We start from the raw sequence: 69293 nt of genomic DNA on the forward strand, positions 1-69293 counted from the left end.
GGGATGGGGTGGGCTTAGCTCTGTTAGTGAGCTGCTGTGTACCAGGCCCCGGACTGGCCATGCCAGCGACTCCCACAGTCAGTCCCCGCCTCCTCCCTTCCAGACACGCCCCGCGCTGGGGCAGGCCCACTGGAGCAGCGGTTCTCAACCTTCCTAATGCCGAGGCCCTTTAATACAGTTCCTCATGTTGTGGTGACCCCCAATTTCATTGTTACAAATTGAACATAATGAAAGCATAGTGATTCATCACAAAAACAATATGTAATTATATATGTGTTTTCTGACGGTCTTAGGCGACCCCTGTGAAAGGGTCGTTCGACCCCCAAAGGGGTCGCGGCCCACAGGTTGAGAACCGCTGCCCTGGAGGCTCATGCAATGGAGGAGAGGCATGGAGCCTCGCAGTCCGCTGGGGGCGCTTTAACGCAATCCCACAGGCTGGTGGTTTATAAACAGCGCAGCTGCATTGCTCACAGTTCTGGAGGCTGGAAGTCAGACCAGGTGCTGGGAGGGTCTGGTCACAGATGTCTTGTACCCACCCCCAGCAGAAGGGACGAGGGTGCTGTCTGGAGCTTCATGTATAAGGGCTTCATCCTGCTCACGAAGGCTTAAGCACCTCCCACAACCCCACCTCCTAATACCATCATTTAGGGGGTTAGGATATGAATTTGAGGGGGATATATTCAGACCATAGTGGAGCCTGATGGGCAGGGGTTCTAAGGCAGGGAGGCCCCGGCCTTGGCCTCACCCTGGGGAGCAGGTGGCTGACATACACCCTTTCTCCTTACCCAGCCCGAAGGACTCACCCAGGGCCCTCCTGGGAACCTGGAGCCCTGACCCAGCCCCCAGGCACACAGGTCCACTAAACCACCTGCTTTCAGATCCAAGATACTAGGGGGCATGGCCTAGAGGTGGGTGTGGTCCCCTCTCTGCTAGAATTGGGCCCAGCTGAGTGGTTGGACACCTTGAACTTGAGTTTAAGAGCGTCTCGTTGGGGTGTCACAGTGCTGCCTGGTCATGGAGAACCTCACTATTGAAAAGGATGCCAGGCCAAGCCCAGCATCCTTCCTGCTCCTGGGAGGGTGACACCTAGAGAAGCTGCTTGGCTCCTGCTGGACCCTGTCGCATGGCTCTGGCCTGCACAGTCTTCATGTCCAAGCCCCTTGCCTACACCTGGGACCAGGACCATGATGCCATCTGTGCAGCCTGTGAGGGTAAGGGCTTCCCTGGGTCAAGCTGCTCGGGAGGATGGGGGTCCAGGCCAGAGAAAGTGGGTACAGAGCCTGGGCTTCTTGGTGCAACCTGCCCTGCTGCTCCTCCCTGATTGGTCCAGCCTGCTTGGGACGGGGGTTAAGTGGGAGGCTCTGTGATTGGCTGCCCTCGCCAGAGTTCCTGGACTGGAGCAAGAAAGGCAGGGTCTCTCCCAAAGAAAGGGGGTGTCCTGTTCCTGGGTCCCGCATGGAACCCAGCCCCGCCCCCCCCAGATGTCTGTGGACATTTGTTAGAGGGTGGACAGCTACTGTCATTATGCAGGAGAGGAAACTGAGGCTTGAAGTGGTGCCAGACCTGCCCAAGTGCCACAATAAGTGGGTGATGCGTCCCAAATGGCCATCTCTCCCCCAGCCACACCAGGGTGGGTGAGAGGGACGTGGCTGCAACCAGAAAATTCTGCCGCAGATTTTTTCTAGTTGCATGAGTCAGAGGAGATGATTAAAGGTGGATTATGGGGAGATAAAACGTGCGAGTGGTGCACAGGACGTAGAAAAAGCACCAGAGCCTCAAAGACCCCACTACACGCTCAGTGGGGTGACTCAGACTCAGACTCCACGCAGCGAACACGGAGGCACAGAGGGGATGGGGTGGGTCCTGGGTCAGGAGCCCTGTGTAGCCCGCTGTGCCGGCTAGTCCTGGGCTGTCAGTGCTGGGGACATGGAGAAGGGGATAGCACCTCCCCAGGCCCGTGTCCCGGAGCCTCAGGGACCCTGTGGGTGCCCAGGAAAGAACAGCCCCCTAGACGGATGGTGACTTTGGCTCGGGGGGTGGGGGAGCAGGGAGGGCATGCCCAGAGTCACTCGCTGCCTGGTGGCTCACTGCACCCTTCAAATGCCAAGCACCAGGCTGGGCTGCAGAAAGACCCAGGGGAGCAAGCTCTCCCTAGGGACCAGGGTGCCTGAGTTTCCTCATTATATCCAACTTTGAAGACATTTCCTGTAAAAGCACGCCTGCTACCAGGTAGGCCCAGGGTCCGACCACACCAGGGTGAGAGGTAGTGGACAGGGAGGAAGTGGCCCTGGCCGGGCTGGGGCAACCATCCTAGCTACCCCCACCCTGGCCCGCCAGGAGAGGAGGGAAGCCTTGAAGTGCCAGGCCTTTGAATTGCTGTCTCCATGACAACGCGTGGGCACAAAGGGCCGGGTGGTGAGCAGGCTGTGGCTATGCGAGGCTGAAAGGAGGAAGGGAATCTTTTATTTATGGGGAAGGCGGGATGGGGATCTGGGCTGCACCCACGCCCATGACCAGATTGAGGTCTTAAGGCTGTGTGACCTGCACCCCTGAGCCAGCACACCTGGGACACCTGAGAGGATGGAGCGCGAGCAACTGGAGGACAGGGCTGGGGCAAGAGTCCAGCATGTACACAGTCAGAGAGGTGACCCCGGAGGTCCCCCCAGAGTGAGGGAGCCGCCCTCCACTGCATTCAGCCTCTATAGGGCTTACTTTCCAGGACAGGTACATGCCAGGTGCTAGGGCAGGTGCAGGCTGCAAGGAAATGCGAACAAACCAGATGCTGCAGAAACAGCACTCAGGTGGGGGTTGCCTGAATGCGTACTAAAGAAGATGTCAGACTTGGGCAAAAAGAACCACCAGTGCAAAGGCCCTGGGGCAGTACCTAGCTGAGGACAGGCAGGAAAGCCAGGAGTGAGAGATAGGGGCATATCTGCAACCTCTCCTTTCCCCCACGCCTGGCCACAGGCTCCAGGTCTCGGACCTCAGGTGGGGCCGCCACCCAATCCTAGCTTCCAGCTGCCAGCCCCACCGTCCCCTGTTCCCCAAGCCCCCAAATGCAGAAGATTGCACCCAGGGTGCCACAAAGGGAGAATTCTGACCGAAGAGACCGAGGAGCAGTGTAGAAACCACCGTCGTGGAGCAGACATTTTATTTCACTGATTAAAATATTTGAGAGATTGAAGAGAGAGACGGAGGTGATGTCATAGCCCTGTGGCTGCTTGCCGCAGACTCACCCACGATAGCCCCTTGCTCCTCCCATCTCCCTGCAGCACACCCCGTCTTCTGTCCTTGTAAATGTCTGGATTGGGCAATATTTTGTGAAATCGGGGGAGCTGCACTGGGAATTCAGAACCAACATGTGCCATGATCCGCACACACAGTTTCTAGTTTGAGCTGAGGGAGGGGCGGCCTGAGGACGCCCACCCCCACAGTTCTCAGGCTTTAGTGAGAAAACCACTCACAGGGGTTGAGAGGGGCTTGTAGGAAGCCCCATGTCCCTTCCAGCTGGGGTCTGGCTGGGTGGGCCTGGGAGGCTGCCAGCCTTTGTGGAGCCTGGAGCCAGAGGCCCACGTGGCCTGTCTGAGCTTTTGTCCCCTCCACAGTGATCCCCCAGCTCCTGGCCCCCCAAGGCGCCGGCCTCAAGGCAACTTAGGGTCATTGGGCGGTTTTGTCCTCTTGCTTTTGGAGGCAACACCCCCCTTACTCCCACCTCTGCCCCAGCCAGACTGCCTCTCTCCGGTGGCATCTGTAAGTCATTTGATTCCCACATGTTCCACTTCGGGGTCTGAGCCCAAGGTGGGGGAGGGCGGGCTCCAGGGCACCAGGCAGGACTGAGGGGATGGGGAGGAGAGAGGCTGGCAGGCAGGCAGGAGGAAAGGTGGCCAGAGTGGGGTGGGCAGCCGGCTTCACCCGCCCCATCGGTACTGAGTCTGGAACGGCCCCTGGCCCCTTCAGTCCGAAGATGGAACCCTCCAGCCCAGAGAGCCAGATGATGTTCCCCAAACCACCACCCCCTCCCAGGCCACATTGTCAGTAGCAACAAATGGGGCATTGCAGCGACTGCCCCTGCACAGCCGACTCCGCGGGGACAAGCCCCAGTTCCTCCTGCTGCTCAGAGAGACAGGCCCGTGGCTGCCACGTGCCTCTGCTGGTGTCTGTTGGCCCTTCTCCACCCCCCACCGAGGGCTTTCATTCTCTCATTTCATCCCCCATCAGCTCCATTGTAGAGATGAGAAAACTGAGTCAATGGCAGGAAAATGAAGTCTGGGGCCAAATAGCTGGGAGGTGCTGGGGGGCGGGGGGAGGGATTGAGAAAGGGGTGGCAGAGCTTAGGGAAGGCTGGGCTGACTGTGGAGCCTTCTTGGGACCCCTGATGAGGCCGGGACCTGCCTACCCACAGATATGGTCTGGGGTGGGGGGGGGGGGGGCGGTGGGCACCCTCAAGTCCTGGGCTGGAGAGAGGACTGTGGGCCTCTCTAGTTATAGCAGAGGGTCCTAGTTACGGCCAAGACACTGGACACATGCACCAGAGAAAGAAGGTGGGTGGTGAAGGGAGCGGCCAAGGACCAAGCAGAGTGGGGCCGGCAGAGGGAGTGGGGAGCAGGAGGGCTTGCAGGGGTGGGCAAACTTTTTGACTCGAGGGCCACAATGGGTTCTTAAACTGGACCGGAGGGCCGAAACAAAAGCATGGATGGAGTGTTTGTGTGAACTAATATAAACTCAAAGTAAACATCATTACATAAAAGGGTACGGTCTTTTTTTTTTTTTTAGTTTTATTCATTTCAAACGGGCCGGATCCGGCCGCGGGCCGTAGTTTGCCCACGGCTGACTTAGGGTCTCGATGACAAATTCGGAATATACTCCTGGGGCTGGGGAGCTGACGAGCTGAGCCTGGCTGATGGGAAAGAGCCATGGAAGGTCCTGGAACTAGCAGCCTCGAAGGGGTGGGCTCCCCAACATAAAGGACACAGAGGGACTGGCCATTGGCTGAGGGGATGAGGTTCTGTAACCCTCGGGATACTGGGCACGAGGGAGCCTCACAGGGGCCCAGTGTGTGAGGACCTCTGTCGGGACCTTCTGGGGGACGCTGGCCCCTGGGGGCGCCTGACCAAGCTCTGGAGGCTGAGTCTCTCTGTGAAGTTGCTCCCTCACCTGTGTGTGTGTGTGTGTGGGGGGGGGGGCGGGCTCACTGAGAAGGGCCACGCATCACGTGTCACAAATGCCACTGGTGGCCACGCCAGCCGGCCTGCCAAGCAGGGGTCTCCAAGCTGCTGGGAGGTACATTCTTGGGGACATGTGATGTAGCAGTACCTGCATCATGAGGGCCACACAGAATGTTCTGGAGCCTCATCCCAGCCTCAGGGGCCTGGGAATGAGAACGGGAGACCCTGTGCTGGGCTCTGGGATGAACCAGGACAGTGTCCAGGAGGATGACTTGTGTGTGTAGGAGGGGGGGCGGGGGGGGGGGGAAGGAAGGGGACAGTGGAGGGAGCAGGATGTGGGGGACAGTGGAGGGAGGGTGCTGAGAATTGTGTGCTGGGGGCAGGCAGCAGGAGACAGGCTGGAAGGGAGGTGGCCTCCAGGCCAGCAGCTGGACTGTGGGGGGAGCGGGACTGTGAGAGGGTGGGACCGTGGGGGGAGCGGGAGCATGGGGGGAGCAGGAAAGGTGAGGTCTGACCTTCCCCTGCAGCCATAGGTCAGGGTCCTGGGTCCTGGAGTTGGGACAAGGCCGCAGGGCCAGGGGACTCCTCCAGGGCAGCTCATGGCCCTTTGCTGCCCTCTGCTGACCAGCTTTGTCACTACAGTCCCAGCCCTTCCTGTACCTTGTCTTCCTCCACTTCCTGGACCCTCCCAGCCCAGGCCAGAAGGTGCCAGGAGCAGGCATGGGGTTGAATTGCTGAGATATGAGGGGGCTGGGAGCCTTCCCAACCCCTGTGCCCAGTTTGATCCCAACCAGAAGCTCCGGGTGGCTACTCTCTGGTGGCCCCAGTGGCTAGGCGGCCACCCGAGGTCTCAGGACAGCATGGACTGACCTGGCATGTGTGTCCTGAGGGGTCTACTGGAGAGTGGCCTTGCGTGTGGGTTGGGGGGATGAATCTGTGCACCTACACACGCAATATGTGTGTGCATGTGTGTGTCACGCACACAGAGAAAAGAGAGAGAGACACCCACATTTCAGCTCTCGCTTCCCGAGCTGGGTGCTGGGATTCCAGATGACACTGCTCTGCCCACCGCCCTTCCTTGTATTTCTCCCTGTATTGTCCACAAACTGTACTGGCTTCATAATCAAAAAGGAAAGGAGCCCTGCTGGTTTTCTCAGTGGTTAGAGCATCATCCCACGGACCAAAGGGTCACGGGTTCGATTCCCAGTCAAAGGCATGTACCTCGGTTGCAGGTTCAATCCTCAGCCCTGGTCTGATGTGAGCGAGAGGTAACCAATCCGTGTGTCTCTCTCATGTTTCTCTCTCTCCCCCCTCCCTTCCACTCTCTCTAAAAATCAATGGAAAAAAATATCCTCACTCCTCAGGGGAGGATTAAAAAAAATAAAAGGAAAGGAGCTTTTTAAAAACATCAGGTGGTGTCCAAAGCATGCCCAGGCCTCTGAGAGGCTGAGCCTGAGGCCTGGGTGGTCCAGGGCAAGGTTCCTGGAAACTGGGAGGGGGCCGAGGAGGAAGCAGAGGTGACAACAGGGCTCAGGGACCCCGCAGGGCTCTGCTTTAGAACCTAGTGCTTGCATGTATGTTTCCCCATAACCCCCCATACCCACCCCCATAGCCTCCCCACAGCCTCCCCATTGCCTCTGGGCAGCCCCAGGGTCCCTCCTGCTGACATCCTCATGGCTTGGAGGTGGGGCTATCCCATTGTGCCCCATGCGTGCCCGCTCTGCTCTCCAGCACCCACCTCAGTCTCTCCAGACTCTCCCCTAGTCCCTGGGGAACTCGCTGGGGTTCACCTGGAGTGGGCACCCACCCTCTCCAGGCTCAGCCCCCAGAGAGGGCATGGGATCCCCAACATCCTGCTTCCCCTTCAGCCCCACCAGCTGGCAGCTGGAAACAGCTCTCCCCTCCCCCCGACTCATTTAAACATTAATCAGAGTGGGAGGCCCCTCGGCGCTGCTGTCTGTGATGACAGGTCTGTCTCAGCCTGAAGTCCTTCCTTAGCCACCCGAGTGGCAGCCGCTCAAGGGCCCACAGGCCCGTGTGGCTGTGCAGGAATGGCCATGGGACTGGGCCGTTTGTGCCTTGGTGCGTGGTGGCCTCTCCAGGAAGGTGGCAAAATGCACAGGAGCCCTAGGCAGTTTGGCTCAGTGGATAGAGCGTCAGCCCATGGACTGAAGGGTCCTGGGTTCGATTCCGGTCAAGGGCATGTACCTCGGTTGCAGGCTCTATCCCTGGCCCTTGTTGGGGCCTGGGCAACCAATCAATGTGTCTCTCTCACATTGATGTTTCTCTCTCTCTCTCTCTCTCTCTCTCTCTCTCTCCCCCTCCCTCCCACTCTAAAAACCAGTGGAAAAATATCCTCAGATGAGGACTAACAACAACAACAACAAAAGTGACCGAAGGACTTCAGCTGTGTGCTCTGCAGGGCCAGGGAGGCCAAGGTCAGCATTGCTCAGCACCTGGAGGTACAGCGAGTCCCAGCATCAAAGCCCGGCCGCCAGGTGAGGAGGGAAAATCGATGTCGGGCTGAGGGATGAATGCAGAGGAGCCGGAGTGGGGACAGGACGATGTTGGGGGGTGGGGGTACCAGGCCGACCCGGCTCCACACCCCCCGAGCACCTTCCACCTACGTCAGAATGTGCTGCAGGGCGGCCAGGAGAGCAGCTCCATCCATCTGGCCCTGGACGTCCCCAGTGGGGTGGCTGGGCTGCTTGCCCGACTTCGGCAGAACTGCTGACTCTGCACTGGGCGGTTCCCACAGAGGAGCCAAAGGCCTTGAACAGCCAGCCAGAGACTCCCGGGGGCCCAGTGCCAGCTGGGCCCCTGACTCCATCGCTGGTAAGCCCCAAGAGCCTGGGCTGAAGGGCATCTATGGGGGGCTGCCTGGGGGCCCACCTCTCTAGCTGGCCCAGATTATTACATATTACAGAGTGAGCCATAGGGTTATTTTATTATTTATGCAAAACATGATGGAGAAAAAGAGCAATCGATGCAAAAATATCACTATAAAAACACGAGCTATTCGCCCTGACCAGTTTGGCTCAGTGGATAGAGCGTCGGCCTGCGGACTGAAGGGTCCCAAGTTCGATTCCGGTCAAGGGCATGTACCTTGGTTGCGGGCATATCCCCAGTAGGGGGTGTGCAGGAGGCGGCTGATCAATGTTTCTCATCGATGTTTCTAACTCTCTATCCCTCTCCCTTCCTCTCTGTAAAAAATCAATAAAATATATATTTTTTTAAAAAAGAATAAACAAACTCAGTTGTTTAAAAAACAAACAAAAAACACGAGCTATTCAACCCCTCTGACCCCTTCCATAGCCTTTTGGGGCAGGCAGCTTCCCTCGGTGCTGCCTTCCTGTGTGTCAGGGATATGTGTCCCTGTGGCTAACACCTCAGTAGACACTCAGCCTCTCGATGTGTGGGTGCCCCATGGTGCTCCCAGCCCATCGACCCCTGTGGTGACATTAAAGATGTCCCGAACCTTCCTATCGGGAAGAGACCTCAGCCCAAGACCCTGCCATGGAGAGACCCAGCCTGGCCCGACCGGTGTGGCTCAGAGGTTGAGTGTCAACAAATGAACCAAGAGGTCAGGGATTCGACTCCCTGTCAGGGCACACGCCCAGGTTGTGGGCTCAATCCCCAGTAGGGGGTGTGTAGGAAGCAGCCGATTGATGTTTCTATCTCTCTATCCCTCTCCCTTCCCCTCTCTCTCAAAATCAATAAAGAACAGGTTTGCTTTTTTTTTTTTTTAAAAAAAAGACTATTTTAGGGACATATATAATACTTTCAACAATAAGGTTTTTGTGGGGTTTTTTTAAAGAACAGTTGAGAGAGAGAGAGAGAGAGAGAGAGAGAGACCCAGCCTACCAGGCCTGCCCTGCCCAGTCACCAAGCAACCCCCAGGAGACCAGGACTGAAATGCCTGCCAGGAAGCCCTAGGAGATGGCCTTGCAGGAAGCCTAAAGTCCTGCCCCTCCCCGGAGCTGCTGGGGCCGCAGGAGGGACTGGTTGTACCATCCTCCTGGGATCCTTTAGGGCAGCGGTTCTCAACCTGTGGGTCGAGACCCCTTTGGCAGTCGAACGCCCCTTTCACAGGGGTCGCCTAAGACCATCCTGCGTATCAGATATTTACATGACGATTCATAACAGCAGCAACATCACAGTTATGAAGTAGCAACGAAAATAATTTTATGGTTGGGTCACAACATGAGGAACTGTATTTAAAGGGCCAGAAGGTTGAGACCACTGCTTTAGGGTTTAGGAGATGCATGCCTGTGGGGGAAGGAGAGGGGAAGGGAAGTGGGGGCTGCTCCCTAGAGGAAGAGCAGGAGCTGGGCCCCTTGTCCTGTGGCTTTATCTCCTTCTCACAGGCAGGACTCTTAGGGGCGGTCTCGGGGGAGCGTTTCAGTAGAATATCCATCAGTTTTCTAGCTGGGCTCCTCCAGGGCTGCGGTCTCCACTGATTGGTCAGTGTCAGGGCAGAGAATCATGAGTGATTACAGCTGGTCTTGGTGCGGCCCACCTGGTTTTGCTGCTGTTCGGGGCCTGGAGCTGAAATACAGCTGAGGCCTCGATGTCATTTCTAGGGAGGTGAACCTTCTGCACCTGCTGTAAACTGCTCTGCAATTTGTTCAGCTGTCTCAGTTTCCCCATCTCACGTGACCTGACTTATTGGCCCCTCTCCACAGGAGTTGGGGTCGCTGCTGCTGTTGCCATGTTATTCCTGTCGTCATGCAGCACGTGCCTGCTCCGTCCTGCTGAAGGCTCCGGAGCCCTGAGCCAGCCGCCTCTGTCACCAGAAGTTGCCAGTACTTCGGCCACAAAGATGCACGTTTATCCCGCCTCAACCTCATCGTCGTTCCTTCTCTTCCGTCGCCAGGGGCCTCAGGTCCTCTGGCTCGGCCCCCTTTCAAGGCCTGTGCCCTTGTTGGGCTCCCTGAGCTGTGGGCTCCCAAGATGCCTCCGGCCGGGGCTCACCTGGTGCCGGCACTGACCAAACCATTGGAAAAGGTGGAAGAAGCAACCTGGGGACAGCAACTCTGCTCCAAACCCTGCTGTGGGCCTCAGGGCTGTTGCTCCTTCTCTCTGGGCCTCAGTTTACTGCATCAAATGAGGACCCCCACTCAATCTCCCACTAGGATCTCTGGCCTTGGAGTAATCACAGCTCCTCTCTGGGGAAGACTGTGATGGCCGCACTCCTCAGCATTTAGGGTACACCTGATTTTACCAGGAAAGAATGGGGGGATCTAAATGCCTTTCTTCACACGTGCGTTGTAAGTGACCGTCCCAAGTGGCTGGCGTGGCGAAGCGTGACCACATCCACGGAAGCGTAACAGCGTGTTCTGGGATCTAGCAGACAATCTCGGCGTCAGGAAATGCAATCATATTTCACCGGCTCTGAGAAAAATGAACACAATTCCACAGCCACATAGAGCTCGAGCGGAGTCTGTGAACAAGGAGTGCGTAAGGGAGAACGTGCCAGGAGAGCCAATACCAGCCTGTGTTTGGTGCAGCCCGATAACAGGAAGACAGACCCCAAGTTAAACAAATATGAATGAATTTCTCTGCGTGTAGTCGCAGCAAATATATCAGTTAAAAATGGGTAGAGCAAGCGGCAAAATGTAATAAATCCAAATGAACTCTGGTGCCAAAGTGAAAACAAATATTTCACTGAGTAGCAGTACAAGATGGGATACGGGAGGAATACAGAGAAAGGACTGTTTGGAAGAACCACACACGACGTAGTCACATGACTGTGGCAGAACGGGGTCGGTAAGTGTCCCATTAAGGCCTGTCTCTTTTTTTTTTTTTTTAAATATATTTTATTGATTTTTTACAGAGAGGAAGGGAGAGAGATAGATAGTTAGAAACATCGATGGGAGAGAAACATCGATCAGCTGCCTCCTGCACATCTCCCACTGGGGATGTGCCCGCAACCCAGGTACATGCCCTTGACCGGAATCGAACCTGGGACCTTTCAGTCCTCAGGCCGACGCTCTATCCACTGAGCCAAACCGGTTTCGGCAAGGCCTGTCTCTTGCATGCTTCCTCTCAGGAGCTCCTGGCCCTGCTGACTGGTCCAACATGGGCTGGAGGGGGTGGGGGGTGGGAGGGAGAGATGACAGCCACATGACCAAGTCCACTGAGGCCCTCTCAGATCAGCCTGTCTACTGAGCTGGAGGACAGGACCCAGCTCTTTGCCCTATGCCCCTAACTTACCCCGACTTGGCTGACCTCCTGGAGGACCCCCACTCAATCTCCCACTAGGATCTCTGGCCTTGGGGACTGTCCCTCCTTCAAAACGTGCCAGCAGCTATTCGCAGCCGAACTGGCTTCTTGATGTTTATGGAGCATCTGTGAAACTTAGTTGTTGTTTTTTTCATATTTGTTGGCATCTTTCAGGCCAGCCTTATCTCCACGGGCACATGTACAGGTAGGGCACCTTCCCAAGGGACCTGGGGCACCGAGACACCCCTACCCCTCTCGCCTCAACCTGGAGGTGAGTGGATGGGCTCAGGGAAAACTGTGAGCCCTGCTCCTGTGTCCTCTCTCTGCAGCCCCAAACCATTCCGCTCGCCATCGCCTCCATGTCCTGGCCACGGGCGTCCTTGAAGCAAATGCCGTAAACTGTGATCCTTGGCTTTTTCTTTTTCTTTCTTTCTTTTTTTAAAAAATCACAACAGCTTTATTGAGAGAGAATTCACATACCACCCAACTCACCCATTTCAAGGGTACAACTGTATGGGTTTTAAAAAATATATATATTTTATTGATTTTTTACAGAGAGGGAGAGGGACAGAGAGTTAGAAACAGCGATGAGAGAGAAACATCGATGAGAGGGAAACATCGATCAGCTGCCTCCTGCACACCCCCCACTGGGGATGTGCCCGCAACCAAGGTACATGCCCTTGACTGGAATCGAACCTGGGACCCCCCAGTCCGCAGGCCGACGCTCTATCCACTGAGCCAAACCCGTCAGGGCTGTATGGTTTTTTAAAAAAATATTCACAAAGTTAAGCAAACATTACCACTATCCAGTTCCAAAACATTTTCATACCCATATTCCACACCCATTAGCAGTCACTCCCATTCCTCCAAGAAACCACTAATCTACTTCGTTTCTATTCTGGACACTTCCCAGAAGTAAGATCATATAACATGTGGTCTTTTGTGTCTGGCTTCTTTTACTTAGCATAATGTTTTCTAGGTTCATCTGTGCTGTAGCTGGATGCATCCGTATTCTAGTCCTTTTTATTGCAGAATAATATTCCACTGTGAGTGCACTATACAGTTTGTTTCCCCATTCATCCATTGATGGACACTTGGGTTGGTTCTACCTTTTGGCTATTGTGAATAGAGCTGCCATGAGAAAGGGTCACTTGCCACTATCCTCACAGTTGCTTGCTCCTGGGTTGAGGACTGGGGGATGGTAGCTGATCTGTTAAACGTGGATATTGACTGACATGAATTCAATTTTATCAGCCTCTTCATCAAGCTGTTGCCTGGAGGCTGCAAGTGGTCAACAGTGCTGAACAGATCAGGGTGTCCAATTCACCAGTACGCATGGAGCACCTGGTGAACCAGGTGAACCTGGTGGGCAAGGTGGGTGAGGTGGGGGGTGAGGCTGCCACCCCCAGTCAGACCCAGCTGTGGGCTACAAAATGTCTTCAGGAGCTACAGGAGGGGCCCAGGAGCGAGTGATGGGGAGCAGGCGCTATAGCGGGCAGTCAGGCAGGTCCCTCCCAGAAAGAAGGTGTTATTCCTGCGGCAGGCTCTGAATGTGATGTTGGAAGGAAGGGCATCTAGGCCCAGAGTGGGAAGTCCTTAGGAGTGAAGGGAGGCCTGAGGGAGGTGGCAAACCAGGTGGCTTTGCTGCCAGCCCCAAGGGTGGCACCGAGGACCTGCAGAGGAAGTTGGGGAGGAGACTGAAACCAGGGAGACCACAGGGGTTCCAAGGGAGCCTGTAGGTTCCCGGCCGGCCTTTGGGTGGGCGGTGGGAATGGGAAGACAGGAGCGATGGCTTCCCAAACGCCCCTTTACACCGCAGGAGAAGTGGACCGCCTCAGCTGTGAGTCCGTGCGGCTCAACGACCAGGGAGGAGCCCAGGTGCGCAGGTGCGCCGCGGGGCTGGCTGGCGGCGCAGGATCCACCTGACCCGGGGCGACTTGGAAAACCCGAAAAGAAATCGCACACCCGGTAGCGGGCCAGAGGCACGGAGTCCACAGCGGGGAAGGTGGAGCTGGGGGTGGGTGGCCAGGGAGACAGGGTCCCGTTTGGGGGTGTGGCCACGGACTGAAAAGGCGGGGTTCAGGCGTGAGTGGGGCTGCCCCGTGCGCGGGATCTGCCACGGGACACACACCGTCCCGGGACGCTCGTGGGGCTGGGCGTTCCCAGGAGCCGGCGCGCCCGCTGGGCGGGGCGGGGTGGGGCGGGGCTTCCGCAGGGCGCGCGCCCCGAGCGCAGGGCGGGGCCTCCCTGGAGGGGGCGCAGGTCCGGGGGCCCCGTGGGGCCTCGGGAGAAGCGGGCGCGGCTGGGCGCGGGGCGGGGCCTGCGGAGCGGCGCGGCAGCGGGTACTTAAGCAACTCGCGCGCGCGCCGGGGCCTGGCCATGGCTCTAAGGCGCATCCTCGTCGCCGTGCGCTCCCGCACTCCCCGCCTCGCCCCGCTGTCCACGGCGGCGCCGAAGACCCGCGAACAGCCCGCCGCTGGCCGGGGGCCCGTGCGCGGACGCGGGGCGGCTGAGGCCGTGCGGCCGCCGGTGCCCACCGTGGAGTTCGACAACGCGCAGGAGGCGTACCGCAGCCGGCGCAGCTGGGAGCTGGTGCGCAGCCTGTTGGTGCTGCGTCTGTGCGCCTCGCCCAAGCTGCTGGCGCACCACGAGCAGGTGCGAGCGGGTTGAGGGGCGGTAAGGGGCGCACCACGAGCAGGTGCGAGCGGGTTGAGGGGCGGTAAGGGGCGCACCACGAGCAGGTGCGAGCGGGTTGGGGGGCGGGGGTGCGGGCGGGTACGTAGGCCCCGGGTTCCTCTGCTTGTCCCGGGATTCGTTACGAACTTTCAGAGTGTAGAGAAGGGGCTTGCTGGGCATCGCCTGTAGCGAGGGAAGTCGGGGAGGGAGGTGTTTCCTGCATTCCTTTGGTCCCTGAATTTTGCGACTCCTCAGTACTACCAGCTAAAAACAAAGAACAGCTCCACGTTAAGCCCGGTACCGCCCGCAGGAATACAAAGTTGTGATCTGAAATTTAAAATCGAGTGTCCTCCGTGCTGCCCCAAGCGAGGTCTGGTGGAATTGAAGGGTTCGTAGTCGGAGTCCCCAGAGTTCTCCGCGATCCAGGGGCTTCCCAGACGCAGCCACTATGAACAGATGGTGTTGGGGGAGGAGATGGGAAGCTGCTCAAACACCAGACTTTTAAACCTTTGACGCGGTAACTTTGAAAAGTGTGAGGGCTTTGGGCAGGTGAGAAGCGGGACACTCACTGCCTTAGCCACGTCCCTCTGGGTAGAGATGCAGTTTTTTCAAAGGGATCCTGGGAACAGTTTGCAAGGCTCCAGTTGGTACCAAGGGTCCGGAAGGTTGTTCTTGCGGTTGGTTGGCCGCGGTTTCTCAGGTGAGACTGCTGAAGGGCATTGTGCTGCCTCCCTCCGCCCCGGGGAGGAGGCTGGACCAAGGAGCACTGAGCCACATCTCAGGCTTTGGTGAAGGCCAGGCCCCCGCAGGTGGGAGGTGAGGGCTCAGGTCCAGAAAGTCAGCGTCTGGCGGCTCCGAAGGGACTGTGCGGCCAGTGGAGGTGTTGGCCCAGATCCTTCCAGAAGCTGCACGGGATGTGGAGTCTGGGACTGATGGGAGGAGAGAGGAGCTGAACTGGAGCAGGGGAGGCCTCTGGGAAGCCATCCTGTGTTTGTGGCAGCGGGGAAGCCCCGAGGTAAAGCAGTGGCCCTGGCCAACTGAGGGAGGAGGGCAAGAAGGGGCTGAGGGAAGTGATGGCCCTTTGGGGAGCACCCACATCTGAGGAGAAGCCAGAAAGGAGCAGTGAGCACTGGTGGTGCAGCATTCAGAGGGAGGAGGCAACTGGGGGCGGGAAGACTTAGGGAAGAAGAGAGTGGTTGTCTGGGGTCCCTGCAGAGGGGAAATACAGGACCGGCTCCCGCAGTCTGGGCACCATGGGACTGCCAGGAGGAACTGGGATGAGGGGTGCAGAAGCTGTGCCCCTGGTTGTGGGTGGAAGGGAGGGAGGGAGGGGGCTTGGAACCAGCGAGGCCATATTTCGTCTAGGCACAGCCCTGGATTTTCTCTCCCAGGTTCAAAACCAGCAGTGAAGCCAGCGAAGCCGGAGGCCCTCGGTTACCTGGCGGGGGAGGGGGGGGGGGGCGCTCTCTGTGATGCCCGCAAGGGGCAAGTGCTGTGATGCAGGGACTGAGCTGCGGGTGCCTGGAAGAGGCTGGGGGCCCCTCCTAGGCTCCCTCAAGTCCAGCCTGTGCCCTGGGGATGCCCTCAAGGAGCCCACTATCGGTGGGAGGTGCTCTGCGTGTGCCCCCCCCCCCCTCCCCCATGGGGCCTGTTCTACCTTTGTCATTGCTGGTGGTCTCATTAGTGAGGGTGGTCTCGGTGCCTGGGACTGGAGGAAATGAGGCAGAGGCCAGACTGACTGCACAGACTGGTGGCCCTTGCCTGTCCTCTGCCCTGCAGTGAAAATTCTCCCGGCTGAGAATTACTCCTGCTCAGAGGCGCTGGTCCCTGCAGTTCCTGCTGGGGCGCTGGGGGTCATTAAATCTGCTCCCAGGGAGAGTGGCAGCCTGTGGAGCCGGGTTTGAGCTGTTGCATTGGCTCCGGACTCAGTGGGGGCCACACTGAGATTGTTTAGAAAAATCCAGGTCTTCCGTGACAAAGGCTTCTGTGCTTGGGCGTGAGCCAGTGCAGAAGGTGGTGGAAGGGACACTGCAGGTTATGACAAGTGGCCCTGCCAGAGGCAGGGAGAGACGGCCCACTAAAGCCCCCATGGCTGCACGCATCCATGTTTGACATGAGAACTAAAGTGTGTGTGACTGGTGCCAGATTCTAAATCCACGAAGGGTGCCCCCACCTGGAGAGAAGGTGGGGCTGCCCTCCTGTCAGGTTGTGCTGCCCGGATGGCTGCAAAGCGGCCACTTGTTCTGGAGTTGGATGTGAAACTGCCAGCCCTGCCCTGTGCCCTTGCACAGCCCTGTGGCAGGTCGGCCTCCCCTTTGCCAGGGTGAGAGGTGAGTGACTGGCTCCGTGACCTGGGTGGCCATGCCCTCTGAGCCCCCCCTGCCCTTGGAGCAGAGTAGGTCAGCGAAGAGCGCAATGCAGGGTGTGTGGGAGGGCACCAGCCCAGGGTCCCCGATCCCAGCCTTCCTGTCTGTGTCACTAAAGCGTCGGCCCTGCTCTTGCTCCGTCCATTAGTGGTGGCTGTGGCTGTGGCTGTTTTGGGCTGTGTTGGCGGAGTTAAATAGTGATGACAGAGGCAGTTTGGCCCACAAAGCCTAAATAAATTATTTACCATGTGGCCCTGGATGGGAAGGTTTGCAGGCCCGGGAGGAGACACCCCCGCACAGGGTGCCAGAGCTGGTGCACACACTGTCACGGGTTCCTTGCAGAGCCGGGTGATGGTCATTCCGCCCCGCCTGCCACTGGATGATCTTTGATATGTTTACGGCAAGTTTTTGCCTGGCCTGTGTGGCTCAGTGGTTGAGCATCCACCCATGAACCAAGAGGTCACTGGCTTGATTCCCAGTCAGGGCACATGCCCAGGTTGCAGGCTCGATCCCTAGCAGCAGGTGTGCAGGAGGCAGCCAATCCATGATGTTTCTCTCTCGTCGATGTTTCTATCTATCCTCTCTAAAAATCAATAATAATAATGATAATGATAATGAAAGACCTGCTTTTCCTCCTGTGAGGCTGCTTTGGCCGTGGCTCAGTGTTAGGCTGTGGGGAGAGAGGGAGGCCTGCCCTGTCCTCCCTGTTGGCACTTTCGTTTTCCATATCTAATCCCCTTTATAAAAACAACGAGATACAGTAGAATTAGACACAGGCTGCAGCAAGACAGGGGTGATGGCTGGAGAGCCTTGTCCTTGGGGCGCCCTGCACTGCTCCCAGGTGGCCTTGAGGCATCGCCATGAGCGCCATCCCGCATTCCGGGCCAGTGTGGGCTGCTTGAGGTTGTTCCTTGAAACCCTGATCCCAACAGATCTTCCCCCCAATAAAGGGGGTTCTATTATTTGAGAACCCTCAGGCTTTTCCTGTCTGTAGCTGGGATAGGGGCAGAAGACCCAGGAATTCCCAGATGGGTGCAGGGGGGTGGGGGTGGGGTGCCCTCCCAGCAGCCATCCCCGGGAGGTTCCTCTCACTCTGGCTGTCCCATGGCAGCAGCTGTGTCACCCCCTCACCTTGGCAAGCCCCCCTCTCTGCATGCAAGTCAGCAAACACTGTCCTCCCTGTTCTAAATCATCCCCTGGAGTGACCTTGCTCCTCCCTTCTTCGGAGTCTCTCCCTGGTAGCATATGAGCTCCCCTGTTCTGTGCAGCCCAGAATTGTACTGGCGTGAAGCGGCTGCTCAGGGCATTTGAATGAACGGCAGAAATGTGGGATGTGATTGGAGGAGAAAGCTGGGTAGTTGGGGGGCAGCTGCCTTCCTCGGGGACACATCCGCCTGAGCTGTTGGTCTGCCGTGGCCCCCGTTGGTTTCAGGGCGGGCTCTCCTCTCACAGAACTCTGCAGATGGTGCACCTGGCTTATTGCCACCTACACCTCACCCCAGATTCATTCTGCACATGTTTGTTTGTTCTACAACTATTGAAGACCTGGCCCCTTGCCAGGCACTGTATTAGGAACTTGGACTTAGCAGTGAACAAACCATTGAAACATCTAGGCGCTCGCCTTCTAGAAAGCTGTACCAAGTCCTCCTCTTCCCCAGCGTAGCCTCTGAGGTGTGGGTATAGGGAATGTTGTGAACATGCCCATTGCTCTTCCCAGAGGCCGGCCGTTGGCTTCTTTATCCACCCACTGTGGCCGGGCACCTGCCGAGTGCCGCTCGGACCCTCTGTGAGCATGCAGGGCGAGGAGGAGTGGCCTCAGCGGTGGCTCTTGGGACCCACCCTGCATGAGGAATGGTGATTGACAGTTGCTGCAGGCAGACTAGCAAGCTGCTTTGGGTGGTCTCCACTCTAAAATTGAGGCCCTGGGGCCCTGGCCAGTTTGTTCAGTGGTTAGAGCATTGGCCTGCAGAATGAAGGGTCATGGGTTTAAATCTGGTTAAGGGCACATACTTTGGTTGCAGGCTGGATCCCCGGCCCTGATTGGGGTGTGTGTGGGAGGCAATCAATTGATGTGTCTCACATTGATGTTTCTCTCTGTTTCCCCTCTCTTCCACTCTCTCTAAAAATCAATGGAAAGAAATATCCTTGAGTGAAGATTAATAAAAATCCTTCCTATATAATAAAAACCTAATATGCTAAGTGCCCAGTTGACCGGTCGGCCGTTCAACCAAAGTGTAATATGCTAATGATATGCTAAGGCCACTCAACCGCTTGCTATGACATGCACTGACCACCAGGGGGCAGACACTCCAACCAGTAGGTTAGCTTGCTGCTGGGGGCCGACATGCCCTGGAGCCCTCCCGCAGTCCCTCCTTGGCTGGCCAACCTCCTGCATCTCTCCCCAGCCCTGATCATGCAGCAGTGGGGTCCCTTGGCCTGGCCTGCACCCTCTTGCAATCTGGGACCCCTTGGGGGATGTTGGAGAGCTGGTTTCAACCAGATCCCACAGGGGGAGCTCTGCTCAGTCAGAAGCCAGGCTCACGGCTGGTGAGCACAGCTGTGGTGGTAGGAACCTCTCCTGCTCCTGTGGCAGTTGGACATCCCCCGAGGGCTCCCGGACTGCTAGAGGGCGCAGGCCGGGCTGAGGGACGCTCCCCCACCCCCAGTGCACGAATTTCATGCACCGGGCCTCTAGTAAGTAAGTAAATAAATAAGTGAATAAATAACTTAAATTAAATAAGATGGAGGCCCTAGGAGAGTGTCCAGGCTTTGTGGTTGGAGTGAAGGGGCCAGGGAAGCAGGGTGTCCTGCTGGGGACAGGGGAGGCTGCTGGCCCAAGACAACTTCTTCCCTTTGCCTTTCAGCTGCTCCATTTCACCAGGAGGCTTCTAGGACAACGGCTGTTCGACAGGCTGATGAAGATGACTTTTTATGGACAGTTTGTGGCCGGTGAGGACCAGGAGTCCATCCAGCCCCTAATCCGGCATAACCGGGCCTTTGGCGTGGGCTCCATCCTGGACTACGGAGTGGAGGAGGACCTGAGCCAAGAGGAGGCGGAGCGCCAGGAGATGGAGTAAGGCCTGCGGGGCATCTGGTGGTAACCCCAAAGCGCCCCAGGGCAGCCAGGGGCTGGGTCAAGGCCCAGGCTGGGAGGAGGCCAGGGCTAGGAGAGCCTGGTTGCTGGAATCTCAGTCTGGGGTTCTTGCGTTTTTGCCTCGTGAGGATTACAGCCCTGGGCTTTCATGGGATGTTCTGTGTGCATGAGGCCGGAGGAACATCGAGACTAGGGGTCAGCACACTGTGACCACAGCCGATCCCACCCACTGCCTGGTTTTGTACAGTCTGCAAGCTGAGGATGGTTTTTGCACTTTTAAATGGTTAAAGCAAATCAGAGCAAGAATAGTATTTTGTGACGTGTGAAAATTATATGAAATTCAAATCGCTTTTGCCCTGCGAGGGCTGAGTTGAGGAGCTGTGGCACACACGCTGAATGGCTCTCAGGCTGAGAATAGGGCTGCCCAGTTGGTTACAAACGATGTGCCTGCCCTGGTGTGGAGCCCCTTCCTGCTCTGCCCAAGCGTCTCTCCTGGGAGGACCCCACCCTTTCCTGGCCCCTGAGGTGGTTTTCTGATATGCAGGTGGGCTCTGCCTGGTGGGCTCGGAGCCTGCCCAGGCATCAGTGGGGAAGGGATTGTGCGGCCACGAATGGTTGACAAGCTGCCTGGGTTCCTCCTGAGGCCACCAACTTGCTGCAGGCTTTGTTCTCTGGGCAGTGAGTGTGGAAACATGGGCATGTCCCTGAGCCACCCTGCTGAGTCAGAATTAGGTCACCCTCCGCTTCCTGGAGTAGTGTCCTTAGGGGAAGTACAGACAAGACCTGCCCTTTCTTTGCAAAATGCCTGGTTTCCGTGCTGATGCCTGCACCTGTCCGGACAGGGCCCTCATTTGCATCTGGAGTCCCAAGTGCTGAAAGCAATTGTGCCCGACTGACCCGAGGCTTGGGCCAGGCCTGCTGAATAACCTGGGTCAGTCTAGGGCCAGGCTTGCTGAATAACCTGCCTGTGTCAGGCTGTGGTGTTTACCATGGGGGGTGGGGGGAAGAGGAGGAGGGGAGGGAAGGGGGGAGGGGAGGGGAGAGGAGGGAAAGGAGTCACATGAGGCTCCTGCCCTGGGAACAGAATGTCCAAGCCTCCAGCCAATTGGCCGGGGGAGCCCAGCCCCTGCCTAGTGATTCGCTGTCGTGAAGGCGGGGTTCTCCAGCTGAGCACCCCCTCTGTTTCCAGTGGGGGCTGTGGCTGCCTGTTGACTAACTAATAGGCTCTGTGTCCCTCTGGGTCAGGGTGAGGGCTGGATGGTTTCACCGTGGGATTTTCTCTCTTTCTCTTTCTCTCTCTCTCTCTCTCTCTCTCTTGTATGAAAAGACTCCTTTCCCAGGGTGGCCTGCCTGGCTTCCTCCCTGCCCTGCCGTGGGGCTCAGGGGCCTGTGCCCTTGGACTGCCCTGCTGTTAGCAGCCCTGGTCCTGCAGGAGCACCACTTGGTGGGCCCTGGGACATGAGTGGTGGTCCCTCCCCACCCTAACAGGGTGACTGCCAGCCAAGCCAGTGGCATGTGCCAAGGACTTGTGCCCAGCTCTGCTGCCAGAGGCCCTGTGCCCGAGGAGGGGCCTGGGCTGAGGTGTGCACCGTCAAGTTGCCTGCCTGCCTGGCTGACGGGATGGTCCCAGCTAGGAGTGGCTCTAAACGTGCCCATGGACCCTGTAGTGATGTGGAGGCCCCTGCCCCAAATGAAGGCCGCAGGTGGGGATTGCCGGGCCTGCCTTGGGCACAACTGTTAAAGGCACAGACAGTGTGGACGCATCTGCAGGCCCAGGAGGGCTTCTCAGGGCAGGAAGCAGGAGGTGGGAGACAGTAGCCATCTGGGGAGGGTGTGGGGTGGTGTTTCCCAGAACACTTGATGGAAGGCAGAGGCCAGGGCCCCGACTCTAGGAGAGGACCCCCACGGGGTCTCCCCAGCAGGCAGAGGCCATGGAGAAGGGGAAAGGGGCTAGGGTGTCATCTACCTGGCAATGGGCTGTGATAAGGACACCCAGGGACAGTGTGACGGCAGGCGTGTCTGTCCAGTTTATGCAGACCCAGGGCTGGCTGGAGGCTGTCTGGGCTTCGGTCCCCAGAGTGGTGGCAGCTCCCTGGGATACACGTGCACAGAGTGTCTTGGGGGCGGAAATAACCATGATCTCCGAGGCTTTCCTGCCGCTGAGCATGCTGGGAGCGAGAAAGGGAGAGTTCTCCGAGCCTGGAGACCTTTAGATATAGGTAACGGTTCCCATCGATGGAAGGCTGTCTGCCTAGTAGACAGGTTACCGTGCTCAACGCTCACCTTCTCTGAGCCACGGACTGTTGTGGAGCAGGTCTGCGTCCTGCCGGCTGCTGCCTGAGCTGACCAGGACACTGCCTGGGCCACACCTTGGAGGGCCTGGGGCTGGTCTTGTAGGTGCCCTTGCCCAGGGGCCTCAGGTTGGGGGTTGGGGTGGGAGCTCCTTGTTCTCGCAGGGATGTCGTATGTGGGGCCAACATGGTCACATACCTCACCCTCTTCCTTCTGTTACTAGTACATCAAGCACTTGCTTGTGGTTGGCATGAGGTGGCTGGAGCAGTGGCTGCAGGTGTAGCTCCCATTCTTGCCCCCAGGCTGTGGCCTCGTGGGTCCTGCCCTAGGCGATGTCCCAGGGTCCCAGATTCAGGCCTGGGGACTTGCTCGGGGGCAGTGAGGTGAAAGTGGGCACAGCCTCTTAACACAGGCGGGGCCACCACCCGCAGGTGCAGGTCCCTGTCAGCAGCTTCCCTTGCTTTCCCGTGGCCTAGAGTGCCCCCGGGGGATGCCACTGCCCCTTCCCTGTGGGTGAGAGCAGATGAGCAGAGCTGCGGGGCTGTGCAGCTGCGCTGAGCCCTCTCTGTGGTACCTGAGAGGCTTTAGATACAAATCGGGTGACAAAGCTGCGGGGGTGCCTGCCCTGAGCCTGTGGGCAGCCATCATGAGCGCTCCCTTCATCTGAAGACTTAGCCTCCTGCTGACGACCCCACGCCACTGTGAGGATGAGGGTGGTGGTTGCTGTGATGCTGGGAGGTGGTGGGGGTGTGGGGGAGTGGGCAGGGCTGGCCAGGGACTGCCGAGGCCAGTGTGGCGGAGCGCTGGTTGGGGTGGGGGTGGCCAGGGCTGAGGGCTGGCCTCACTGTCCTGTCCTCATAGCCTGGGGGTGCTATTCAGGTATGATGGGAGGGTTTTCATTTTCAAAGAAACATTTTGGTTGTTGCTTGGAAATTAAGTCTAAGGGGCAAGAGTGCAGCGGGGTGCGGGGTGGCTAGAGATGGGGCCTGCTGTGTGTGGGAGCAGGAGGCCAGTCTTGGGCCCCGGTGGTGGGAGGTGCCTGGATGAGGACGGGTGGAGGGCAAAGCCAGGGGCCCTCACTCATCCGTTCGGGGAATTTGTACGCCGGTGGTGGCCCGTCTTCGTTTCTCATCAGCCCTGACTGGCCCTATAGTTCTGCCCTTTCCTCAGAAGGATTGGCTGCAGAGCGAGGCCTCCTTCCAGGACTCATCCGTGCTCTGGGCTGTTCAGAGCTCCCACCTGTCAGGGGCTTTTACTTCTGGTCCAGGGGGGAGGGCTCCGCCCACGGGGAACCTCGGCTTCTCCGGTGCAGGCTGCTCCCCTCCCAGCTCAGAGGGGGTCACTGGAGGCCTGGGTGGGTGGGGCGGCTGAGTCACTCTTCCCTGCCCTGGCTCACCAGCCCTCACACAGCTTTCAGGTCAGGTTCAGGGCTCAGCCTCGTTTTCTCTCATCCTGATGGGTCGTCCGTCCTTGTCAGTTGTGCCTGGGGTGGCATGACCTTGACCCTTGCCCTCTTCCTTCCCTAAGGTCCTGCACTTCAGCGGCGGAGAGGAAGGACGGAGGTAAGAGGGGGCTGCTCACCAACAAATGCTCTCACCGCCACCCCCCTGGTCCCCCACCCACCATGGCTGGCACCTGGAGTGGGGGCGTAGCCAGCCCAGGGGGCAAAGGGCGGTGCTGGCTTCTGTCCCACGTCCATGGGCACCCAGGCCGTGGCTCTCAGTGTGCTGACGCACCCTCCCGGCTGGCCCTCCGTTGGTCTGGGTTCTGCCTCCCCGGCCCAGGTCTGCCATGTGACTAGGGCTCTTCCGGGGAGGAGCAGTGGGTGCGGGGTCAGGTGACTTTGGGACTGGCAAACAGCCTCGAGCACGTGCAGGGGGTCAGGGCATCTGTGTGCTGGGAGCGAGGCTGGGGCGGGTGCCGGGCCCGGTCAGTGCTCAGGCCGTTTGCAGGCGCCAGTAAGAGGGAGAAGCAGTACCAGGCCCACCAGGCCTTCGGAGACCGCAGGGACGGCGTCGTCAGCGCCCGCACCTACTTCTACGCCAACGAAGCCAAGTGTGACCTCCACATGGAGACGTTCCTGCGCTGCATCGAGGCTTCAGGTGGGGCCACGCTCTTGGCTGGCTGTCCCCCTGCCAGGCCCAGCCCGGCGACCCGTGGAAATGCGTGCGCGGGAGGCCGGACCGGAGGGCGCGCTCAGGGATTCCTCTCTGTCTGGGCGGCCCTGACGGTTGTGAGGATAATCTGGGGTGATGGGGGAGCCACAGGCCAGGCTTAAGTCACGCTGGGGTCATGCCTACGTCCAGCAGCTCTGCGAAGAGCCCAGTTGCCCCCAGGAAGATGCCTCCCTCCCCTGTCCTGGGCACCGGGTGCCCGCGTGGACCTCTGGGAAGGCTTTCGGTGGCCAGCGGCCCCCAGGTGTGGCAGGGGCAAGACGCTGGGTACACAAGGCACTTGGGTTTGCAAGGGCTGCACTGTTCAGAGAGCGCGTGTCCATCTCCTCTGGTGGAGAATTCCTCCTCACAGCCTCGCGACAGGACTCCCTGCCGAGGGGGTCACTGAGGCCTCGTGTCCTGCAGTTGTTAGAGACCCACCAGGTCACAGCGCCGTCCCCTGTGCATCCCCAGCAGCCTCCTGTGACGGGAAAGTGGGTCCCGCACCTTCCGACGGGCCAGGATCAGAACAGTCTTCTAAGTGGTGCTGGGGAGACCCTGGCCAGTCAGGCAGACACTTGGCCGTCCAGTGCCCAGTGCCAGGGGCACCTGTTTGCCTCCCTGCCCACTCTGCCTGGGAGCAAATAGACGGGAGGCTTCCATAGAAGCAGAGACGCGCTCTGGAAGCCATAAGCCAGATACAAACGTAGTGACGGAGCCCCTTACGCGCTCCAGCCTGCTTTCTGCTCCGCATCTGTGTTTGTGAGCCCCCATGGGCAGCCGGGGGCTGATGGCAGGGGAGAGGAAGCAGCAGGGAGAGGGGTGGCCATCAGGACTGTGTAGGAATGGGCAGGCCTCCCCACCGCCTTCCTGACCCACATGGCGAATGCAGATGAGTCACTGTCCCCACGGGGTGGGGCGTGTGGAGGAGCTGTGTGCCCGCTGGTTTGGGTGAGCACGGCTCCTGGTCCCCTCCCGCCCCTCTCCGGAGCCTGAGGGCTCTTCCTGCGGCTTCCCCAGGTGGAGCCAGCGATGACGGCTTCTCAGCCATCAAGCTCACTGCGCTGGGGAGACCCCAGTTTCTGGTAAGTGCTGGAACCTTCCACGTGCAGAGAGAGTTTGCAGGAACTGCAGGCTACCGTGAGCGCACTGAGTGAAAGCTCCTGTGCCAGTACCTTGGGGCTGGGAGCCAAGCACACAGGTGGGATGGGATGGGAGGGGGCCCTGGGGCTGTGTGGGGGTTCTGGGGGCCGGGAGCTGGGCTTGCACCCGTGACGGCAGCTCAGGCCCGCATTTGCAGCTGCAGTTCTCAGACGTGCTGACCAAGTGGAGACGGTTCTTTCACCAAATGGCTGCCGAGCAAGGGAAGGCCGGGCTGGATGCCATGGACACAAAGCTGGAGGTGGCGGCACTGCAGGTGGGCAGCCCTTCCCTGGTGGTGTGAGTAGACGGATAAGACACTGGGGGGCCTCGGGGGGGGGGGGGCACCCTGCCCAGGAGAAACGGCCAGGCAGTGTCTAAGGTGGGTTCCCAGAGCTGCTCCAGGGCCCGCAGACCACCCTGAAGCTGCTAGGGTTTGTCGGGGAAGGAATCTGACCAGAGGGTACAGTCACACTGGACCGGAGGGTGGAGGGGCTGGCCCTGCAGGTAGCAGAGCTCTTCGGAGCTGCAGGGACAGGAAAGGGACATCCGGAACCCATGGGGAGGGACCATCTATGGAGCAGAAACACAGCCGGAACTAACAGTGTAACCAAGTCAAAATAGATCACAAACCGACAGGCGGGAGACACGGAGTGGGAGTGAGTGGGGCCGGGGGCCCGGGACAGACACCTTCTCGCTTCTCCAGGAAAGCGTGGCGAGGATGGGCATTGCGTCCCGGAAGGAGATTGAGGACTGGTTCAGAGCAGAGACCCTGGGCGTGTCCGGGTAAGAGCAGCGCCTGCCTGAGATGGGCAGCTAGCTACCTGGTCAGGTGTGGTTCCAGCTGAGTCCCAGCAGCCTCTCCCAACCCTGGTCACCCGCCTGGACTGTGGGCCTTGGGGTGATGGCGCCAAAGGAACTGCTGCCCTGAGGTGCACAGGACGGGAGCTGACAGGCACCTGGGATCCATGGGGGAGGGCCAGCAGCTCGGGCACAGGCTTGGTGACTGCAGCTGATTAGGAGTACAGCCCTCCTGGGTCCACCGGCTGACAGGTGAAGGGCCAGGGCAGCTGAGCCCCGCAGGGCCCCGGGCTTCATCCTCAGGGGCGGGGGCTGGGACTGAGGTCTCTGTGGGGCCTTGGTGCAAGCCCCGAGTTTTCAGAGCTGCCGCTGCCCCGATGCAGGACACGTTCATGTTTTGGGTTTTTGTGTATATCATCTGAGGATATTTTTTTCATTGTTTTTAGAGAGAGAAAGCAAGGGAGAGAGAAAGAGAGAGGAAGGGAAAGAGAGAAACATCGATATGAGAGAGAAACAGCGAGCAGTTGCCTCCTATACGCACCCCGGCCGGAGATCAAACCCGCAGCCTGGGTATGTGCCCCACCAGGAATCAGAACCTGGGACCCTTCGGTGCACAGAACGACGCTCCCACCGAGCTACACCGGCCAGGGTTGGTTTTCATTTTTTAAACGGAGAATGACATTTATATTTTATCTGACTTTTGAAACTGAACACTGAGGTGGGTTCTGCAGGGACTGGGTTTCGGGGTGCTCTTTTAGGGAATGGACTGGTTTGGGGTCTAGGCCCCCAAACAGATCCTAGCTGCTGCCACCACTCTGCTGACCGCCCTTCCCCCGCAGCACCCTGGACCTGCTGGACTGGAGCAGCCTCATCGACAGCAGGACCGAGCTCTCCAAGCACCTGGTGGTCCCTAACATGCAGGTGATGCCACCCCGCTCACCAGTGAGCCCTGTCCCAGAGGAGGCTGGGCCGGGAGGGGCCATGTTCCTGTCGCCCATCCTGGGCCAAGACTACTGTCCTCCCTGGCCCCACAGGAGCCCATGGTCTAGGGCAAGGATGTCAAACTCACGGCCTGCGGGCCACATGCCTCATTTATGGTATTTGGCCCGTGTTAGCCTTTGAGTTTGACGTGCTGGGTCTAGGGGGAAGAAGACAGACCCACTAGTGCCCCATAGAGTGGGACAGAGACCCACAAGGAGAGGGACATCTGGGGAGCCTTCCCATGTCATCTGTCCTTGCATGTTGGGTCACCCCGAACCTCACGGGCTCATATGATCGCCCTCCCAGGCTCTAGGTGGTTCTCTCTCAGGGTTTCCCTTGCGGTTGTACTTGGAGCGGCAGAGGCTGGGGTCAGTGTGGAGGGTCCCCACTTGCATGGCCAGCGGCCGGCCAGGGCTTCCTCACTGTGTGGCCGCTGGTTCCCAGTGCAAGTGTCCCAGGGGCCAGGCGGAAGCTGTCACCTTTCCTAGCCTCGCCTCAGAATCCCACATCTCCCCGCCTGACTGTTGATTAACAGTCACTAGGTGGCCCGCGTTCAGGGGAAGGAATGAGACTCCACTTGCCCCGGGAGGGTGTTTGAAATCGCCTCTGAAGCTGGATGTGAAGGAACCGCAGAGGCAAACACTGCCTTCCACACACCTCCAGCCTCAGCCCTGAGGGCCCAGCCTCCAGCTGAGACACCGCGGACCCCCACTCCTCCTCAGAGCGCCCTGGCCAGGGTTAGCGGGCAAGTGGGGAGAGCAGAGGGCCCCAGTGCCACGCAGGCCTGCAGGGTGTGTGCCAACCTGCCCCAGCTCCCTGCAGGGCACCATCTGGGGCTGGTGCCTCCGTCCCATCAGTCTGCTGCACGGCTGTTATTGCTCTGAGCCCGCGCCCTGCTTGGGGCTGAGCCCTTCCTGGTGATTGGATGGGTCCAGGGTAGCCTCCTTGGCGCTGTGTGGGAACAGAAGGGGGACGTCCGAGGGTCCTGGGGAGGTTGGGGGAGCAGACTTGGTGCAGGCCTGACCTGTGAGGTTACACCTCCAAGTGGCCTTGTCCCTGGGTCACCAGCCGGCCTCAGGGCAGGGTGCTGATCTTCATGCACAAACAGGGTGGAGGAGGGGCCTGGATGAGGGGGTCTCGCTGGTTCTGGGGACCAGGCAGCAGGTATTGGTAGGCTCTGGGCAGGGGAAGCACAGGCTTCGAGAGGGCTGGTCCAGCGCCTGACACCTGCCCGTGTGCGCCCTCAGACAGGACAGCTGGAGCCGCTGCTGTCGGGATTCACCGAGGAGGAGGAGCAGCAGATGAGGAGAATGCTGCAGAGGATGGATGTCCTGGCCAAGGTTGAGGCCTGGGATGTGCCCGGGGGCTGGGGGGCGCCTGTCTCACCTGAGCCCCCGACAAACCCTCTCTCCCACCCCTGACCTCTAAGAAAGCCACCAAGGCGGGGGTGCGGCTGATGGTGGACGCGGAGCAGACCTACTTCCAGCCGGCCATCAGCCGCCTGACGCTGGAAATGCAGCGCAAGTTCAACGTGGAGAAGCCACTCATCTTCAACACGTACCAGTGCTACCTCAGGGTACGTCCGGCCCCTGAGCCCCCCCCCCCCCCCCCCCCCGAGCCCCCAGGTGGAGGAGGGAGGTTGGTCGATCCAAGTCCCAGACAAGGTGTTGAAGGGGCGGGAGGAAGACGAGCTTGTTCAGGGTCCACTTAATGTCTTTAAATCCCAGATGTCAAAGCCTTCACGAATGACCGTTTTCTGTAAGAATTCGATGAAAGCTCTGGGCCTTTGCCCAGAAAAGACTTGCCTAGAATTTTGCATGTCCCTCAGTAATGCTTCAGGGTGATCCCTGAGGACAAACCTAGAACGGGCTGCTTGGGGAGACCAGTGAGGTGTTTAGAGGCCGCGGGTGGGGGTGAGGGGTTATCTAGGCAGGGGCCCACCCCCAAATCAGCCTGAGGGGACACATATACAGTGGCTGCTGGCACCTGCTGTGTCCCCTCAAAGGACTGCCCAGGCCAAACAGAAGAGGCTGCAGGTGGCCCCCCGTCACCATTCCTTGTGGACAGTGGTCAAAGGGCCTCTCACCCACACCTGTCTTCCAGATCCCCTGGACACCCACAGGGCACCTCCCTCAGCCACCAGCTGCTGCCCCAGTGCCCCTTGCTGACTGTACCCTGGATGCTCCTAGGCCCAGACAGGTCCCAGGACAAGCAGGTCACACTCAAAGGCTCACACAGGCCAAATAAATGAGGCATGCGGCCCTCGAGTTCGACATGCTTGCCCTGGGAAGTGCTGGCTGGAGGGGTTGACCTAGTTACTGACTCTTGGCCCTGACCCTGCAGGATGCCTATGACAATGTCACCCTGGACTTGGAGCTGGCTCGCCGCGAGGGCTGGTGTTTTGGAGCCAAGCTGGTGCGGGGTGCCTACATGGCCCAGGAACGGGCCCGCGCTGCGGAGATTGGCTATGAGGACCCCATCAACCCCACGTACGAGGCCACCAACGCCATGTACCACAGGTGCGCCCGTCCTTCCTGGGTCCCAGAGCCGCAGGGCCACCTGGGGAAGGGAGGGGAGGGAGAAAAGGGGGAGGGAAACATACCTCCTTGGTGCTGGAGCGGACACGATGGGCCCCGATCTGAAGGGGGAGCAGCCCTGGAGACAGCAGCTTCTGGTAAGAGCAAGACTTTGGCCCTGAGGCCAGAACTATTGTTTTCTGCTTTTGATTTACTTTTTCAAAAACATTAAGGTCGTTTAAAAAATGTCTTTATTGATTTTTTAGAGAGAGGAAGGGCGAGGGATAGAGAGCACACCCCCTATTGGGGACTGAGCCTATAACCCGGGCATGTGCCCTGACCGGGAATTGAACTGGTGACCTCTTGGTTCATGGGTCGACTTTCAACCACTGAGCCACACTGGCCAGGCCAGGCGGCTTTTTTAATATAGAAACGTCGACCAATGAAACTGAACTGGCCTGGGTCCCCGGCACTGGCAGCTCCCGGCACCGCACTCACCTTATTTCCAGGGACCATCACGGTCTCTCGTGCTGCGTTTGTCTGGTGATAGTTCATGCAGGACGGACAGGCTGGCTGCGTGCTGTTTCTCTACGAGGTGGTGCAAATGTGTTGCAAATTCAAAGACCCCCGAGGGTCTCCCTCACTGACCTGCCTTTCGGTCCCGGCAGCGTCCGCTTCCTTCCAGGAGCTGCATGCGCCTCTCTTGGTCAGAACTCATGGTCGGCATGTGCGCTGTCTTCTGCCCTCGCTTTGCGGGTAAAGCTGTATCTGGACCCCCCAGGTCGGCGTGCAGACCATAACGGCCAACGCAGGTGCCTGTGCTCATGTGTCCCTATGAGCTCTAAGGTGCTTGGTGTCCTGCGTTAAGGGTGACCCAAGGCACAGCCTGTCCGTCCTTTGTGCCCAGGGGTGAGGACAAGCTGTGGCTGGCAGTGGAGTTGCTGGATCAGAGGACGTGCACCCTGCCCAGCTGTTTTCACTGCCAGATGGAGCAGCGGTCAGGCTCCCCCAGCACAGGGAGCCTCCTTTCCGGACGTGAAGCTGCATCTGTCCTGGGTGCACAGAGCATGTGCCTCAGCTAGTTCCCTCCGATGCCTAACCCCAGTGCTGCTTGCTTTTTCTTTCGTACTCACAGGTACTGAGAAGGCTGAGTGCTCCTTGTCTTGTCCTGGCACCATGGGTAACCTCTACGAGGAGCGGGCTTGCTGAGTGGCCCTGGGCCCACCTGTGGCCTTTGCCCCATGGGGAGCTCTCCGGGCCCAGGCTCACGTGCCTCTCCCCCCAGGTGCCTCAATTATGTCCTGGAGGAGCTGAAGAACAATGGCAAGGCGGAAGTGATGGTGGCCTCCCACAACGAGGACACGGTGCGCTTCACGCTGCGCAGGTAAGGTGGCCCCGCCCACATTTGTCTGCGTGCTCCCGGGTCAGGGAAGAGCTTGGCGAGACCCTGGAAGCATGTACAGCAAACATGTCAAACTCAAAGGCTGACATGGGCCAAATGAGACATGCGGCCCGTGGGCCGTGAGTTTGACATGCTTGGTGTGCAGAATGCCCTGCCAGGCACGGTGGGTGTTTGGGGGAACATCTATGGACAACGGGAGAGGCGGCTTTAGTGCTTCCCAGACCCTGCCCGCCAGGTCTTGCGAGGCATTGGCACTGCTGTAGCAAAGAGGCTATCTGCAGTTAATTTGGTTTTAAAAATGAATACCTGGCGTACTAGTTTCAAATTCAAAAAAATAAATGTCGTTAGGTGACTTAAATAGCTTCTTAAAATACACAAATGCAGGGTGGAATGCTGAAATCCCTCAGGAAACCTCTGATGCCTGGCCTCTTTAGAGACAATTACTCCTAACATTTTACACGCATTTGGAATTTAACAGAGTCTGTTTTCTCTTTAAATGCCTGCCCTGTGGAGCAAAACTTTGGTGGGATCCTTACAAGTCAGATATAGGAAGCAGGTGAAGCAAATCCTTAAATGTTCCAGTATTGTTGCCGTGTTCTTTCATCTTGTCTTAGCCCGAGCAGTGCCACACCGGGGGCCGGGGTCCAAGTTCCCCGCCTCTCCCCAGTCACAGCCTCCTGGGGCTTAGGCCAGTGATGGCGAACCTTTTGAGCTCGGCGTGTCAGCATTTTGAAAAACCCTAACTTAACTCTGGTGCCGTGTCACATAAGAAATTTTTTGATCTTTGCAACCATAGTAAAACAAAGACTTATATTTTTGATATTTATTTTATATATTTAAATGCCATTTAACAAAGAAAAATCAACCAAAAAAATGAGTTCGAGTGTCACCTCTAACACGCGTGTCACCTCTAACACGCGTGTCATAGGTTCGCCATCACTGGCTTAGACCCTGCACTGAGTCTTGCTGGTCCTCAAGTTTCCCAGGAGTAAAGCAGGGGCCCCCCAAGGCTTGCTGCTGAGTGGGGCTTCCTAAGGGGGCAGTGAAGGTACAGGTGGGGTGAGGGCACTGCCTGGAGAGCTGACTCTAAACCCGTTCAGTCACGTCACCGCTCCTTTGTTAGGATGGTGCTGCCTTTTCCATCTGAAATTGCAATGGAAACCGTGATTTCTAACGCACAGCAGTGGCAGCCACCTCCTGCTCCAGGGGCCAGGGAGCCTCGAGCAGCTCAGGCTCACCTTCCCTGGGAAGCGGTGTGGTCTCTGATCAGCCCCCAGGGACCTCAGAGAGCCTGTCAGCTTTGACCAAGTAACAACCCAGCACAAAACTCAGTGGCCGAACAGCAGTATGTTCTGTGGGCCTGCAGTGTGGACTGGGCTCAGCTGGGGCCTACTTGGCCCTAAATGGCCTCATTTGTGGCTGGGACAGCAAAGGGGACTGCATCTCATGGCACAATAGCCACTGGGGGCTGGTGTCTGCTCTATGGGACAGAGCAGCCAGTGAGGGGTGACAAGTGGCCTGGTTGGGTGTGAGGGCTGGAAGCTTCCCCGAGCCACACCATGGGTCAGAGTACCACTAAGGGAGGTTGGGACAAGCAGGAGGGAAGGGGCCACTGGGAGTGCGCCCAGCAGGAGGGAGGCTGGCTTGGGAAGGAGGGAACTTAGTAGCCACGGGCTGAGGTGGGAGCTGCAGGGCAGAGGCCTAGTCTGGGCAGGACAGAGCTTATAGCCCTGCAAAGAATGGAGGTTAGAGCATGTGGATGGGGATCTGGGGGTGGCAGGGGGGCTCAGAGCTGGCCCAGGGGCTCACCTTCTGCCTTGGCTGGTCACAGGATGGAGGAGTTGGGCCTGCACCCCGCTGACCGCCAAGTGTACTTTGGACAGCTGCTGGGCATGTGTGACCAGATCAGCTTCCCGCTGGGTAAGCTGGGCCTCCCTGGGGGTGGGGTGCGGGCGTCGGGGTCAGGACTCACCACCTCTGCCTGTGCGTGCAGGCCAGGCGGGCTTCCCTGTGTACAAGTACGTGCCCTACGGCCCTGTGATGGAGGTGCTGCCCTACCTGTCCCGCCGTGCCCTGGAGAACAACAGTGTCATGAAGGGCGCCCGACGGGAGCGGCAGCTGCTATGGCAGGAGCTCAAGCGGAGGCTCTACACAGGCAACCTCTTCTACCGCCCGGCCTAGCGCCCACGGGCCACTTGCCACCAGACTTGGTTTCCCAGGGCCTCAGGCTGGGGTCTGGCTGGCCCCTAGGCCAATGCTGCTACAGCCCAGCCGCACGCGGATTCACCTCTCCACACCCAAGATTCTGAGAACGGCTTCCTACCCAGGATGTGGGCACCCACGTACAGGCTGTCTGATACCTGCCAGAGCCACCGAGAAGGTCAGGAACTGCCCTTTGAGTGGGCACCGCCCCCATCTCTGCCCACTTTCCACCAGGGTCTGTCGCACACACCTTGAGCCCCACAGGTGGGCCAGCCAGGCCAAGGGAGGTGGACTGGTCAATAAACCACTTCTGCAGCCAGGAGCCCTCCACGCCCTTTCCTGTGGGGCCCTCAGGTGGGGTCAGCAGAGAGGGCGTGGCTCTAAGGCCTGAGAAGTCTCACCTGTCTCTGCCTCTCTCCAGTCATGTGTCCCTGGGGGCCAGGCCCACACTTCCATCCAGGCCGTCCTGCAGACCTGCCATGCAGGGTGCTGGACCCCCCGCCCCCCCTCCCCCCCCCCAGCTCCAACCAATGCAGACAGGAGGCCCCAGGGATTATGCATGGTGCTTCTCCACCCTGGTCTCTCCCTCCCTCACCCCCTTCCTGCTCCCTGTGCCCATGACCCACACCAGGCTTTTGCTGCTCCAATAGGAGCAGGCCCGTGGCTGCCACCCACCGCGTCCCTCAGCTGCCAGCCCCATAGGGCAGACTGGCTGCGCCCTAGTGGCCCAGGGAAAAGGTGATGGGCCTGGGGCTGCACGGGGACAGCCCCAGGCAGGGGCCTCTGTGACACGGGGTGGGGGTACCCTCCGCAGGCCGTGGAGCTGCCATGTGAGGGCCCAGCTGGGCCCTGGTCATGACAGATACCACAGAGCTGTCACACAAGCCACTTGCAGGCCATACCAAGGCGCCTTTATTTCTCTGGCTCACACAAGCGTTGGGCCGAGAGCCTCTCCTACTTGGGGGCGGTACCGATCAAGAACGGGGCTGAGACCAGAAATAAGCAGAGCCTGGTGCCAGGGGCTCTAGCCCTACCCTCTGCTCAGCTCTGGTGCAGCCAGCCAGTAGGCCGGCCTGCTCCCCCCTCCCCACACCGTTCTTGCTTTAGGCGTAAAACCCCTGACAAAGGGGGAGGGGGGGCGGCAGACACAGCCAGGGTCCACCCTGCCTCTCCTCAGAGGTGACCCTTCCTGCAGGCACCTAGGAGGGTGGTGGCCAGACATCAGGAAGACGAGCTCCTTAGCTTTCTGCTACGCATGGCGACAGGGGGACAGGACTGTCTTCCCAGCCAGGACGGGCAGTGGGTGACCGGCAGGGACCCCACCTGCTCACAGGGCTGCTTTCCCCGCCGGGCAGCCTCTTTGCTGCAGCTTCCGGATGAGCTCCAACAGGTTCATCTGTAGTGTCAGCTCCTGGGATCCAGAGGGGCCACTGTGAGGCCAGAATGACACCGGGGCCCCCTTTGCCCCAGTAAAGGCCCAGGTAGAAGCCCCGTTCCCCAGGAGCAGGCCTCAGGGCCTAGAGTGTGCCAGGCAGTGAGTCTGGCCACAGCCTGCCAGAGGCTTGGTGCACACAGATGTATGCCGAGGGGGTCCCACAGGCGCCGTGGAGCTGGGGACGGTGAGCAGTGCCCCTGCACCTGCGGGCAGAGGCGGTGGGACCAGCCTCCATGCTGAGCGCTGCACAGAAACCCTTCCCGGAGCCGAACTCCTCCCATTCCCCTTCCTCCGCGCACCCCAGGCCTCCCCACCCCCACTCGTACCCTGCCATGCCTGGGCACCCAGCCCTAAAACCCCAACGGAATCTGGCCTTTGGGGATTAGGTCCCCGGGGCTGTGCCAGGGCAGGCCCAGCTCACTGACCTGCGGGTTGGTGGTCACGTAGAAGCCAGCAACGCCCGCCTTCTCCAGTGTGCTCTGCTGGTCCGCCACCTTCCGGTCCAGCTCCAGGATGATCTTCTGGTCCATGGCCCGCTGCTCCTCACGGATCCGGTGCTCCATCGCCTGCCACAGTGAGGGCAGCTCAGGGATTCAGCCTCCACCCACTAATACCTCACACACAGGGTCCTGGCCTGCCACTGCCACCCTTCTAGAAGCCTGGGCTCCAGGACCACTGATGGCTCCCTTACTGCGCCCAGATCATTGCCTTCTTGGCCACACCAGACCCCCCAGAGGGCTCGGCTATCCTCCCTCAATGTCCTCTCTAGGCCCTCCCGCCAGGTGTCCTCCCTCTGCTGCACCAGGCCGCACCCAGTGCTGACTGCTCAGGGCCACCATGAACTGGCAGACGCCGTTCCATCTCTGCTTCTGTCAAGTCGGCCACTGTCTCTGGGCCTCTGTGCACATTACTTCCCCACGGGGCTGCCTGAGACTCCAGCTCGGCACCTCCTCCCTGCACCCCGGCCTTGAGACTGCCTCGGAACCCCACACCTCTCTCTGCATGCACCCCCATCATCCATGGCTGCTTGGTCACATTTAGGCTTTCTGGTTGTCCCTGAGTAACCAGGGAGCAGGACGGGCCCCTGCCGACTCCCTGTCACCCCACCATTGCCCTTGCACCTCCAAGGCCATGGGCACAACAGTCCCTGCACAGGCCCAGCCCATCAGGAGCTGCGGTCTTGGGGAGCAGGTGGAGGGGATCGCACACTCTCTACCTGGTCCTGGCACTCCCAACACCCCATGGTGAGAAGCCACATGTAAGAACTCTCCAAGCCTTCAGCAGCCCACCCCAGGCTGGGGCCCAGGACAGCCAGCAGCTCCCAAGTCCCCCTGAGCCCCTCCACCGGGCCCCGTCAGCAGAGCCCAGGTGGCGCCCACTCTGCCTGCACCCGTACCTCCTGCTCGCGCTGCTGAGCTGCCTGGAGCACGGGCAAGTTGTGGGGCCGGCAGGCCTGCTGGGCTTCCTGGTGCTTCTGCCGCAGTGCCTGCCGGAGCACTGGGAGGGAACAAGACCAGAGAGTCCATCAGGAGGCGGCAGGGGCGAGGTGGAGGGGCCAGGGAACACCTCCCACCTCAGGGCCTGCCTGAACTCAGCACCAAACTGAGGCCCAGGGCAGCCAGGTAAAGGCGTAGACGTGAGGCCCCAACTGATCACCCAGCCGCCCCCGAAGCCTTGTACAAGAAACCGGGGGGGGGGCGGGGGGGTAGGGGTGCAGGGCGGTGAGGGGGGGAGCTCCGGGGACGCCGAGCAGCCCAGCCCACTTAGTCCTACCCTCCCCCAGGGCAGGGCCTTTCTCCAGCAGGAGGCTCCAGGGGACTCGGGAAGGTATAGTGCCCTAGAGGGTGAGGGAGGGCAGGCTGGTGTGGGGTGGGCTCAGGGCTGGAGCCTGGACTCAAGACCATGTGGGTGAGAGACTTTGGTCTGGAGACTTCTGGGCTCAGATGGCCACTGGCCAGCAGTCCTGGGTGTGACCTGCTCATCGTCCATGGGACATCCACTGAGATGTCCAGGAGACCACCCAGGCAGAGGCCTGGAAAAGGAGGATGAGGAGGGGCGTCCCTGTGCCAGAGCAAGGTGTGGCCTCTGCCCAAATGTTCCGAAGGACACGCAGCAAAGGGTCTAGAGCAGCGTTTCTCAACCTTGGCTGCACATTAGAATCACCTGGGAATCTTTTTAAAATCCTGATTTCTGGGCCTCATCCTCCGGAAATTCTGTTTCTTTGTTACTAATGTTGTGGCCCCACCCCATAACAAAGAAACAGAATTTCCGGAGGGTGAGGCCCAGAAATCAGGATTTTGAAAAGATTCCCAGGTGATTCTAATGTGCAGCCAAGGTTGAGAACCGCTGGCCTAGAGAGTATCAAAAACTCCCCCCTGATAGGAGCCAAGCCTTGAGCACAAATACTAAAATGGGAATGATACAGGGAAGATTAGCATGGAGTCTCACAGGACTGGACAGAGAAGAAAGGAAACCAGTCACAAAACAGAATACATGACACTACACGGCCCACATCTTAGACCACCAGTAGGTGTCAAGTGGCTGTAGCTTCCCATAAAGGGGGGCCCTGGTCCTAAGGGAACACAAGCCCAGCCCTGTCCCCGGCAGAACCCTCACACTGCAGCTCTTTCAGGAGAGCCCCTGAGGTGCTGCCAGTCCTTCGGTACCTGCTGTGCCCACAGCCTCCCGTTTCTTGGCATCCGGTACACACCTCGACTATGGCATTTATCACATTAAATAAATGAGTCTGAAACCAAGAGCCACCCTCAAGACATAGGCGCAAGAACACGAACCCTAGTTGATGTGTGTGCCACATGGAGGCAGGGTGTGAGGAAAACATAAATACGGGGAACTGTCCCCTTCACTGTTTATTAAACGTTGCTGCAAATCCCAGGTCCACGCCCAGACTCCACTGGGTGAGCAGCCAGCGATCAGAGGAGAGCGGCGCCCGCTGCAGGGGTGCAGGGGTGCAGGGGCAGGGCCTCAGTCATGACCAAGGAGAGCGACCACAGCCAGTCACCACCTGCGCAGACCGAGGAAGGGACAAGCAGAAAGTCACAGGGCGCTTGCCCACTGCTGGCAGCACCAAACCTGCCCACATGTTCTGAAGGACAAGTAGCAAAGGGTCTAGAGCAGCGTTTCTCAACCTTCCTAATGCCGCGACCCTTTAATACAGTTCCTCCTGTTGGGGTGACCCCCAACCATAAAATTATTTTCGTTGCTACTTCATAACTGTAATTTTGCTACTGTTATGAATCGTCATGTAAATATCTGATATGCAGGATGTATTTTCATTGTTACAAACTGAACATAATTAAAGCATAGTGATGAATCACAAAAATAATATGTAATTATATATGTGTTTTCCAATGGTCTTAGGCGACCCCTGTGAAAGGGTCGTTCGACCCCCAGAGGGGTAGCGACCCACAGGTTGAGAACCGCTGGTCTAGAGCGTATCAAACACTTCCCACCAGGTGGAACCAAGCCTCGGGCTCACTCCCGCAGCACACAGACTAAAACTGGAGCGATACAGAGAGGATCAGCATGGCCCTTGCTCAAGGATGACATGCAAATTCATGAAACATTCTGTTTTTAGTAAATGAGTAAATATGACGAAGTACAATTAAAAAAAAACCTGGGGGGCGGGGGGGAGCGGGCTGGAAGAGGCTAATGGAGGGAAAAAGGAGCACCGATGTAATACTTTCAACAATAAAGACTAAAAGGAAACAAACAAAACCATTCCATGGAGAAATGGCAGGTTCCTCTTTAAAAAAATATATTATTCTGAGTGCTTTATTTGCTCCCCAAATTACTAACCTCTGTGGAGATAAAGATTACCAAAACAAGAGCGCGTTTACTAAATACTTATTGACAGCAAGAGTGAGCCACCACTGCTGCCTGCACCTGCAGACTCAATCGAAGGCAGGAGTGAAAGCTTTACACGGCCAAAGGTGTCCGTCCTAATGGGAGGCTGGTCAGTGTGGGGAAGCTGCAGGTGGTCTGACTAGAAGAGGGGCTGAGACAGGGAAAGAACGAGGAAAGATGAGCCTGAACACGTGCCTCTACCTGCGGTTCTCAACCTGTGGGTTGCGACCCCTTTGGTGGTCGAACGACCCTTTCACAGGGGTCGCCTAAGACCATCCTGCAGATCAGATATTGACATTACAACTCATAACAGTAGCAACATTACAGTTATGAAGTAGCAACGAACATAATTTTATGGTTGGGTCACAACATGAGGAACTGTACTTAAAGGGCCAGAAGGTTGAGAACCACTGCTACCAGGAAGCAAGGAAGTGCTCAAAGAATGATGGGACTTGTCAACAAGACTCAGGAGCCAGGCTGAAGTCCTCCCACTGGCCAAATGCGGCACGATTTGAGCATTAAAAAGAATGATGAGCTATGTATTTTGGGTTTGTGAGCATATGTATCTTATACCTCAACTAGTGGCCCGTGCATGAGCTCGTACATATTGAAAGGAAATTAATTAGAAGAAATATTTTAATATCGCTATTCGCCCTTTCTCTATAATAGAAGTGTCAACCAAATTCATGATCGACAGTGACAGATGGAAACACCAGTGCGATAGGCGCCACCAAGAGCTTTCTATGTATCGCGCATGCACGAGCCAACTTAGCCTTTTATAGATATAGAACTTGCTTAGTTAGACCTGCTTTCTGATGTAGCTAAACTTTTCCCAGCCCAGTGAAGCACCCCAACTTCTCTTTCAGGTAATTATCAGCAACACAGCAGTAAATATCAACACGAAGCAGATTATTATTATAGATCACGCAGGGAGAACAAAGGGTAAAATATTTAACTGCAGCAGTGTTTGACCAAATTCTGCGCAGTGAGAAAACCTGAGGTCATTTTCACACTAAGTCTTCCCCACACTATTTCTTCTTTTCAGTCGGGTCAAGTTTCTAAGCTTTCTAAATCTCCGTTTTCTGGCTAATGAAAAGAAAATAGGATTCCACTGAGTCTCCTATCTACCTACTCCAGGACTTCTGTGAGGATCAAATGAGAGGAGGCACGGGAAAACGCTTCACAGACATCTGATTACACTGTAAAGTGTTTCCACCTGGCTATAAAGCAAGTCGTGTTCCTGGGCTGAAGAAACTCCAAGGAGGCTAGTCATCGCTAGGGAGAGGAAGCCAGGTGTTGCTACTTGATGTCATTACCCAGACGGAGTGAAGAAGGACACTTCGCATATTAGCGCTTTATGTAGATTATATAGATAGATAAAAATGTTTACAAAGATAACCACCCAAACAGGGCAGATGTAATACTGATCCTACTCGAACTCTTCTGGAAAACCGAAGAGAGCACTTCCCAGCCCACCCTATGAAGTCAGTATCACCCTGACACCCAAACCAGACATCACGAGAAAACTACAGAGTGATGTCCCTCATGAACACAAAGACAAAAATCTTTGAGATTTTAGCAAATCCAATCCAACGTAGACCAAAAGGACAATACATCATGACCAAGTAGGATCTATTCCAGGAATACAGTTTATCCCAGGAATTAAAAACAACAACAATGTAATTTACCATAGTAACCAAAAAACTACTGATCATCTCTCAACAGATGCATAAAAAAGATTTGACAAAACCATCACAGAAACACACTAATTCTGGGGCAGACATATGTCGCCTGTCTCCATTGGGAAGGGACCTGTATTACCAGAGGAATTATTGCCACATTTAACCTGCATACCACCAGGCTCTGCCTGCTGCCCACTTTACAGCAAACACGGAGGGGGGGAGGGGGGGGAGAAATGGGTTAAATGGCAGCGGGAAGATGCAATGTGACAGGTCCAGAGTGTGGACATTCTGCAGGTAGGACGCCTTGGAGTTTTCAAAAGGCCAATGCCACAATAAATGCGGAGGGCTTCCAGAAGCCGAGACCAAAGAAACCAACTGCAATGCACGAATCCACACCGAATCCTTATAAAGCGGCAGACAATTTGAGACAAGCTAGGTAACCTGACCCTGGACTGAAGGTGGAAGGCACCCTTGAGTGATTCATTTCTCAGGAGGCTAGCTAGCCTCTACGGTTACACAGGAGAGTCACTGTTCCAGAGCACTGGTTCTCAATCCTGGGCTAGCGTTGACCCCCAAGAATGTCTGAGGCATTTTGGGTTGTCATGCCTGGGGGAGGGAGCCCCTGCCATCCGGTGGACAGAAGCCAGGGATGCTCCTCAACATTCTGCCACGCACAGGACAATGTCACACCGTTAGTACCTGTCCAGCCACAAAACTGGATTGACCCATTGGCCACCAAAAAACAAAAACAAACAAAAAAAATACACCAAAAAACGCTAGTAAAGACTCCGCCCTAGATCTGCTCACTATTAGGAACTTCTACCGAGCAACACCCAGGGAAGGGCTCGGCCCGCAGAGACCGCGAGCTCCCAGGGCAGCTGGCCTCCCTCCCGCAGGAGGAGCGCCGTCGGCCCGCCGCCCCCACGCACCTCGGTGCTCGTTCTGCAGCCGCAGGCGCTGGTTGTAGAGGCTCTTCTCGGTGAGGTGCTGGATCTCCAGCAGCCCCTGCACGATCTCGAACACGGTGCCGTCGAGGAGCGCCAGGGCCAGGTCGCTGAGCGTGGTGTAGGACAGGCGCTGCTGGAAAGAGCTGCGGGCAGAGGGGCGTGGTGAGCGCGGGCAGGACCGGGCCCCGCCGCAGCCGCCCGCCCCGCGGCCCGCACCTGGGCAGCTCCTTGACCAGGCTCTGCAGCGCTGACAGCAGCTGGTAGTGCCGCTCCTGCTGCCGAGCACCATCCACCGCCTCCTCCAAGGCGCCCGCATAGCGCTCCATGGCCCCGCACCCTGCCAGCCGCGGCCCGGAGGGACGCTCCCCGCCGTAGGCCAGTCCCGAGCCCGGGGCGCCCCGCCCCCTTTTACGACAGTTCAGAGCGCGTTACGGCCAGCTTTGCGCGTCAGCCAGAACGAGGCTCGCTCCGCCCCTCAGCGGAAGCTCCTGGGCGGGTCTCGCGTCGTCCCCGCCCCTTTCCCCGCCCCCTTCCCCGCCCACGCAACCCCGGAGGCGTAACTCCACCGCACGGAAATCCCGGGTTTCCTAGATGCAGCCCAGCCCGCAGGTGTCGGCACTGACCCAAGCTCCGTTCCCAGCTTCTCCCTCTCGCTGCCTCTGGACGTTCATGGCCTCATGGGGCTGCGCGGGGCAAGGGCTGGTCCTGCGCATGCGTCCGCTGGGGCGGCCTGAGGATCCTGCCGCCTCCACCGGGCGGCCTCCCACCAAAAGTGCTTGGGTCACGGAGTCCCCGAGCTCCGCCAGTGTTAAGCGGCGTGACCTTGCGCCAGTTTTGTCACTTTTTGGGCCTCGGTCTTCTTGTCTTCCACTCGTGGGACGCTATTCCGGGCCACTTGTCAAGCGAGACTGCCCCCGCCCCGGGCGGGGAGCTCCAGGCAGGGCCTACGCGTGCCTGGCATGGGGCTGGCATGGGGCTGGCATCTCCGCCCCTCGTCCACCTCCACCCACAGGGTCAGCATGGAGAAGAAAACCCAGTTCAACGCCTCATTCCAACCTTGAAAATAAATGATTGGGAATCCCCAATTACACTTTCTATAAACTATAAAAATCTACCAAAAAAATCAGACTGCTGTGCTCTTGGGGGCAGGAGGCGGGAGATTCCCGTCTTAGAGAAATAGCATTGAGCATTGTCATGGGTCTGCCCCGTCTGGAATGGGTGGGTTCTTTATATATATATAAAGAACATTATATATATATATATATATATATATATATATATATATATATATATATATATATATACTGATTTCAGAGAGTAAGGGAGAGGGATAGAAACATCCCTGATGAGAGAGAATTGATGGCCTGCCTCCTGCACACCCCCTACTGGGGATTGAGCCAGAAACCTGGGCATGTGCCCTGACAGGTAATCCAACAGCGACCCCCTGGTTCATAGGTGGACACGCAACCACTGAACCACCCCCGCAGGGCAGGAATGTGTGGGTTCTTGACTTCAGGCAGGAAAGAAGCCAATATACAGTCAGTCCAGGTGATGTTGAGAGAGTGTTTATCAACGTGTGGGACAGTGGAACCAAAGAAGGGCTTCGTATAGAAGCAGCGAGATCACTGACGGCAGTGAGCCTGGGCTGGGCTCACTAAAAAGTTAGGCGAGAGGAGGGCCCTCGGGGCTTAGGAGAAAGAAAGAAAAAGTACACAGGCCTGAGGAAAAGGAGGCTTGGCTGGGGTGCGCTCAAAGGAGGGGGGTGCAGGCCCCCTTGGTCCTGAGCGTTTGATCTGGTTTCTGCAGGCGGGAATGCTAGGGGAGGGCTCCCTTCATACGCATGAGCTTTCCAGGTGTTTAATATTCTGACACATCAACATGAGCCTACAGAGGGGCTTGAGGTCTTTGGTCAGCTTTACTTCTATTTTGGATTTGTCTGGCTCTAACTTTTTGTTGCTGTTGTTACTTATTATCCCGACTTCATTCATGTTGGGGTTCGGCTGGCACTAATGGCACTAACTGGGTCTCTGTCATCTATCTCCCTAAGCCAGTGGTTCTCAACCTGGGCTGCACATTAGAATCACCTGGGAATCTTTTTAAAATCCCGATTTCTGGGCCTCATCCTCCGGAAATTCTGTTTCTTTGTTATGGGGTGGGGTTACAACATTAGTAACAAAGAAACAGAATTTCCGGAGGATGAGGCCCAGAAATCAGGATTTTAAAAAGATTCCCAGGTGATTCTCATGTGCAGCCAAGGTTGAGAACCTCTGCCCTAAGGTAACGTAAGCTGCCCGCTCTCTGGTTGGGGAGGAGCAATGAGCATCATCTGCTCTTAAGTGCCTTTGGTTAGGGAAGACTGGGTCTCGTTAGCTCTGTTAATTGCTTGGCTGTTAGTTTATTTTGTCTCCGTTTTCCTCGTCCCGCTTGTCAGGGAATATCCTAGCTTTTTACTGACCTGCCTCAGCATCATGCCTTCCTCATCTCAGCGGGAGGGAGTCCTGCACTGTTCAAATTGGGAAGGGGCTGCTGTGCAGCAAAATGTCAGAAATAGCCCTAACCGGTTTGGCTCAGTGGATGGAGCCCCGGCCTGCAGACCGTAGGGTCCCAGGTTCGATTCCCGTCAAGGGCATGTACCTTGGTTGCGGGCACATCCCCAGTAGAGGGTGTGCAGTAGGCAGCTGATCGATGTTCCTCTCTCATTGATGTTTCTAACTCTCTCTCCCTCTCCCCTCCTCTCTGTAAAAAAAAAAACCCTATAAAATATATATTTTTTAAAATGTCAGAAATAGGGAGAACATTGGGGGGAGGCCAGAAAGAAGGCTCGTGTGCCCAACTTGAGAGGATGAAATGGATGAAATGTCCAGACACCTGGGGGCAGACAGTGTCCAACAACCCGCGGGAATGCCATCGGGAGGAGGGGAACCGGGCCGAGCTCGGGGCTCCTTCTCCGTACCCTCAAGACGGCCTGTGCCAATCCCCGGCTGTGAGTGGGGACTTGGAAAAAACCTCCTAGAGGTGCCTCCGACGAACAGACCCCCGAAGAGGTCTTCGTATGGTCATCCGCACCTGCAGGACCCCGCCGCCCTCGCAGACAACCCCCAGCTCCGGACTCTGCCGCGGACCCTGGGCGGGTCGGATCCCGCTCCCACTGCGAACGGAGCCAGCGGAGGAAGCTACACAAAGTGGCCGCCAGGTGGCGCGCGGCACCGCGGCGCGGACGGCACCCGGCGGGTCTGGGTCCCGGGCCGGCGGGAGCGCACCGCCGAGCACCGTAGGACTGTCCTCGTCGCGGTTCAGCCTCAGAACGGGACGGGGGAAGGAAGAGGAGGCCGGGCGAGGTACCCTGCCGGCCCCAGCTCCGGGGAAGGGACTTGGAAATATTTGGGGAAGATCCGACCACCAGGTGCCCGCACTCCGTATGGGCGCTCGGCACGGATTTACCCGTCCGGCCGGAGCTGGTGCCCTCCAGAGCGGGACTCGGAAAGATTGGGGGTCCAGTCCTCCGGAGACGCCCCCCCGGCCCATCCCGCGGGCAGAGCAGCTCTTTGCCTCTGGAGTGGTAAGGGGAGAAACTCGGAGGCGCCTCCGACAACCGGACCGCGTCCGGGACGGCGTCCGGGCGCGGGAATCCTCTCCCGTTACCCTCGTCGGTCCCGCGGGGGTACAGGCACCGGCGGGTGCTGGTCCACCCGCCCCAGCAGCCTACAACCTAGTCCGGGAGAGCGGCAATGGACACCCCCTCGTGTCCCTGCGCGTTTAATCTCGGCGAATAGATGACGCGCCGTCGCCGCGGCCCCACGGGACGATCCCGTTAGCGCCGTCGGCCTCCCGAATGTCCACGTTGGGGGCCGGGTCCCGTCCATGGCAGATTTCGCTGGAGCTCCCGAGGGAAGACGCTACCTGAACGGGGCCGCCAGATGGCGCCCGAGAACCAGCACGAAAGTCCGCAGGATGGACCTGACCGCGGGCCGGCGAGGTTCGCACGGAGGCCGCCCAGACGCTGCATCTCGTCGCAGCCCACCCACGATCGCGTCTCTTGTCCCCGGGCAGGTGGATGGGGCGTTCGCCCCGAAGCTCCCGGGCGGCAGGACACGACCCCGGCAGCAGAAGGGAAACTTGAAAATGTGTTCAGGCTGCTGCCCGGAAGGGGACAGACTCCCCCGCACGCGCTGACCTTTTCCGGACTCTGGAGAGGACTTGCAATCCCCCCTCCCCGCCCCGCCCCCCCCCCCCTCCCTCCCCGCCCCCGAGACGCCGGCCGGCCAGGAGCCGGTCCCCGCTTCCCAGAGCTGTTCCCTGCTCCAGGCTGGATTTCGTCCATTTTTCAGGGACTCGGCTGTAAAACGGAAAGTCTTGAAAGTACTCGTAGAAACATGGATGAATCATTTTTATTTATCATTTCAGGAGAAGGTCTTTCTAAAGCATAAAACAAAGCCCAAGCCAGAAAAGAAATGACTGATCAACGTGACCAAATTTTAAACAAAATTGATCTTGGCGTATATCAAAGGCAAAGTCAAATGGCAACAGATGAGGAACGTTTATGCCAGTGCACGTGTAATATGATTATCAATTTCAGCATTGCTTGGTATAATACTAGAAAACGGGAAAAATAATCGTCATTAAGAGGGACCAGTTTAAATAAATCCCAGTACATCAATACAATGCAACACTATGAATTGGTTCATACGTAAGGCCGGGTCAATGCAAGAATGGAGACACACAAGAGAAACTTCAAATACTGAATCAAGCAGTTCACTTAAATAGCCACCAGGTGGTGCTGGTGACTCAGTAACATTGTTTAGCCCCCAACCCCCAGCAAAGTGAATTTTGCTTAAGATTATATTTTGCAACTTTCTTAGGCACCTAAAATGTATAGCCATGGATTTTATATAGCTCCTTATATAAAACTTTCAACTCATTATTAAAGCATAAGTTTTTTATAAAGGTGTTTTTTTACAGCAAAATTGAAATAAAACGATTTGAATATATTCAATTTGCAAAATTCATTGGGAAAAAACATTTATTGGGTACTTACTATGTTGTGTCAGGAAGAAAGCATGGATAATACATGGCAATCACAATAGAAATGATTTATGCAAATATAAACAGGTGATTTCAATATAACAAATCACTAGAATGTTAGCACAAGTATTTGTTTTGTTTTGTTTACAACACCTGGAATATAGTAGGAGTACAATAAAGCAGTTATTGAGTAAATGAAGTATTTGATTAATTAATGATTAAACATGCTTATAGAAAGTGTTATGAACATAGTTTTTTATGTTCTCTAGTTTTATTTTTAAAATAAGTTTTTATTTTTCTACAGTTGACATACAATATTATATTTGTTTTGGGTGTACAACAGAGTAATTAGACATTTGTATATCTTATGAAGTGATCACCCAGTTTTATAGTACCCGTCTGGACACCATACATAGTTATTGCAACATTATTGACTATATTCCCTATGCTGTACTTTAAATTTAGGATAAATTAGGTTGCTTCCACATATTGGGTATCCTATATAATAAAAGAGTAGTATGCAAATTGTCCCCTCAACTGGGACTTATCCGGGAATTCGACCAGGAGGTGGAGCCGGCCCGGGGGGAAGAGAGGGAGTACCCGGCTAACAGCTGGCAGCTGCTAGGGACCCTACCAGTGCACGAATTTCATGCACAGGGCCTCTAGTTATAAATAATGCTGCAATAAACACATGCACATGTCTTTTCAAATTAGTGTTTTGGGTTTCTTCTGTTAAGTACCCAGAAGTGAAAATGCTGGCTCCTTCTTCATTTCCTCGTTATAGCCTTTGTTTTAAAGTCTATTTTTTTGTGTGTGATATAAGTATTGCTACCCCATCTTTTCTTCCTGTTAGCATTTTTAGGAAATATCTTTTTCCATCCCTTTCCTTTCAGTCTGTGTGTCTTTTGATCTGACGTGAGTCTCCTGCAGGCACCACATGTAAGGGTCTTGTTTTCTTGTCCTTTAGCCACCCTGTGTCTCTTTCAGGGGGACATGGCTTTATTGCTTACACTGCAGATTCAAATTAATACAATAACAGCCCCCACTTTTTTCAGTGAGGCACAGGAAAAGTCTTCTGAGTTTTATCGTTTCAGACCTTTGATGACAAAGGGACTGCTTTCCAATAGATCCAACCCAGTGCTTCATTAAGCCAGATTTATGCTCCATCTCTACTCACCCCACTGCCAATATGGGATGAACATAAGGAAACTTATTCTTGGGCTTTACTGCATTTACTTAATAATTGTTCCTTTCCACTCATACACTTATTCTCATTTATTTCTTGTCCATACTCATTTGTACCAATAGCAATTGTTTTTTCATTTTCTTTTATTTTTATTGATTTCAGAGAGGAAGGGAGAGAGAGATAGAAACATCAATGATAAGAGAGAATCATTGATCAGCTGCCTCCTGTACGTCCCCCACTGGGGATCGAGCCCACAACCTGGGCATGTGCCCTGACTGGGAATTGATGCTCAACCACTGAGCCATGCCCAGCTGGGGGGTAATTGTTTTGTTTTTTTTAAATATCTGTATCAAACTATATTTACTCTTATCCTTCCTCATTCTTTTTTTTTAAAAAATATATTTTATTGATTTTTTACAGAGAGGAAGAGAGAGGGATAGAGAGTTAGAAACATCAATGAGAGAGAAACATCGACCAGCTGCCTCCTGCACATCTCCTACTGAGGGTGTGCCCGCAACCAACGTACATGCCCTTGACCGGAATCGAACCCGGGACCTTTCAGTCCGCAGGCCGACGCTCTATCCACTGAGCCAAACCGGTTTCGGCATCCTTCCTCATTCTTGACTTACTCCTAATCTCCCAAGATTCTCACATGCCTGGACACAGACAGACCTCTGGAGGGTAGAGTCCAGCTGAGTGTAAGGAGAGAGGGCTGACTCGCAGTGGTTCAGTATGGCATTAGCACAATTCCAATGAGTTAATATATGCAAGGTGCTTCAAACAGTGCCCAAGGGTATAACATATGCTCGGTAATTGTTAAACCTCATCATCACAGTCTGCAGCCGTGGGCAAACTACGGCCCACAGGCCGGATCCCACCTGTTTGAAATGAATAAAACTAAAAAAAAAAAAAAAAAAAAGACCATACCCTTTTATGTAATGATGTTTACTTTGAATTTATATTAGTTCACACAAACACTCCATCCATGCTTTTGTTCCGGCCCTCCGGTCCAGTTTAAGAACCCATTGTGGCCCTCGAGTCAAAAAGTTTGCCCACCCCTGCTCTAGGCATAATCCACCTTCACACATCTCCTTCCTTTAGCGTATTTGGGGGAAAACTAAGGTTTGTCTCCTGTCTCCTCCTTAGTCACTTCCATGCTGCAGGTGCTCCCGGGCTGCTCTCAGCTCCATCTCTGCATGTCTTGCTTCTGACCGAGACTGGGGACACACGAACTTCCTTTCTTCTCATGCGATGTCACTACTCCCACATGGATGTCAGCAGAGCAGCGAATGTGAGAAAACCCTTACTTCTCTTTGCTGCCTGGTTTCTCATACCAAGACACGCTTGGAAACTAGGCTAAGTTGTGGAAGAGTTGGGGAAATAGCAGCAACGCAAAATATGTAGACTTGGTACTTCACATGACCCTCCCCACAGCCAAGAGAAAAGTGCGAAATGCTTCTGACAGGGTCTCCTCAAGGACGCCCCACGTTCCGGCCTCTGCTCAGCGAGTGCCCCATTCTCCTGGCTTCATCCTGAGTCTTCTCCCCCGCCTCTCCACAGGGGTTGGTCTGGCCCGAGGTTCACCTTCATGCCCGTGCTCAGGGCAGTTTCTGGGGAGATATTCCTCAAAACCCAAGCTATTCCATCAAGAATAGCAGCACCTTCAACCAAGTAGTTCAGGGTGGTTTCTGGACTCGAAATCTGGGTCCTTCCAAGTCTTTCCACAAGTCAAGAGTGTAATATGACTTTTCTTTCTTCCTGATTCATTAATAGTTAACAGTCACACACACACACACACACACACACACACACACACACGCTCTTAGAGAGGATAAAATCTAAAGGTACTTTAAAGGATAGAAGAATTTTCCCAAACCCTCCCTAATGCACACAGATCTCCAGGGCAGAACAGAGGCAGCAGTGAACATAGTCATGTGCGCCCATGGAGCCCCTCCTTTGTTCTTCTTTTGCTTTCAGCCTCAGCACCCAGAGCCCAAGAAACTGACCCAGTTACAAGACCGCCTACCCCATGGTTACTATTCCAAGGCCTAAGAGTTCCGGAACTTGGAAATGAAATATTTTAGTTTTGCTTTATCTTTACAGTTCAGACTATGTGAAGAACTCTTAGGGGAAGCCTTCTTTGCACATTATGTATATGAAAGAGACAGTGTATGATCTTCCTAGCCAAGCAATCTTTCTGGGGACTGGAAGACTATCTTACCTATGGCCCCAAGGTATCTACGTTTGGTCTTTGCTAAGGCTGCTCCTATAGAAAAAAACCAAATTCACTCTCTTGGCCCCTCATACCACCATTTGCTCCATCTCCCAGCCAGACATGTCACTGGCAAGAACCCAGTTAGCCTACCAAGAAAAGGATGGAATGTGTGGGGCCTCATCTTATTAATCTTTTGAGCCTACTATAGAGTCAAGTCAATTATAACCACTTAATCAATGCTAAACTCATACAATGGGCCAGTTTAAGTAGTACAACCTGGTATAATCCCCAAGAAGAGTATAAGTAAGACGTTTCCAATTTTTAAAGTGGGGAGAAGACCCTACTAGAGAAACAAGATGAAAATCTCCCCACCTGTTGATACAAAGACACTGTGATGCTTCGCAGTAATTCATTGATACAAACAGAACCATCAGAAAAGCACTCTTTTCAGGGTTTTGCCCAGGGCAAGTTTAACATCCTTATTCCTCAAACTGTAGATCAAAGGGTTAAGCATGGGCACGACGTTGGTGTAGAAGACTGAAGCATATTTACTCCGGCCCACAGATCCCGGAAAAGAGGTTGTTAAGTAGGTGAAGGCCCCTGACCCAAAAAACAGAGCCACGGCGGTGATGTGGGAGCCACATGTGCCAAAGGCTTTGGACCTTCCCTCAGCAGAAGGAATGCGGAGGATACTGGAGAGAATCAAAGCGTAAGAGACGAAGATGCTGATACTGGATGTTGCAATGACCATTCCAACAACAATAGAAAACACCAGCTCGTTGACATGGGTGCTGGTGCAGGAGAGCTGCAAGAGGGGGAGAACTTCACACAGATAATGGTCGATGATGTTGGAACCACAGAAGGTCAGTCTCAGCATGTTTCCGGTGTGGGCCACGGCCCCAGCAAACCCTACCGCGTATGAACCCAACATCAGCAGAGCACAGACCTGGGGGGACATGGTGACCGTGTACAGCAGAGGATTGCAGATAGCCGCATAGCGGTCGTAGGCCATGGATACCAGCACGTAGCACTCAGAATTGACCAAGAAGCAGAAGAAAAACAGTTGAGTCATGCATCCTGCGTAAGAGATGATATTTTCTGACACAAAGTCGTGCAGCATTTTGGGAGTAAAGACACAAGAATAACAGAGATCTATCGAAGACAAGTTGAAGAGGAAAAAATACATGGGAGTGTGAAGGCGAGAATTCAGACCAATTAAGGTGATCAAGCCCAAGTTGCCCACCACAGTAAGCACATAGAGCCCTAAGAACAGGAAGAAGAGGGGGACATGGACCTCTGACTGTTCTGAGAATCCCCCAAAGATAAATTCAGTCACCGAGGAGCTGTTTCTTAGAACCATTCTCTTCTGGGGAGCTGTCTGTGGAAACAAGGGGTAAAATACAATAGATTGGTGATAGGCACAAGCATGGACCATAGGAGAGATGAGACCATGCATAGACGCCCTCCCTTTTGCCTTGTGCCTTGTAACTGTGGAACCAGCTCAGAATGGTTCTGTTCTGTTTGATGAGGTGCTCAGTTGCTTTTCAGAGACAACAGACCAAAACCACAAATCATGCAGATGAAGCATGCACAGATGAGAGAACTTGGGCCCCAGCTGCACCTGGAACCAAAACCTTGCATGTCCCCCTCCCCGGCCCCACCCCCACGGAACCAAAGGACCAGGACATAACCGGAACTTGAACACCGGAACCCTTGAACAACAGAAGCCAAAGGTCTGTTGTCCAGGAAGATCTGGTGTTGACGTCCCTTTACCATAAATGGCCAAGTTCCAAGGTCCTCCAGCGAACATTTGTCCCACCAGCACTTCCACACACCTGTTCCCCTTAGCCCTTTAAAAACCCTTAACCCAGTCCAGCAAGCAAGATGGATTTGAGGCACCACTAGGTCCCCCATCGTCTTGGTTGGCACCTTTTCAATCAATAAACCTTTACTTACTTCAAACCCTGATGTTTTGAGTTTTGGCCTTTTGAAGCATCGGGCCCTTGGACTTTGGTTTGGTAACGCTCTCTCATTTATGCCCCCAGCTTAGCTATTCACAACATGCCTGTGACTATATCTCAGCTCCCCTGGGTGATCATGAATCTAGGCTAGAGTTTCTTAGCATGGGCAGCAAGAATTCTGTTCCCACCCTAGCTGGTTTGGCTCAGTGGATAGAGCATCGGCCTGTGGACTGAAGGGTCCCTGGGTTCGATTCCAGTCAAAGGACACATGCCCAGGTTGTGGGTTCGATCCCCAGTAGAGGACGTGCAGAAGGCAGCCGATCAATGATCCTCTCTAATCATTGATGTTTCCATCTCTCTCTCCCTTTCCCTTCCTTTCTAAAATCAATAAAAATATATTTTTTAAAAAAGAATTCTGTTCCCTCTTGAGAGATGAGGAGATTGAATACCTCACTTGGCTGCCCAAGGACTCCCAGAAAGACACCCCAAGAGCCAGGAGTACAACCCACAGCCCACTGCTTTAGGATGTACGGAGAGCTCTTATGTCTCCCCCTTTCTGCCTCCCTCTCCCAGCCAGTCATGGGGTCCTCTGTCCCCTACTCACCTTCCTCCTATAAGCCCCTTCACTCCATCAAAGTCAGTGTTGAGAGGAGGGGAAGGATCAATACATCCTAGACCTGCTGGTTGTGGGTTTACAAGAAGCTCATCTGAGAAGATGGGATTCAGACATTCCCCTTCCTTCTTCCTGGCTCCCTCAGTGCTGGGCCGTGTGCATCTCTTTCTCCGTTAGCCCAAAGGAGAAGATGGTGTCAGTGCACAAAGCAGACAGCTTTCGGAGATGGACTCTTCTGGTGCCCCGGTGCTGAGACTCAGAGCTTCTGGAGACCCCAGTCTCCAGATGCTCTAGGAATAGACCAAGTTTCCTGTGTGGACTTTCTCAGCTGGTCTAAGTCAACTTCAGGAGAAAAAAATAGCGACCCTCCGTCTCACCAGGACCCGGGCTAGCATATCATGAGAGCTTTATGCTACTGGATGGCCTCAGGCACCTCATTAGGCACCATTTCCCCTGGGAATTTTTCTGATGGTCCCTGCAGGGAAGAAATTGCAATCTTTGTTTATGGCTGGGATCACGATGCTTACACAGCACCTCGGGACTCAGGTGTTCCGTTCCCACTTCCCTTTTACTTCAGGGACCTCCTATGGAAGGTTGGGGCCTCGCTTTCCCTCTCCTTCATTAACTCTAATACTTAGTCTTTAAGGAAGAGTGGTCCCAGACTTATGTTAGCCACCATTCCCAAGTTTCTGAAGGGAGTTTTGAGAATAACAACAACAACAACAACAAGTTAGCTCAGAGTTGCAGGTGCTACAGAGAGAGCACCTCGTACAACGTGTTTCTAGCTCAATGAGCTGCTCAGAACAGTGGAGACACCACCACCAGGAAGACCACCTGCTCTCAGCTCTACTAAGGGCCACACAGGCCTTTGCTGTATAGGAGAAGATCAAAATGTTCCATGAATAAGTAAGAAAACACACACACTCACCTGCATGAATTCACTTTCTGAACGTGTGCAGGCTCACGGTGTGACAGGAGTTGTACCTCAAGTTTTTAATCCGGGCGTTCTCCAGCGACAAAGCTGCTCTCCCTGCGATCTGCTACGTGAAGATTCTAAGAAACTTTCAAAGACGTGAGCAACTGCACTTACAAGTTTCCACGGGGGCCACCTAAAATAATCCCAGTTTGCCTGGGAAAGTGCGGATTTCCGCCCTTTGTCACTGTAATTATTAGTACACATCCTGTCACTCTCAGGTGTCTGGATTTGGATAACAAATGATATAGTCACTTTACTAAAATAAGCAGAAGTCGCTATTCAGATCCTCTGGGCTCTGCTATCTCCTAGACCCCCTGGCCTCCATCCTAGTTCTGACCAAGGGAATCTCTCTCAGTCTTTTACCCTCCTTGCCCTCTTAGTTCTCATTAAAAGAATCTACTCTTCCTGGCCAATCAATACTATCTCTCCAGTCAATTTAGGCTTTAAAAATGAGAAGGGCATTAACTGCAACCTGTTTCTGGTTTATACTTAGCCCTGAACCCTAAAGCAAAGAATTACAAACACTAGATATCTGCCTGAAATACGCGGAAGAGGAATAAAGGAAGAGGAATTGCATCGGTACAAGGAATAAATATTGGTACAACTTTACATTGTAATCATTGGTACATTGCTGTATGTCATTGTATACAGCACAATAAATTGATTATTAGTAGTAGTACTTAACAAACTTGGGCATATGTATATATTTTGACTTGCAGTTTTACTTTGCGGTATATACCCAATAAAAATAAGTACACATGTTTACCTAAAAACATGCCAAGAAAGTTCATAGCACCGTTATACATAATTGCTCCAATGTGAAAACAGCCCACATGTCAATTGACTACAGACTGGATAATAAATTGTGGGATATTAATAAAGTAGCACTCCATATATCTATGAAAGTTAATAACATAGTACATAAATGTCACAAACCTATTATGGAGCAAAGAAGCCAAACACCAAAACCATACTTAATGATTTCATTTACATGAGGTTCAAAAGCAAGGACACTAATCTTTGGTGTCAGAAGTCAGATAGCTGTTATTTGTGGCTGGGAAGTCATGGGCTAGTGGCTGCAAAGGAAAGTGAAGGTGCTTCAGGGTGCTTCTGAGAGGGGTTGGTTCCATGGATGTGTTCAGTTTGTAAAAAATTCATCAAGCTAATATGCTTATGTTACAACTAGAGGCCCGGTGCACAAAAATTTGTGCACTCGGGGGGGTGGTCCCTTAGCCGGGCCTGTGCACTCTCGCAGTCTGGGACCCCCTTGGGGGATGTCCACCTGCTGGCTTAGGCCCACTCCCTGGGGGATTGGGCCTAACCTGGCAGTCAGACATCCCTCTGGCAGCCCAAGAGCCCTCGGGGGATGTCCACTTGCCAGCAGGGAGCAGGCCTAAGCTGCAGTCGGACATCCTAAGCACTGCTGAGGAGGCGGGAGAGGCTCTCACCACCACCGCTGTAATGCCAGCCATCAGCCTGGCTTGTGGCTGAGCAGAGCTTCCCCTGTGGGAGCGCACTGACCACTGGGGGCAGCTCCTTCATTGAGTATCTGCCCCCTTGTGTTCAGTGTGTGTCATAGTGACCAGTTATTCCCAGTCATTCTGCTGTTAGGTTCAATTTGCATATTACCCTTTTATTATATAGGATAGAGGCCTGGTACATGGGTGGGGGCCAGATGGTTTGCCCTGAAGGGTGTCCTGGATCAGGGTGGGGGTCCTGCTGGGGTGCCTGGCCAGCCTGGGTGAGGGGCTAAGGGCCGTTTTCAGACTGGCCACACCCTGTTCAGGGTGGGGGTTCCCGCTGGGGTGCCTGGCCAGCCTGGGTGAGGGGCTGATGGCTGTTTGCAGGCTGGCCATAGCCCCGCAGTGGGGACCTTCACCTCATGAGGGTGTGGCCATCCTGGGTTAGGGGCTGATGGCTGTTTGCAGGCTGGCCATGGTTCCCAGCGACCCAAGCTCCCAGTGAGGCTGGCTGGAAGTAGGTATCTGGGATTTATTTATCTTCTATAATTGAAACTTTGTTGCCTTGAGCGGAGGCTACAGCCGGCCAGGGCAGGCAGGAAGCTTGGCTTCCTCCATCGTGGAGGCAACCAAGCCTCCTGCTTGCTCCAGCTCTGTGGCTGCCGGCTGCCATCTTGGTTGGGTTAATTTGCATATAGTCGCTCTGATTGGCAGGCGGGCGTGGCTTGTGAGTGTAGTGGAGGCACTGTCAATTTGCATGTTTCTCTTTTATTAGATAAGATTAAATGAAAAGTTTACTTAAAACATAAATGAAGAACAAATTAATATTTTAATAAATCATCCTACCAAACTTTTTAACACTAAAATTATTACTAGTAAACATCTTTGATTGTTTAGTAATCTCCAGTAGGGGGCATGCAAGAGGCAGCTGGTCAATGATTCTTTCTCATCATTGATGTTTCTATCCCTCTCTCCCCCTCCCTTTCTCTCTGAAATCAATAAAAATATTAAAAATAAATAAATTAGAGGAAGAAAAAGCCCACAGAAGATGAAGGCAAAGATATGTGTCTGACTTGGTCTTGGCTGTAGAAGAGTGGGAAGAAGAAAAATAAATATCCTCTATGAATTTCTAACCACTTCTATGTGGTTAGAAATTATACATGTAATAAAAAAAACTATATTATACATGTAATAAAAAAATTCCTCTCTGGAGAATACAATTTAAATCCAGATATGTATACATCAGATATTTACACATATGTATAAATCCGTAAGTATTCAAAGATCATGAGCCCTTAATAGAAATCACGTAACAAACACAAATTGGGCCACTAGGAATGAGAATTACCATGAAAGATGAACCACAAGCTACAGAAACAGACCTGAAAATTTGCTAGGCTTATCAGGGACCGAATACAATTTAAATGTACTTAATCTGTTCAAAGAAAAAAAGAGCAAATTAAAAGTTACAAATGAAGAAAACAATAAAATTAACAAGACAGATTTTTAAAAAATCAAATATAACTTTTAGAATTTAAAACATGATAGTTGAAATTTAAAAACTCCATGAATATGTTAAACAGCCTATTAGACACGGGTGAAGAGAAAATAAGTAAACTGGAGGGCAGATCTAAAGAAATTACCCAGAAGTCAGCATCAGCTGAAGGGGGTGAGGAGGAAAGAGTGTGTAACAAAGAAATATAATTTAAGAAATATAACTTAAGAAATATAGAAATGGAGACGGTCCAACAGATATGGAAAGAGCGTTTACCACATTCTGGACCCTGTGCTTTGCTTTAAGAATAAAGCAACAATCAAAACCATTATAGCTCTTCCCCTTTCAAATATATAATCCAGATGGAGAAATCTACAACAAACAGATACTTACACATAACTCATTAGAAATCCAATAAATGTGCGAGCAAGAAGTTCTGGGGCGGCTTTGAAACCATTTAACAGGATGCCCTCCTGAGTCTGGAAACTCAGGGAAAGCCTCCCTGAGGAAGTGAAATTCAGGTTTAAAACTAAAATGTAAGAAGGGGTAAAAAGAGTTGCTTGTCCGTGACTGTCCCACACTGAACCTCCTTTGGGTTTAGGAAGGAATAAACGCCCTGGGAACGTACTCTTGTGTGAGCCTTGGTTGGAGCCAGGACCAGGCCTCCTTCCGTGAAATCTCTCCAGAGAACGTAAGACAGTGATGGCGAACCTTTTGAGCTCGGCGTGTCAGCATTTTGAAAAACCCTAACTTAACTCTGGTGCCGTGTCATATATAGAAATTGTTTGATATTTGCAACCATAGTAAAACAAAGACTTGTATTTTTGATATTTATTTTATATATTTAGATGCCATTTAACAAAGAAAAATCAACCAAAAAAATGAGTTCGCATGTCACCTCTGACGCGTATGTCATAGGTTCGCCATCACTGTTAAGACCTGAACTCCACCAGTCACGTTCCCAGGCAGGACCGAAGTGTGGGGCAAGTGACACAAAGAAAAAGGAACATTCATGTTGGCAAAGACGAAGAATCTACCAGCTGATGACACACGTTGGGACTGGTGGTGCCAGCAGGAGGGGGCAGCACAGACTAACCAGATGGCTCTGGGGTGTAGCTTGGCTGCAATTCCACCCCCTGGCCTCCTCTCAATCCTTCCTGGCTCCAAGAGCTGGTTCCTCAGCTTGTTCTAAGAGTCTATGAACTAAGAGTCCCATTTCTTGCCAATTAACACTCTTTTTTTTTTTTTTGGTCCCAAGTTAACCAGGACTGACTCCTGCTGTTGCAGTGAACAACCCTGGATGGTATACGGGGACTGGGGATTAAGGAGCTGTGTGCAGGGAGTGGGGACGGGGGAGGCACCCCAGGTTGTGGGGCACCTTTCTCAGATCCCTGAGATGAAGGCAGACACACCTGTCAAAATTACCTTTGGGAAGGGGTGTCACAAACTCTCCCTCAAAGTTTTGCTTTATTTTAAACCATCTTTCCCCTTCCAATGAAATGTTGTTCCGATGGGGTTTGGAGGATAAAATAAACACACGTGTTACATTTCAGAGACAATTTTTCATACTCCTGCACAACTTTTTTTTTTTTAAAACATTCAATTCTTTGATGACTCCTCTTTGCTTTAATAAGCCAAATTACACTAGTTAGTAGAATGAATAATAAGTTTCTATGCTGGGTAAACAGAAATGCATTTAATGAATCATCTGGCTAGCTTTTTAAGTGCAATGTAGGCAATACCAATAATCATTATTATGTTTAACATCTAAGGAACTAATAGCACAGTAATTTTTTAAAAGGTTTTGAGAGAGAGAGGTAGGGAGAGGGGGAGAGAAACATTGATGTGAGATCAGAACATCAATTGGTTGCCTCCTACATGCCCCCAACCATCTAAAAATATACAAGCAACAGGCAATTGGGCTGGGCCCTGGGGAAAAGATGGGAGGGCCAGAAAACTGGAGTAAAAGGAGCTTTTTCTCTCTTTGGTAATAATTTTAAATGAACATGTACTACTGGGTCAATATACAATATATATGGGATGGAATGCAGAAATAATCTGATGGAGCATAATCATTTTCATAGAATCAGGCATGAGCACAGAAAGAGCAAATAATTGTCTCAGGTTCAAACAATAAATCTGTGGAAATGTTGATAGCAGGAGGCAGAGGACCTAGCAGGGATGGGAAAAAAATTAACTGAGCACTTATCATTTCATTGTCTTAGTAATTCTAAAAAAAAAAAAAAAAAAAAAGTTAAAAGTAAAGGCGTTGATGCTGAGACATCGAGTAACTTGGTTACGGTGACACGGCTGCAGAGTAAAGGCTGAGAGTTCAAATCTGATTCTACCCTCCAGTTCCCACGTCCCTGCTCTTTCTGCGTCTGTCGGTCTCCTTTCCCCGCCACAGTCGCCCGCATCCAGCGCTGCCCACCGATTCTGTGCCGCCTAAAGCGCCGTTCTCTCGCTTCACTCTCATTCTTTTGAGTTCTTGTTTGCTGACCGGTGCCATCCCAAAGGCAAAACTCTCTATCCACCCAAACGTCATTTTTCCAGACACAAGAGCATCTTCCCCAAGAGAACCTGGTAAGTCAAAAGTGTGTTCACAGCATCTCACATATCATTGCTTCACAAAAATATTCACTTACATTTTTCTTTTAAACCAAGAGGCAACACTGCCTGCCTTTAAGTGCCACTGGGAGGTGGATTTCCACACTGAGCTGTGCAACTCCCCATCCTCTCCTGGAAAACGTACCAGTCAGGGCCCCAGCAGGCAACAGAGGACTCCCCGAAGCAGAGTAATGGAAACATATAAGGAAGGAACTGTGTGCGGGGGATGTGGGCCCAAGGTTGGTTGAGAGAAAAGACACAGGGCTCTTGAGCCTCTGGAGGTAGACATACCCCCACCCACCAGCATGAAGACACAGAGGATGGAGCAGGCGCTGTGACCAGGAAGGACATGGGCGCTGGGTGACTGACCGTGTAGCCCCGCTGGGAGGAAGTCAGGGAAGTGAACTCACGGCAGCACACTCCTACCCGCTGATTCCTCTGCCCATGCTGGACGCTGCCGTTGGCCTATCCTAACCGGAAACCAGAGGGCAAGAGAGCCTACCGGCAAGATCCATTAGGGAATGGCTGCCAGGACTTGGATAAGGTCCTGGAAAGTAGACCTGGGGAAGTACACAGAGAATACCCTCCCACCCCCTGTCTTACCCCCCACCTTACACTGTACGGTAACAGTCAGTGGTAACAGTCATTTCTACTGCTGACCGCCTGCTGGGTGGCGCTAATCTGATTACTGGCTGGTGATACAAGGCTCTCTGTGCTTCTGAAATCATCTCCAGATCCTTATCTGAGCTGGGAGCTGCAGACTTCTTCCCCCCGACTTTACAAGCACAGTTTGAAATGGAGCAAAGACACGATTGTGTGGAAGTCATTCCCAAACCCTGTCCTTCACCACCTTGACATGTATAAGGCCTTCCTCCCAGCACTGCCCAATCCCTTAAGTCCAAGTGCCCGAAGCTGCACACGACAGTCTGCGGCGGTGCCACGCTTGACACTTCGTGGGTCCTAGCACACTTCCCCCGCACACTCTGCAGAATTCTTCCAGAACTTGTCTGGTCATTTAGCCAAGACCAAATCAACCAAATCCTAAACCTCCTACTTTCTTGCAAAAATGTGATATTTAAAATTAGCCCTTGACTAATTTCCGTAGACAGGACTAGATTTTAGCGTCGTAGAGGAGCTCACATTTGAAATGAAAGCGTCCAGGGCTACGGGAGAAAGAAAAGGAGCCATAACAAGCGATGTTAGAAACCAAGAGCTTGGATTCTCCCCCCAGTTCTGCTGCTGAGTAACTGAGTGACCTCAGGGAAGGTGCCCAGGCCTGTATCTATTCTCAGAAACATGAGAGAACTGAATTAAAAGATTCTTAATGTCTACAAAATGTATCCTATAGTCTTAAGAATATTTAAAAATTAAAGGACATTTAAAATGGGAAGGATAGCCCGGCTGCTGTGGCTCAGTGGTTGAGTATTGACCTATGAACCAGGAGGTCACGGTTTGATTCCCGGTCAAGGGCACATGCCCTGGTTGTAAGCTCGATCCCCAGTGTGGGGGGTGCAGGAGGCAGCCGATCAATGATTCTCTCTCATCATTGATGTTTCTATCTCTCCCTCTCCCTTCCTCTCTGAAATCAATAAAATATATATTTAAAAAAATGGGAAGGCTAAACTTGTTTGAGAAAGAGTTGAAACTTCTTTTTTTATTATTATTTTATTAAATCTTTATTGTTCAGATTATTACATTTGTTCCTCTTTTTTTCCCCCCCATAACTCCCTTCCTTCCAGTTCCCACCCCACCCTCAGCCCTCACTCCCCACCCACTGTCCTCATCCATAGGTGCACGATTTTTGTCCAGTCTCTTCCCGCATCTCCCACACCCCTTTCCCCCCAAGAATAGTCAGTCCATTCCCTTTCTATGTCCCTGATTCTATTATAATCAACAGTTCATTCTGTTCATCAGATTATTTATTCACTTGATTCTTAGATTCACTTGTTGATAGATGCATATTTGTTGTTCATAATTTGTATCTTTACCTTTTTCTTTTTCTTCCTTTTCTTAAAGGATACCTTTCAGCATTTCATATAATACTGGTTTGGTGGTGATGAACTCCTTTAGCTTTTCCTTATCTGTGAAGCTCTTTGTCTGACCTTCAATTCTGAATGATAGCTTTGCTGGATAAAGTAATCTTGGTTGTAGGTTCTTGGCATTCATCACTTTGAATATTTCTTGCCACTCCCTTCTGGCCTGCAAAGTTCCTGTTGAGAAATCAGCTGACAGTCGTATGGGTATTCCCTTGTAGGTAACTGAGTTTCTTTCTCTTGCTGCTTTTAAGATTCTCTCTTTGTCTTTTGCTCTTGGCATATTAATTATGATGTGTCTTGGTGTGGTCCTCTTTGGATTCCTTTTGTTTGGGGTTCTCTGCACTTCCTGGAGTTCTAAGTCCATTTCTTTCACCAGGAAGGGGAAGTTTTCTGTCATTATTTCTTCAAATAGGTTTTGAATATCTTGCTCACTCTCATCTTCTGGCACCCCTATAATTCAGATGTTGGTACGCTTGAAGCTGTCCCAGAGGCTCCTTACACTATCTTCATATTTTCGGATTCTTTTTTCATTTTGCTTCTCCGGTTGGGTGTTTTTTGCTTCTTCGCATTTCAAATCTTTGACTTGATTCTTGCGCTCCTCTGGTCTGCTGTTGGGAGTCTGCATAATATTCTTTATTTCAGTCCGTGTATGCTTAATTTCTAGTTGGTTCTTTATCACAACATCGAGGGTCTCATTAGATTTCTTGTAGATCTCAATAAGTTTATCGGCGGCTTCTAGACAGTTCTCGAGGGACCTTAAAAGTGTGGTTCTGAACTCAATATCCTCCATTGACAATTTTGTCCTGTTTCTTTGTCTCTGCATTTTTTATGCTTTCTTGGTGCACCCCCTAGTGGTCTTTGTGCGAAGTCTTGTTGTAGTTAAGCCTTGATTGTTGTAGTTAATACTAGGGGGATTTGACCTCCAGGCCAACTGGCTGTGAGAATCAGCTGTGTCTGCAGTGGAAAAACTGTCCTCTGGGGAGGTGCTAATCTAGCCTTTGCCTGAGGCTATCCGGCAAATGGCTCTGAGCGGGGCTTGGGCGGGGCGGGTCGCATGGAATCAACAGGGCGGGTGGAGCGAGCAGTTATGGCTGTTCTCAGTCCCGTCCCCAGAGGCTCTGCCTCTCAGAGTCCCAGCATTCGCTGCAAACCTCGGAGAGAAAGCTGCCCTTGAGTTCTGACCGATGCCAGACAGTCCCGCTTCTCCCGTTTGAGTCTGGGTCCCTAGAGACTCACCCAGAACTGGAGCTCAGAGTCTGAGACTCCCTCCCGATTGAAAACGACAACCGCACCCTCAGCCACCAGCCCGCTCCGCGCGTACCTCCGCACCTTTGTATTTTCCGAGCTGCGCCTCCTCTGAGTCTCGGCACGCTGTTCTCCTTCCTTCTAGTTGAAGAATTTCCCCTCAGCCAGCCTTCCTGTGGTTCTGGGTGACATCCGTTCCATCTTTTAGTTGTATTTTTGAAGTGGTTGTGGGAGGCAGCAAACTCCGGTGTTTACCTATGCTGCCATCTTGGTTTTTCCCTGAAACTTCTTCCATGCAACCAACGGAACCTGAATCATCTGTGGAAGGAAAACAGTCCCTTTCCTAAAGTCCCTATTGCTCCTTTCTCAGGAGAATGAATTTGTTTTTTTGCTCAAGGTTTTTTTCAGAGCAACTTTGACATCCTTATTCCTCAGGCTGTAGATTAAGGGGTTGAGCATTGGCACCACAATGGTGTAGAACAAGGAAGACACCTTCCCCTGGCTCAGAGGTAAAAGAGAAGATGGCTTGAGGTACATGAATGCCCCGGACCCAAAGAAAAGAGAAACTGCAATCAAGTGGGAGCTGCAGGTGCTAAAGGCTTTGGACCTGCCCTGGGTGGAACGAATATGGAGAATGCTGGAGAGGATGAGGGCGTAAGAAATGAAGATGGTAAGGCTGGGCACACCTATGTCGATGCCCACCACCACGAAAACTACCAGCACATTCACGTGGGTGCTGGTGCAAGAGAGCTCCAGAAGGGGGAGGATGTCACACATGTAGTGGTCAACCAGATTGTTGGCACAGAAGGTCAGTCTGGCCATGCACACGGTGTGGGCCATGGCCCCAGCAAACCCCATCACATAGACACCGGACGAAAGAAGTAAGCAGACGCGGGGAGACACGGTGGCTGCGTACACCAGTGGGTTACAGATGGCGACGTAGCGGTCGTATGCCATGGCCGACAGGATGAAGGACTCAGAGACGACAAAGAAAAGAAAGAAAAAGAGCTGAGTCATGCACCCTGCGTAGGAGATGACGTTCTTCTCCGAGACAAAGCTCATCAGCATTTTGGGAGTGATGACGGTGGAATAGCAGAAATCTATGAAGGACAGATTATAGAGGAAGAAGTACATCGGGGTGTGCAGGTGAGAGCTCAGCCCGATCAGTGTGAGCAAGCCCAGGTTCCCCACCGCCGTGACCATGTAGGAGCCCAGGAACAAGAAGAAGAGGGGCAGCTGGAGCCCCGGTTGGTGGGTTAGGCCTGCGAGGATGAACTCCGTCACAGAGGAATTCTCAGCCACCATCCTCGCTTGGGGCATTCTGTGGAACAAAGGGAGAGTTGCTCAGAGGGAGAGAGAGAGACTGCTGCTGCCCTCCCAGCCACCTCCCCGTTCCTGAGAATTAGATCCCCTCAGACAGACATTGAACCTCAGCAGAAAGGCTTTCTGGATGCCTGGGGTCTGTTCTCCCAACACCCTGGACTCTGCCTCCGCAGTGAGGGTCCCCAGGATGCCCCAAGGAGCCCCCAGAGCTTTCCTTTGGCCCATTTATTGTGTCCTTCCTACTCTGGTTTCTGCCCGAGTTTATCAAAACTGTGCTCAATCTCTGGGGAAAGTCCTCTCGGAGGTTAGAGCCAGGCCCACTGTCTGGAGCGTGCACCTCACAGTCAAGTTAGACAGTGAAAGGGCGAGGTGATCTTCCTTCAGGCCGTTACCACCTGAGGTGGGCGACTTAGGAAAAGTTCGCCCAGATTCAGTCACTCACCCGCCTTCAGCCTGAAGTTTCAGTGGTGCACCTTCTCCTTAGCCGTTCAGACAGATAACTAACTGGTCACAATGCTAACCCGGATGAAGGTACTAACAACAGGCCTGTAGCTTCTGTCCTGCTTGGACTGACTTAGAATTCCTTCCGAGCTAACGGAGCTAAAGAACATTTGAGGCTTTGCCCTGAGGCTTTTTCTATCTTGGGGTTTGGGGGAGGGAGCCAGCATTCTTGCTTGTGATCAGTGCCAGCTGGTGACAGGAGACGGAGCAGTTTTCTTCTGGGTTTAGAGATCTGGGGACCTGATTAGAAGTAGGAAGCCAGAGGTTCCCCTGGGATCACAGCCCCTAGAAACTAACTTTAAAAAGGAGGAACTTTTGCTTATCCCCTTGATAATATCTGAGTGGGGGTTTAAAAACATTATTTGTTCAATGAACATCTGCTCAGTAAAATGCAAAACATTGTGCAAAAATAATCAGCTATCACTTATTGCACACTTCTTATGTGTCCCCAACAGGCTTCCTGTCCTAACACTTACTGACCTCAGCATGCCAGGATCAATACCATCTACACTAATAAAAGAGAAACATGCAAATTGGTGTCACTCTGCTACGCCCACCAAAACCAGTGCAGGCAGCCAGGGGAAGGAAGGCCTATTGCGCGAATCTTTGTGCAACGGGCCTCTAACCTATAATAATAAAAACGTAATATGCTAATTAGACCCAATGTCCTTCCATCCTTCCTGGCTTCGAGGGAAGCCCAGGTCCCGGGTGCCAGAGGGAAGCCGGTGCCGGCAGCCAGGGGAAGGAAGGCCTACTCTTGCACAATTTTCGTGCATCGGGCCTCTAGTTTAAATATAATACTTCATTTTAATTCCCCTCCATCTTATTACCTGGGTTTCATCACTCCCATTTTAGAGTTGTAATTTAACAGATGTGACTCCAAATCAGGCCTTCTTAACAACAGTGTTTAAGGTCTCCCTGTGAGAAATAGTCTATAATAATAAAAGCATAATATGCTAATTAGACTGGACAGCCAAACGACCTCCGGGACGACCTTCTGGATGAAGCCAAGGCTGCGAGGGCTGAGACAAGCCACTGCGGCTGCGAGGGCTTGCACAAATTTTGTGCATCAGGCCTCTAGTGGAATGTATAAAATCTTGCCTTCAAGGCTCTGACATTCTCTTGGAAAAGATGAGAGAACACATATAACTAAATATGCAAAAAAAAAGTGTAAGATCTAGAAAGGGTAAAAATAAAATGCTATGTAAGTTCAAGGAGTGCGCTGTACACACCACTTACGTTTCAGTGTATCACAGGACTTGCCCAATATTAGTCCAGGGAAAAGCAAATCTTCTCTCTCATCTCTTGGAATTTGAACTTGACCGTGAAGAACAATCCCCATTAGTTAAGAACTGTTTCTCCCCCTCCCCCAACTGCTTAACTGTTGGAATTTTCCTCGATGGGCCCCATCCTCTAACCTCCCAGCCCTCTTTCAGGCTCCAGGACCCTCAGAGTGACCCTCAGGGTGACGGCCTTGTAGCTTGATGTCCTTCATCCCACTGGACCCAGCAACGTTGGTTTCGCTGTCTTGCTGGCTTTGATCTTTTTCTAACTCCCCCTCTCTCATGGCAAAACTTATCCCTCTGTATCCCAGTCTTTCAGTCTTACTTGAACTCAGTACAGCTACATCACATTTTGGGGGCTTAGAGGAAAGAATTGCTAAGAGCTAGAGCATGCTGAAAGGGGCCAGAGGGAGGCTACTGTAAGGTGGGAGGGGAGAGCTGATAGAAGTTAGGGGAGCTCTGAAGGAATATCTTTTCTTCAAAACTATATCTAAGGTCCATCTCTCCAACATGCTTCATCCACAGACAGGTTCAAGGCCCTCAACTATTTACCTTGTCCCTACTTCCTGTCTCACCACCGATGCCCTATTTTTCAAATAGCCACACTCTTCCATACCACCAAGGCCAAATTACAAAGCCAGGAGAGGTTTCCATGACCGTCTCCAATCTCCTCTTTCTGTGCCCATTTCTAATCTCAGTCAACATTCCTCCTCCCAAAATACTCAGAGTCCTAACACCTGCTCTGCCTTTGATTCTCCATGAAAACCCGCTCTCAGGAAAGATCTCACAAATTCATCAGCACAGTCTTATAAAGACTTGCCGAGGATCATCCACATTCCAGACCCTCTTCCATTCACTAAAAAAGTAATAATGAAGACAGCATCTCTAACCCACAGACAGATCTCTCCTGATGGAATTTCACACAGCACTCAATTGATGAGAGGTGTATTTTGGTCAGGATGGGAGAGCTGGAGTCATCATGAACGGGGTTTATAATCAGAGCCATGTTGGCAGATGCCTGTGCTACTTGGCAAGATAATGACAACCCCTGTATCTGTCCTGTGTACGTGCTGTATGTGTAAGTGTTGGGGGACATTTGCTTGCCAGGCCTCCACATGGGGATCTAGCTTGGTCACTGCTCAGCAACAACAGGCCTAAAGCAGAAATCTTACACTGAGAAATCTGCCACGGCCATGGTGATAACAATACATCCCAACCCCTGTCATCAAATCACAATGAAAGAAAAGAAATCCTTATTACAAACCTGCAACAAGCCCCATAGGAAAAGGGCTCCCTGAGGCAGAGAGCAGAGAAGACTCAAGCTTCATTACAAGTTGACTTTTCTGTCTGAGCTTTGGAGGATCCTTGTTTGGATGATAGAACCACCCAGCAAAGTTCCTCTGGATTTATGTCGCTTCAGAGGCTGTTGCCATGGGAACTACATTTCAAAATCTTCTCAGCTGGGGTTTTTCACTAAAGTCATGTTCCCTAAAGAGCAGATGAAGCCCAAGCAGGAAGCAGTGTGGGAAGCACTATTCTTAACTGCGCTCCTTTAGTTACAGAACTGCCCTCTTTCGAAAACTTGAATCTCTATATAGTGCTTCTTTATCACCTATTTCTATTTTTTCCATCTTTTTAAAAATTATGGTTTATTTCTGTCACTTCGCGCGTAATACATGTAAATGCAACACCATGTCTCCCCCGCACAAGCATTAACCCTCAGGCTTCGGGTGGCCCAAGGTTGGCCTCAAGGGCATTGAGCGTCACTCACACCAGTTGGCCAGACACAAGTTACAGCTTCATGAGAAGAGGCACAAAACATCCCCAAAGAGAAAAGATGGCAGCTGGAATGTCTTCATTTGCAATGGCCTCAGTGAGCTCTGGAGAAAGCATACATTAGGAGTCACGTGGTTCTGCATTATATTTAATCTCTATTTACTTTCATTAAACATTTTCAATTCCTTAACATACAAATCTATACATAAATGATATATGTATTTAACATAGAATCGTAGAATTAGAAGGAATCTTGGAGGTCTACATTGGGGGGGTAATTAACATGTAGTGAAACCTATGTACCAAGCATTTTGCTGGTAGGTTTATGTAAATTATATGTATTATGTATTTTTTTTCAAATATATTTTTATTGATTTCAGAGAGGAAGGGAGAGGGAGAGTGAGAGAAACATCAATGATGAGAGAAAATCATTGATCAGCTGCCTCCTGTACGCCCCCTACTGGGGATCGAGCCCACAACCCAGGCATGTGTCCTACCTGGAATTGAACCGTGACTTCTTGGTTCATAGGTCGACGCTCAACCACTGGGCCACACTGGCTGGGCTTCCATGTTTCTTTTTATCCACTTGGTCAAATTCTGCCCTTTACTTTTCATCTACTGTTTTGGGATTTGAAGTTCTCCAGCCCTGACTATATTAAAAGTGAGTATGAGGCAAGATCCTATGTTGAAATACTGTTTAACTTACACACCTAATATGACATACCTAATATGGAACACAATGACAAATGTGCACACTCTTTATAACAGTTACTAAGCTCAATAGAAAGAAATATAAATATGGTTCAATAAAAGCCCACATTTGAGACTAGATAAATTCAGGATACATTTGCTTTTTTCCCCCAATACTAAGGACTTCATTAGAGGTTTCTGATAAATAGCTACATGGCAAACCCATTTCCAAAAGATAAACAAATAATGTAGTTACTCATACATGGTTTTACGGCAAAGATCTTGGACGCCTACAACATGCTAATGTTGACAGAACACCGACAGTCCTGCTAGATGCCGTACCTTTGGGCTGTGACCTGCAGGGTGAAGGTATTTGGAGGACTGGCAAAGGAGAGTCACTTGGTGCCAGAAAGAGCTGGAAACCTTCCCACGTCAGGAGCTGCCCAGAGCTCAGCTTCATCACAGCCCCTAGTTTGGGGCTTTGAAAACAGGAATCCATTTCTAAGTGACATTTATCTGAGGAATGTATTTGCTATAAAAAGCACGTTGCATTAACACTAGCAATACAAAATACAGGATTTCAAGGCGTGTTAAGGGCATACCATGTTCCAAGATTGTGCTGGAGGGAGAAAATGCCAGGAGGAGGCCTTACTTGAAGGCAATTGGATGGAGGGCAGGTTATCCTAGGCAAAAGTGGGGACGTCTTAATTGACTTAAAAAATTTATCCTAAAACTGCAGAGTCACTAATCTTTAAAAAAAAAACCCCACAAGACTTTCCTTGTTGGATGAAGATGTCTCAGAAATCCTAATTACAGGACGGTGAAGGCTCTGCTATTTTTTAACATCTCTGTTGGCCAGGAAAGCCACAAAACCTCTAGAACATGGTGGGTTTTTGTTGTTGTTGTTGTTGGTACTTTTCAAAGCTTTCTCTAGGGAACTTTTGTAAAGACTAGTTTTCGTCCCGAAGTAATGCTGCAGTTGAAGTAACCAGGATTAGGAGTCTAAACATCCAGCTGTGTGGTCTTGGGAAAGTAAACATGTTTTCAGCCTGGGATTTCCTCTCTGCAAACAGGAATAATAAACCCCGCCTCATCTACCTCTGGTTACATGTTCTCATCCCCCTCATCCCATGTAAATTCCCAGAGTAATTCCATTCCTTCCTATGGTTTACCCATCACCTGCTGATGTGTTAATTATGCATTAATTGTCTTAAGTATTCCATTGCTGACAAGACTCACAACTCAAACCTTGTATAGTCACAGAATAGGTTTATCACAAGTAAAGGATAAAGCAACAGCTGGAGGGAGTATGCAAAGGGAGGGGGGTCCTTGCCTCCTTGTCCTCCCACCACTGGGTTGTACCGGATGTACTTGTCTCCGGGTCTGTTTCTTGGAATGAAAAAAATCCGAAGTCTGCTCTGCTTCGAGTGGGCTGGTATCTCAGGCATCGTCCACCCATGTGACCAGCATGAACTGGTGCAACCCCCAGGCTCCACTGAAACCGGGTTCTATTATTATCAAATTATTATCATTCAATTATTATTGCCATACAATAAGCATGTCAAACTCAAAGGCTAACACGGGCCAAATAAACAAGGTTTAAGTGTATGTGGGCAGTAAAAAAAAAAAAAAAGCTTCAATTTTCATAGAAATGTACGTTTATTTCAATACAGACATGCTGAATACAAAGGGCTGAAAAAAGTGAGTAATCGTTAATGCCCTGACCAGTTTGGCTCAGTGGACAGAGCGTCAGCCTGCGGACTGAACGGTCCCAGGTTCGATTCCTGTCAAGGGCATGTACCTTGGTTGCGGGCACATCCCCAGTGGGGGGCGTGCAGGAGGCAGCTGATCGATGTTTCTCTCTCATCGATGTTTCTGACTCTCTATCCCTCTCCCTTCCTCTCTGTAAAAAATCAATAAAATATATTTTTTAAAAAATGAGTAATCGTTAACATAAACTAAT

General features: G+C 53.4%; 4 protein-coding genes and 1 non-coding gene across 5 annotated transcripts; 2 read left to right on the top strand and 3 right to left on the bottom strand.

Annotated features, from left to right (window-relative positions):
- The first annotated feature begins 13746 nt into the window (after positions 1-13746).
- PRODH (proline dehydrogenase 1) lies at positions 13747-33335 on the top strand. The gene is made up of 14 exons (XM_070400112.1): positions 13747-14045; positions 19297-19505; positions 23346-23380; positions 23771-23920; positions 24992-25056; positions 25272-25388; positions 25818-25897; positions 26752-26833; positions 28141-28233; positions 28323-28469; positions 29237-29412; positions 30695-30793; positions 32643-32731; positions 32805-33335. The coding sequence occupies exons 1-14, from the start codon at positions 13770-13772 to the stop codon at positions 32990-32992; spliced, it is 1806 nt and encodes a 601-aa protein (XP_070256213.1). The 5' UTR covers positions 13747-13769; the 3' UTR covers positions 32993-33335.
- A 278-nt stretch (positions 33336-33613) lies between these two features.
- LOC138998041 (protein DGCR6) lies at positions 33614-41335 on the bottom strand. Its single transcript, XM_070400113.1, has 5 exons — positions 41158-41335; positions 40924-41084; positions 35845-35945; positions 34874-35014; positions 33614-34424 (listed from the first exon to the last, which is right to left on the bottom strand). The coding sequence occupies exons 1-5, from the start codon at positions 41265-41267 to the stop codon at positions 34341-34343; spliced, it is 597 nt and encodes a 198-aa protein (XP_070256214.1). The 5' UTR covers positions 41268-41335; the 3' UTR covers positions 33614-34340.
- Positions 37937-38043, top strand: LOC138998214 (U6 spliceosomal RNA). The gene has a single exon (XR_011469086.1). It is a non-coding gene; the product is annotated as a U6 spliceosomal RNA (small nuclear RNA).
- An 8459-nt stretch (positions 41336-49794) lies between the features above and the next one.
- Positions 49795-50727, bottom strand: LOC138997685 (olfactory receptor 8B4-like). The gene has a single exon (XM_070399440.1). The coding sequence runs from the start codon at positions 50722-50724 to the stop codon at positions 49795-49797; it is 930 nt and encodes a 309-aa protein (XP_070255541.1). The 5' UTR covers positions 50725-50727.
- Positions 50728-61897: 11170 nt separating this feature from the next.
- LOC138997628 (olfactory receptor 8B8) lies at positions 61898-63062 on the bottom strand. Its single transcript, XM_070399332.1, has one exon. The coding sequence runs from the start codon at positions 63060-63062 to the stop codon at positions 62124-62126; it is 939 nt and encodes a 312-aa protein (XP_070255433.1). The 3' UTR covers positions 61898-62123.
- Positions 63063-69293: the final 6231 nt, after the last annotated feature.

This window comes from Myotis yumanensis, unplaced genomic scaffold (assembly GCF_028538775.1).
Source record: "Myotis yumanensis isolate MYYU_CA2020_CCGP unplaced genomic scaffold, mMyoYum1.0.hap1 SCAF_19, whole genome shotgun sequence".
NCBI classification, from domain to species: Eukaryota; Metazoa; Chordata; class Mammalia; order Chiroptera; family Vespertilionidae; genus Myotis; species Myotis yumanensis.

Bases quoted from the DNA above. Each gene is read 5' to 3' on its own strand.
- PRODH (XM_070400112.1), top strand. From the start codon at position 13,770: ATGGCTCTAAGGCGCATCCTCGTCGCCGTGCGCTCCCGCACTCCCCGC. The intron at 19,506-23,345 runs GTAAGGCCTGCG...TCCTTCCCTAAG, and splicing joins GCGGAGCGCCAGGAGATGGA to GTCCTGCACTTCAGCGGCGG. The intron at 29,413-30,694 runs GTGCGCCCGTCC...CTCTCCCCCCAG, and splicing joins ACCAACGCCATGTACCACAG to GTGCCTCAATTATGTCCTGG.
- LOC138997628 (XM_070399332.1), bottom strand. From the start codon at position 63,062: ATGGTGGCTGAGAATTCCTCTGTGACGGAGTTCATCCTCGCAGGCCTA.
- LOC138998041 (XM_070400113.1), bottom strand. From the start codon at position 41,267: ATGGAGCGCTATGCGGGCGCCTTGGAGGAGGCGGTGGATGGTGCTCGG. The intron at 35,946-40,923 runs GTGCGTGGGGGC...GTTCCCTCCCAG, and splicing joins GCTGCAGAACGAGCACCGAG to TGCTCCGGCAGGCACTGCGG. The intron at 34,425-34,873 runs GTCAGTGAGCTG...TCTGGATCCCAG, and splicing joins ACGTGACCACCAACCCGCAG to GAGCTGACACTACAGATGAA.
- LOC138997685 (XM_070399440.1), bottom strand. From the start codon at position 50,724: ATGGTTCTAAGAAACAGCTCCTCGGTGACTGAATTTATCTTTGGGGGA.